The 70,731-nt window shown below is 49.1% G+C and overlaps 3 protein-coding genes across 4 annotated transcripts in view; all 3 read left to right on the top strand.

The window, feature by feature from the left end:
- Positions 1 to 17,326: 17,326 nt before the first annotated feature.
- LOC133054432 (carcinoembryonic antigen-related cell adhesion molecule 7-like) lies at positions 17,327 to 34,806 on the top strand. 2 transcript variants are annotated; one of them, XM_061139400.1, is made up of 7 exons: positions 17,327 to 17,523; positions 18,437 to 18,796; positions 23,348 to 23,626; positions 24,913 to 25,191; positions 30,199 to 30,331; positions 31,769 to 31,799; positions 32,921 to 34,806. In XM_061139400.1, exons 1-7 carry the CDS (start codon positions 17,460 to 17,462, stop codon positions 33,026 to 33,028), a joined length of 1,254 nt encoding a protein of 417 aa, XP_060995383.1. In that variant the 5' UTR covers positions 17,327 to 17,459; the 3' UTR covers positions 33,029 to 34,806. The 2 variants fall into 2 exon arrangements, with proteins under 2 accessions (XP_060995383.1, XP_060995384.1); XM_061139401.1 differs by lacking the exon at positions 24,913 to 25,191 and having other exon boundaries at positions 17,328 to 17,523.
- Positions 34,807 to 43,737: 8,931 nt separating this feature from the next.
- Positions 43,738 to 56,212, top strand: LOC133054436 (carcinoembryonic antigen-related cell adhesion molecule 1-like). The gene is made up of 6 exons (XM_061139405.1): positions 43,738 to 43,866; positions 44,767 to 45,126; positions 46,310 to 46,588; positions 51,624 to 51,744; positions 53,175 to 53,205; positions 54,311 to 56,212. Exons 1-6 carry the CDS (start codon positions 43,803 to 43,805, stop codon positions 54,416 to 54,418), a joined length of 963 nt encoding a protein of 320 aa, XP_060995388.1. The 5' UTR covers positions 43,738 to 43,802; the 3' UTR covers positions 54,419 to 56,212.
- Positions 56,213 to 65,068: 8,856 nt separating this feature from the next.
- The window catches only part of LOC133054435 (carcinoembryonic antigen-related cell adhesion molecule 1-like), a 12,538-nt gene continuing 6,875 nt past the window's right edge, over positions 65,069 to 70,731 (top strand). The window contains exons 1-3 of the mRNA XM_061139404.1: positions 65,069 to 65,214; positions 66,122 to 66,481; positions 67,665 to 67,943. Of these exons, the coding sequence (XP_060995387.1) occupies positions 65,151 to 65,214; positions 66,122 to 66,481; positions 67,665 to 67,943 (703 nt within the window). The 5' untranslated portion in view covers positions 65,069 to 65,150. The remainder of the gene's footprint in view (positions 65,215 to 66,121; positions 66,482 to 67,664; positions 67,944 to 70,731) is intronic.

The raw sequence follows: 70,731 nt of genomic DNA on the forward strand, positions 1-70,731 counted from the left end.
TCCATGTTATATTATAATTATTTTTTAAATAGACAAATTAAGATTTTTAATTGGAGTTTCAACATCAAACTCTCAAAAATTTATAGAACGAACATTCAGAGAAGTAGAGAATATAGTAGACCTGAAAAGCATGAAGAACCAATTCAACATAATTAAGACTTACATAATTTTCACACAACAGTAGGATACAAATTCTCTTCAAGTTCCCATAAACTAGGAGGCACTGGAACACATCCAGGGACATTAAACAAGGTACAAAAATGTCATGGTCTAAAGGTATCACAGTCTATGCTCTTGTCACTGTTGAATTATGTTAGAAGTCAATATCAAAAGATATTTAAAATAACCAATACATTTTCAAGTTCAATGTGACATATACTATTGACTTTGACCTAGACATGGAATCCTCCCTGAAGGTTTTTTTCTCCCCGGATTTTTATAATTAGTCATCATGCCGGCAAACAAGTGAGAGTGGACTAACCTCTTAACTCAAGTGGTGCCACTTACGTGTCACACACCCATTGGCCAGTGACTTCATCACGTGACTTCCGTCAGAGGAAATAAATTCTGGACATGGACTGCAAGGAGCAGACGCACTTGAAGATTTCCCCATGGCGTTACTTATTTCACTGAAGGACCACAGGATCATGGAAATTCTAGTGGATATGGCTGCTGAATTCCTCACAGAGAGGGTAAGGAAATTCATAAATAATAAATTAATGACATATGGAATGGTGCAAGTCCTGAAACCCTTAAACTCGTTGGTAGCATACCTGATTAAAAGGATATTGATATCTGTACTACAGAAGATAACATCTGTGACATACAACCAGTTATACCTGAATTGGGTAAAAAATAAGCTCATGTACGTCTTTAAAAGCATAAAACGTCAACCAGCAAAAGTGACTGTGATTTAATTTCTATTTATATATCCGTTCATTATCTATACTATCTTCAGAAAATCTTAAAGGACGTCATATATTATTGTATAAGAAGAGGCATCATGGTGGGAAGTTTAAAACCGAGATTTAAGTTTCCTTGTTAATTATAAATACCAATTGCACCTGCCTAACGAAGAGTACCTTGAAACTTGTACCTTGAAGAAATGTCACTAACGTATGATAACGATATTATAACGTATGATAACGTATAATAATGTGGAAAAACACATCGTACTTGAATTAATATACTGGCTCCTAAACTGCAATTTCCGCAAACACTGGAAGACAATTTGAAACCAAACTTTTGCTGTTACCATCAACATACCTACTCCGCCTTTCTGACAATAAATACATCTGACCCTGGAGAAATAAAACGATAACTGTGGTCTCCTGCCTGGTTGTGTGCTGACTTTTTTCTCCTGCTGGGGTGAGGGTCCAGGTCTGGAGGGGCGAGGAGGACAGGGCCCCCGGAGGCAGGAGGGCCGAGGGCAGAAGAGGTTTCAAAGGGAAAATTCCGGAGGGGAGCCCTGAGGAGAGGTCCGTGTGGGGAGCAGGGCAGCGCTGGGTGCAGAGCTGGGAGGCCGGCTCCTGACCTGAGGGAGAAGGGCCGCAGGAGCCCTGGGGACCTTGAGAGGAGTCGGGGGTGCACAGGGCCCGGGCGCCGGTCTTCAAGGGCCAGAACAGAGGGAAGGAGAAGCTCTGCGCCACGGAGGCGCCCTCGGAGTGGAAGGACTGTCCCCGAAGGGGAAGCGTGCGGACCGTGTGGACTCCAGCGAGCTCTGAGCTCCCCACGGCCGCCCGGGAGGCTGGCGGTTCCGGCAGCGCTGGGTGTGACTCAGGCCTCTTTTTGCCTCAAAAACTGAAAACTGCGCAAGTAGCACCCCCTCCCCCCGAAGCCCCCCACTCCCCGCCGCCGAGTTATTCCTCACCCCGACTTTCCCCTCCCATCCGTCAGGTCAGTGACCCCGGCCCCCTAAATTTGTCTCCTCTCCCCGGCTTTTCTAGACCTTTCTGGGCTCTGCACACTCCTAGGCCTGCCCCATCCTTGATTCTCTCCCCATCCCTCTCTCCAGCTGCTAGATTCTTCTGGGCTCTGCTCACCGCGGTCTCACTCGTCCTCCATTTCCTCCCCTACCCCATCTGGTGTTCTAGATTCTTCTGTCCTCGAGCCCCGCCCCTTCCTAGGCTCTGGCTCCTTTTCAGTCTCAGCCGGTCTCATCTACTCACAGGTCTCAGCGGCCCGCGAACTCTGCGGAAGGACGTTTGGCGCCCCCGGGTGGACATTCCCTCTCCCGCAGGTCTTCCTCCCCACCCACACCCAGCCCCAGAGCAAGCCTGCCCTTCTCAGCCTGGTCCCAGCTGCGGCCTGGAAACCCTGCCCTCCGATCCTGCACTCTAGTCCCCGCCCCAGGCCCTCAAGTCCTTCCTTTTTTGAACCGCCCACAGTCTCAGCTCAAGCTTTCTCGCTCCTCCCGTTCCTCCTGGGTCCTGACATCCTCTACCCCCTGCTCATTCTCTGCCTTTCTAGCCCCGGAACTCCTGTGTGTCAGCTGATTTGTGCCTATCTGTCCCTAACCCCTTTCACAGACAGATGCACAACACACAGAAACATATACACACACACACACGGATACCTATACTCACATGAATACACATACATACACCCACACCCGCATGTCCGCACAGATTACATAGATACCGCTAAACACACACAAATACACACGTACATATTAACACAGAGAAACATTTCCCTATGTCCAAACACACACACACACATATATATAGGCACACACACACAAATATACACATACTTATTCACACACAAACACACAGGTGCACACACATAAAGACACACAGATATAATGAACACCCCTCCCCCTGGGCTGGGTCTGGAGAGCATCCTTTCTCTTAATGACTGCTTAACCCAGATTGTGCTTTGGAGGGGCTTCCCTGTTGGCTCAACTGGTAAAGAATCCACCTGCAATGTGGGACACCTGGGTTCGATCCCTGGGTTGAGAAGATCCCCTGGAGAAGGGACAGGCTACCCACTCCAGTATCCTGGCCTAGAGCAGTGGGGATAAGAACAGGGGTGCAGAGCTGGCATGCTGTCTCGGGGTTGAGACGTGGGGGATGGTAAAGAGAAGGCGTGTGGAATCAGGTGCTGGTAACCTGAGCCTGGACCAGGGACCAGGACGGGCTCGCTCCTGACACTCAGCAGTGACGGCCAAGTGTGAGAGGCCGGGGGACCCTCACCTCCTGCAGTCAAAGGCTGAGACCTGGCACCGGCCTTAAGTGTAAAGAGCAAAACTTAAAAATGGAGCTCTTGGCCTCGGCAAACACTCTGTGCCTACACTGGGGAAGGAAGGGACCCTGAGACGAGGTTGGGGGGACCTGCTCCATAATCGATCCCCTTGTGATCTTGACCCCACAATACCCTGAGTCCTCTGCACGGAAGCAGGAAGAGAGAAGTCCCCTGAGGTAGACAGAATAACGCCCCCTCCCCAAAGATGCCCGTGCCCTAACCCCAGACCCTGTGAATCCCTCCTTTTAGTCAACAAAGGAGGAGATTTTGCAGACATGATGAAGTTAAGGATGGTGAGGTGGGGGGACTCTTTCTGTGGATTCTCCGCATGGTTCAGTGTTATCATCCTGGTCCTCGTGAAGTAGAGGCAAGAGAGGAGGACGTGGGTGCAGGGGCAGAGGCAGGAGTGATGAGCGGTGAAGACACAGGAGGGGCCGTGAGCCCTGGATGCAGGCGGCCCCCGGAATCCAGAGAAAGGGAGAGAAACACATCCTGCCCTGAAGACTCCAGACGGGGTGCAGCCCCGCTGACCCTTGATTAGAGCCCCTTCGGGTTCACTCAGGCTCACAGGACAGGGCTGTGCTCAGCATGTGCTGGGTGGTTATGGCAGCCATAGGAAGCGAAGGCACCTGTTCTTGAGACATTGTGCAGATTTCACTTGATCTTAGCCAAAAGGTCGAGAAGCGATATTGTGCAGATTTCAAAGGACACACAACAGCTTCAGAAATTCCCTGGATGTCCAGCTGTTAAGACTCAGTGCTTTCACATCCCTGAGCCCAAGCCTGGTTGGGGAACTGAGGTCCTGCAAACTGCACAGTGTGGCCAAAAGAAAAAAAAAAACTACAGTTCCTCAAGTTATAGATTTACAGTAGTGTCTTTTCTTGACTAGATCCTAAATTCCTGTAGTGAATTTAGGAACTGAGTGTTGTTTGGATTGGAATCACAGACATGGGGTAAACTGGTGATGGTTTATGAACCTGAGTTCATCCGTGAGGGTCTTTAGGATGCGAACCCCCCAAGAGAAATGAGGGGAGCGTTTCTGGTTAAGGGAGGGGCATGAGCCCAGGCCCAGAGTTGGAAATGGGTAGAAGCCATGCTTGAGTGCACTGGGCGTGGGGGTGACCCCGTGGAGTGTCTGCAGAACTTGCATAGGACGTGGGGGGTTTCTGCTGCAGCCACTGGGGACGGGGACATTGACGGCAGCCGAGGGGAGGAGTTAGGAAGAGAAACTAGTGGACCCCTGTCTGCGTCGACTCTTAGAAGCTCAGCTGAAGAGAACGATAGGAAAATCCGTCTTAGCTGACACCTGTTCGGAACCAAGTGTCCTGAGAGGTCCTCTTCTACACAGGGCCGTTCTCAGTTGTCACATTGAGGGAGGTGTTAGGACCAGAGAGGGTTCACAGCTTGCTTGGTTTCAGGGAGGTTGAAAGCACTGATGACAGAATTTGAGCCCACGTCTGCCTGACTGCAAAGTCCTTGTTCTTTTCACTGCAACACGTGCCTTTGTCAGCACTGTTAAGAGTCCAGGCTTCTGAGAACCAAGAGAAATTGTGAATAAGTCTGTTGTAATGGGGTTTAGAGGCAAAACAAAAGATTAGGGACATAACAGGCTTGAGAGACTGAAAGAAACTCCCCATCTTTATGGGCAGAGCAAGTAAGGCCTCCACTGGACAAGTGACCAGAATGTTTTAGTGTCTAATAGGCATCTTCAGGTTTTATGTCCAAATGAGGCTCTTGGGTTCTTTTTGGTTTCTGCAGTGATTTCCCGAGAGTTCCCCATATCATATAATGGAACCACTATCCCTCTGTTGATTCATTCAAAAGCTTGATTAAAGTTAGGGCCTTGCATTTTTTAAAATTAGTTAATTAATTTTTCTTTGGTTGCCCTGGGTGTTGGTTGCCGCATGCAGGCTTTCTCTAGTTGTGGCGAGCAGGGGCTACTCGTTGTTGTGATGCCCGGGCTCCTCATTGCTTTCTTTGTTGTGGAGCGTGGGCTGTAGGGCACGTGGGCTTCAGGAGTTGCAGTGCATGAGCTCAGTAGTTGTGGCACACAGGCTTAGATGCTCTGCAGCATGTGGTATCTTCCCAGACCAGGAATCGAACCCATGTCCCATGCATTGGTAGGTGGATTCTTATCCACTGGACTACCAGGGAATTCCCTGGTCTAATGGTTTAGAAAGCTGAGCCCAACAAATTTTCCCATATGGCCACCAGAGAGAACTGAGGATGTTTCCTTGGGCAGTGGCAGACCTCCGACAAGCAACTTTCCTGTCATTACTTTTCTTTACGTCAGGACGGGACCTGCGCGTGAGGCTGAGTGTTCCCCAGGACGTAGCTGCTCGTGGGCCTGCCAGGAGCAGCAGCATCGACTCCATCAGCTGGAAGTGTGCCTGCTCTGAGGTGCTCAGTCACAGGCTCTCAGAAACCCTTGTACATATTTGAGAAGTTCCTGTTATTGGTCTTGACTGTGAGGGAAGAAACGTGTTTGAGGGGAAAAAAAGGGTGTTGGCATCTGCCAGTACGCTGGTGGTGGAGATTTTTTAAAAAATTATATTCATGGTGCACAAGGAAGAAAAAAGATGCCCATAACAAACTGCCCTTTGAAGTTTGGGGAAGAATGGATATATGTATAAATATGGCGGAGTCCCTTTGCTGTCCACCTGAAACCATCACAACATTGTTAATCGGCTAAACCCCAAAGAAAATAAGATGTTTTAATAAAAATTAAACTTTAAAGAGGGCTTCCCTGGTGGCTTAGTGGTAGAGAATCTGCCTGCCAATGCAGGAGACACGGGAATGAAGTGAAAAATTCTCAGATGTTTGCAGGGACGAGGCTGGAGTCTCCGAGGAAAGCCGCGCACCCTCTGGTTCAGCGGCAGCAGTTGGGCAGACTGCACAGGCCCATCATCTAACTGCTCTCCCTCCAGGAGCAGCAGCCTCTCCTCACGTCCACCTGCTGAATCTCACCTGTGTGCCTACATTGTCCAATCTAATTGAAGAGACTCTGGGATCTGTTTTCCTGCACTGGAGGGAGTGGGGAGGGGTGTCAAGCCTAGGAGTGGTGTCCTGAGAGGCGGGGTGGCAGGACCTCACTGTCCCAGCACCCTGGGTGCTGATCTGAGGTTGACGGTGAACCTGGGACCCCACCTGCTCCCTCAGGCCTCGGGAGAACCTGTACCGCAGTGATGGCCGCATCTCCCCTGACTCTTCCTGGCATGGGGCTCCTGAAGTGCCCGGGAGGACTCGTCTCCTGCTGTGGAGGGTCCATTCTGGAAGGTTCCTCAGCAGCCCAGCCAAGGCCACGTGCACAGATCCTCAGTGACGGGGCCGCAGGCTCACAGCTGTTTCCCCCAGTGCCCGCGCCGGTGGCCTAGGTGTCTGGGCACCCGTGTCCAGCCCACACTGCCCTCTGTGCCTGAAGCCGTCCCCTGCAGCAGTGACGTGGGTCCTGCGGTGGGTTCCAGGTCATCCGTCTGCCCTGCCACCTCCTCCACGTGAGGTTCTTCCTGGAGGACCTTGATGTCTATCCCAGGAGCTTGGCCCTGAGCAAACCTAGAGAGCGACTGAGGGCTGGTGGGTGTGGCAGTGAACACACGGGCATTGGGCTCAGGTGATGGCAAAAGCGGAGCGTGCGTGCCCTCTAGTGGACTGATCGTGCTAGAAGAGGAGCAAAGAGGACCCTGGGGAGCTGAGACTGGGGCTGACCTTGGACAAAGGGCACAGTCGGGTTCAGGAGGCATATTTAGGGGGGGTTAATTTATGGCTGCCTGTAGCTCCCCAGTGGGAAGACTAGTTTTCCAAAGGGGTTAGCCACAAGTCAGAATGTCACCCTCTGGGTTATACTGAAAGTACGATGAGGGTGATTCTGTAGACATTGGAAAGAAACAATATGTAACAAATCCATATGCATTTTCATTAGACAGGCTATTCTGATATTACCATCTGAAGGTCTTAACAATGAATACAAGACCCCTTATCATTTGGAAGAAATATCTTACTAAGAAGATTATATCATAGGAATTTCTTTTCTTTTTCTCTGCAAGGTATTTGCTTTACAATATTGTGCTGGCTTCTGCCATACATCAACATGAAGCAGCCACAGGTGTACATGTGTCCCCTCCCTCTTGATCCTCCCTCCCATCTCCCAATGTTCACTGCAGCGTTCTTCACAAGAGCTAGGACATGGAAGCAGCCTAGATGTCCAGTGCCATGAATGGATACAGAAATTGTGGCACATATATACAATGCAATGTTACTCAGCCTTAAAAAAGAATGCATTTGAGTCTGTCTTAATGAGGTGGAGGAACCTAGAGCATATTGCATGGAGAGAAGTAAGTCAGAAAGAGAAGGAATTTCTTTTGATTTTCAGAATCATGTACCTTGGCATCATTCCTTAAGGATGAATCTATCCCCCATGATGGTGTGATCACTCACCTAGAGCCAGGCATCCTGGAATGTAAAGTCAAGTGGGCCTCAGGAAGCATCACTAGCAACAAAGCTGCTGGAGGTGATGGAATTCCAGTTGAGCTATTTCAAATCCTAAAAGACGATGCTGTGAAAATGCTGCACTCAATATGTCAGCAAATTTGGAAAGCTCAGCAGTGGCCACAGGACTGAAAAAGGTCAGTTTTCATTCCAATCCCAAAGAAAGGCAATGCCAAAGAATGCTCAAACTACAGCACAATTGCACTCATCTCGCACGCTAGCAAAGTAATGATCAAAATTCTCCAAGTCAGGCTTCAACAGTATGTGAACCATGAACTTTCTGATGTTCAAGCTGGATTTAGAAAAGGCAGAGGAACCAGAGGTCAAATTGCCAGCATCCGTTGGATCATCAAAAAAGCAAGAGAGTTCCAGAAAAACATCGACTTCTGCTTGATTGACTATGCCAAAGCCTTTGACTGTGTGGATCACAACAAACTGTGGAACATTCTTCAAGAGATAGGAATACCAGACCACCTGACCTGCTTCCTGAGAAATCTGTATGCAGGTCAAGAAGCAACAGTTAGAACTGGACATGGAACAACAGACTGGTTCCAACTTGGGAAACGAGTCCGTCAAGGCTGTATATTGTTACCCTGCTTATTTAACTTATATGCAAAGTACATCATGAGAAATGCTGGACTGGATGAAGCACAAGCTGGGATCAAGATTGCCAGGAGAAATATCAATAACCTCAGATATGCAGATGACACCACCCTTATGGCAGAAAGTGAAGAACCAAAGAGCCTCTTGATGAACGTGAAAGAGGAGAGTGAAAAAGTTGGTTTAAAGCTCAACATTCAGAAAACTAAGATCATAGCATCTGGTCCCATAACTTAGTGGCAAATAGATGGGGAAACAGTGGAAACAGTGACAGACTATTTTGGGGGGCTCCAAAATCACTGCAGATGGTGATTGTAGCCATGAAATGAAAAGACACTTACTCCTTGGAAGAAAAGTTATGACCAACGTAGACAACATATTAAAGAGCAGAGACATTACTTTGCCAACAAAGTTCTGCCTAGTCAAAGCTGTGGTTTTTCCAGTAGTCATGTATGGATGTGAGAGTTGGATCATAAAGAAAGCTGAGCGCTAAAGAACTGATGCTCTTGAACTGTGGTATTGGAGAAGACTCTTGAGAGTCCCTTGGACTGCAAGGAGATCCAACCAGTCCATCCTAAAGGAGATCAGTCCTGGGTGTTCATTGAAAGGAGTGATGCTGAAGCTGAAACTCCAATACGTTGGCCACCTGATGCGAAGAGCTGACTCATTGGAAAAGACCCTGACGCTGGGAAAGATTGAGGGCAGGAGGAGAAGGGGATGACAGAGGATGAGATGGTTGGATTGCATCACCGACTCAATGGACATGAGTTTGAGTAAACTCTGGGAGTTGGTGATGGACAGGGAGGCCTGGCATGCTGCAGTCCATGGGGTCGCAAAGAGTTGGACACGACTGAGCGACTGAAGTGAACTGAACCAAAACTACTCGGGGGACTCCTCTGATGTGCCTGGTGCCCGTGTCCACCTTTTCCCTTGGGGTCTGCAGGTAAGGCCACATACACTCCTCTGCATGTCAGCAGACTCCACTGCCATCTGTTCCTCATCACTGATGTCACTATCACCATCTTCAAGATTCATTTCTGTCTCATCCAGAACACTGTCTTCTTCCTCCTTCTCCTCCTCATCTTCCTTGGAAATATTCTTTAATGTGGTGAGTAAGCGATGGTAACCAGACACTTGTTCTGGTTCACTCTCTGCTTCACTTTCAGAACCTGAAGTATCTGAACTCTCTGACAGTTGACAAGTCTGTGGTTTTGCTTCCTTTCTGGAAACCTTGTCTTAGAAGGGATTCTCCTCGTCGAAATCTCAAAGATGCTTCTTCTGCCTTTAAGTCAGGGAGCCGAGCAGCTGGCTCCGGCTCCAGCTCCCACGTATGCCCATGGCAAGCAACTCAAATCCGCCCACCCCTAAAACTTAGCTTTTTTCACCTGGAAGTAGTCTGGTCAACCCATTCACGTGGGACCACAAACAGGGCTTACAGCGGAAGGCCCTCATTTGTCCTTATTTTACCTTGGGGAATGGTCTCGTAAGCAGAAATTCACCTGTAACTCTGAGTCCACTCTGTCCTGGGGGCACAGGGCTACACAGAAAAATATTATATCTAAATTATCCTAACCTCCATCAGTTTCCTGGGAGAGAGAAGTTCTGGTGGCAGAACATGGTGGGTAGGATATTAACAGGAAAGGATGACATTCACAAGAATCTTTACCCTGGGACTCTCCCTGGTGGTCCAGTGGCTAAGACTCCTTGCTCCCAGTGCAGCGGACCTGGGTTCCAACCTTGGTCAGGGAATTAAATCCCTCGTGCCGCAGCTAAGAGTTCCAGTGCTGCAGCTAAAGATCTTGAAAGTCGCAATGAAGATGGAAGATCCTGGTGCTGCACCTAAGACTCGGCACAGCCAAATTAAATAAGTAAATTTTTAAGAGTAGAATAGTACAGGAGAGCTTTAAAAAAGAAAAAAAAAAGCCCTTGTCCAACCAAGATGGCTCTGGGCTTTGCCCATGCTGCCCTGAGGACCGAGGGATCACGGATAGCTCTCCAACTTTTTTCCTCTGCAAATGCAGGAAGGGACATGGAAAATGGGGCTGGCTGATGTCCACACAAATATGAGCAGGAAGAAGCAACCACAGGTGGTAGACATGTCATGAACAGTTCCTTCTTGTTCCCTTCCAGTGCCCTGACCCCTCCTGGCCTCTTCAGTCCAGGCTCTGGGGGAAAAAGACACCATGTGCGTCTGTGCATGCATACTGAGTCGCTTCAGTCATGTCCAGTTCTTTGCGACCCCGTGGACTGTAGCCCACCAGGCTCCTCTGTCCATGGGAATTCACCAGGCAAGAATACTGAGTGAGTTGCTATGCCCTCCTCCAGGGGATCTTCACCACACAGGGATCGAACTCGCATCTCTTACGTCTCCTGCATTGGCACATGGGTTCTTTACCATGAGCGTCAGCTCCAGACGATCTCACAGAACACACCAATCCTCAGAAAAGCTACCATCTCTTTCGTCTGACCTTCCCCCAGGAGCTCCCTCTCCCCTGCTCCTTGCAGTCTCATTTCCACATGATTGGTCCCCTCATCACTCTTGGTCCATCGGGACTTGCTGATGCCTCCCTGTATCTGCCTGCGCAGTCCCTGCATGGGATGGCCTCTTCCCCTTCCCCGTAAACCTGCACCCTCCCCGCTTACAGCCAGACTCACTGCCCTCTGCCACAGTTCGTCCAAATCTCCGCGGGTGAACCCCAGAATCCCCCTCTGAAGCCCCCCCACACCGGCCCTCTCCTCCTTCGTCTGTAACTACATGCTCAGGACCGGTTCTGTGCTTCCATCATGTGTCCTACGGATCTCTGAGTACCTGACATGCAGGCAGGATGGGTCTAGCTGGGCTTGTCAGTGGTGCCGTGACACCTTTGCGAGGAAGTGGCACTGAAAGTGCTCATAGTAGGAATAAAGGAAAGAAGGATGGTAGATGGGTGGACTCCTGCCTCGGCCCCTGTATAATTACTATGGGAGTGCTTGGGGCGTGAAGAAATGGACATTCACCTACATGCCCAGCGGTGTTTTGGCGCCACCTTGTCACAAGGTAAGGGGTAGGATCCTCTCTGAAATTTTTTGTTTTTGAGATAAAATTCACTTAAGCTGACATTCACCGTTCTAACACTTTTGAAGTGTGGGACCAAGGGAATGTGGCCCATCCCGTCCCCCCAGAGTTCTACTGGGAAGCAGGCATCCTGCGCTGACTGCCCAGCGGGCAGGGCAGAGCCCATCTTGGCCCAGGAGTTGGTGTCCAGAGCACTATCTGAGCCAGATGGTGACATCAGAACACATAAAGATATCTCCCACACCACATCCCACCCCCACTGTGGGAACTGCTAGACTCACTCTGCCCGTAAGTGTCCTCAAGGACCTTGAGTTGGGGGGCTTCCCCGGTGGCTCAGCAGTAAGGAATCCGCCTGCCGTGCAGGAGACACAGGAGATGGGGCTTCGATCCCTGGGTCGGGAAGATCCCCTGGAGAATGAAATGGCAACCCACTCCAGCCTTCTTGACTGGGAAACCCAATGGACAGGGGCGCCTGGGGGCCACAGAGCACGAGGTCACAGAGAGACAGACAGGACTGCAGTGACGGGGAAGCAGCAGCACCATGAGCCTGGTGCGCTCCGTCATGTCTGGTTCTCTGTGACCCCGTGGCTGGAGCCCGCCATGGAATTTCCCAGGCGTGGACACAGAATGATTTGGGGAGGAGAGTAACCACCATCCTTAGACAAAACGATACACGTGCCTTTGCTTTAAAATGATCCTGGGCTTCCCTGGTGGCTGAGTAGTAAAGAATCCACCTGCCATCGCAGGAGACATGGGTTTGATCCCTGATCGGGAAAGACCCCACATGCCGCGGGGCAACCAGGCATGCGCTCCACAACTATCGAGCCTGTGCTCTGGAGCCCGGAAGTCACATCTACTGAGCCCACGTGCCCCAGAGTCCATGGTCTGCAACAAGAGGAGCCACTGCAGTGAGAAGCCCAAACACCGCAACTAGGGAAAGACCTGGGCAACAAAGACCCAGGACAGTGAAAACTGAACAGACAAATAAAACATACTTGGTTTAAAACACACACACACACAAGACCTCATGGCTTAGGCTATTCCTGAGGAAAACAGACACCCCAGAGGGGCACCCTCCAGACTGACTGTGTCAGGCCTGACCAGAGATCTGAGAGCATCTCCTGACCTGGCTTATTCCCCTCAGTTATTCCAGGAGCACCTGGGACTCTGTGTGAAGTATTCTCTCCCCTCTCTGGGGCTCCTCTGGGGCTTCTGGGTTGAGCCCCTGAAGGCCTTCTCAGAGAAAAATGCCTCTGAGTTTTTCCCACTCAGCTCACTAGGTTACTGCTAAGTTTTCCACCTATCTATGTTTATCTGATGGAAACACAAGGAGGTCTCTGCACCAGAGAAGAGACCATTTACTCAGAGACAGGGACCCAAAGACTTAGCTTGGAATGCTGTATGGATTTATCATTTGAGACCTTCTCACCAATACCCTGGGAGAGTTCAGAGCACACAGCTTTCACCACGACACTGAGATATGATTTTGTAAGGAAGCCCCAGCAGCCTTGAAGAGCTAGCTCTGCGATGACTCTTCTCTGGAGCTCAGAAATTACAGTGGGAACCGCTGCCACAGAAGTGGGAAACCTCAATGCAATGGGGGTAACTGGCTCGAGAGGCAGCAGGTCTAAGAGGCGTTTGTTGTTCACTTGCTAAGTCTTGTCCAAGTCTTGGTGACCCCATGGACTGAAGCACACCTGGCTCCTCTGTCCTCCACTATTTCCCAGAGTTCACTCAAATTCATGTCTACTGAGCCAGTACTTAATCACCAAAGGGAAGGTGGGCCATGCTCACCATAATGAACAGTAGAGTCAATGCTGCCATCAGAAGAGTCTGACTCAACAGAGAACAAAGGCACGGGCTAACTGAAATGAAAGAAACAGGAAGTCTAACAAATTCTTACTTGACCCGTATACATGAAAGAGCTCTAAATCAAGTGAACAAAAGGTGAATAAAATCAAGAAAACAAAGAGTCAGTATCCCTCAGTCAATTCCTAGCTTAAAGACCCAGGATCCTTGGGGTGTATGTATCTTTTTCAGCACTACTTACAATAGCCAGGACATGGAAGCCACCTCAGTGGCCATCAACAGCAGAATGGATAAAGAAGATGTAGTACATATATACGATGGAATATTCTTGTTGTTTAGTCACTAAGTCATGTCTGACTCTTTTCCTCATACCTTGTCTTCTTGTCCCCATACCTCTTTCCATCTGGCTGTTCCCGAGCTATGCGTGCGTGCAAAGTCCCTTCAGTCGGGTCTGACTCTGTGACCCTATGGACTGTGGCCCGCTGGGCTCCTCTGTCCTTGGGATTCTCCAGGCAAGAATACTGGGATGGGTTGCCATGCCCTCCTCCAGGGGATCTTCCTGACCCAGGGATCAAACCTGTGTCTCTTAATGTCTCCTGTATTGGCAGGTGGGTTCTTTACCACTATGCCACCTGGAAAGCCTGTTCCTGACTTGTATCTTTGAATAATAATCCCAGGACTTCCCTGGTGGTCCAGTGGTTAAGAATCCGCCTGCCAAGGCAGGGGACATGAGTTCAATCCCTGGTACGAGAAGATCCCGAATGCCTCAGAGCAATTAGACCTGTGTCCTCAAGGAACGAAGGCCGAGGGCCTGGAACCTGTACTCTGCAACAAGAGAAGCCACCACAAGGAGAAGCCCTCGCACCACAACTAGAGGAAGGCCGTACACAGCAACAGAGACCCAGCGCAGCCAAAACTTAATTAACAAAGAAGTAGTAGCCCAAGTACCATGGATCCCTCTCCTGTTACATGGCCTCTCTCTCAGCCACACCTGTGGCCCCCTGGAGAAGTCCCGCTGATCAATCAATAGCAAAAGAGAAAACTTGGGGCTAGTTTACAGAGAGTTCTGCTTGATGTGCAGACACCACGTGAAAGGGAAAAACTGCAGCACGACAGACCCTTTCTGAATCCTCCCTGAAAGCCAGAGTGAAGAGAAATCCTCTGGAGGGCGGGGGGCAGGGGAAGGAACTTCAGACAGGGCACCTGACTGTCCATTTCACTTGGAAGGAGGAATGGCCAGAGGTGTGAGGATACAGTGATTCACGGGCTGTGGCCAATGGCTTGGCTGGGCCGTCAGGGATTTGGTTAAGAACATGACTAGAAAATTGGTGTCAAGGAGATCTGGGGCAGAAATATACGGATAAACCTCTCTGAATGCTCACCATTCACCTCAGCAGGAGACTTAAATAATCAAGTGGATAGAATGACCTGTTCTGTGGACACCTGTCAGCCTCCTTTTTTTTTTTTTTTTTGTTTAACATTTATTTACTTATTTTTGGCTGCGCTGGATCTTCACTCCTGTGCGCGGGCTTTCTCTAGTTGCAGTGAGTGGGGGCTCCTCTTCACTGCAGTGGCTTCTCTTGTTGCAGAGCACAAGCTCTAGGGTGCTCGGTCCTCAGTAGTTGCAGCCCGTGGGCTCTGGGCCCAGGGTCAGTAGTTGTGGCACACGGGCTTAGTTGCACCAGACCAGGGATCGAACCCACATCCCCTGCGCTGCCAAGCAGATTTTCAACGCCAGGACCACCAGGGAAACCCCAGTCAGCCTCTTTCCCCAGCTACCCCTGCCTTCGACTGGTGGGCTCACGAATGTAGTGGCCACGGCGGTGAGGATGCAAGTCATACGTGGACTCAGCAACACAGACTTCCACTCACCAAGGCTGACCTGGCTACAGCCACCGCTGAGGGCCCAGTCTGTCAGCCCCGAGATCCGCCGGGCCTCAGGTAGGGCACTGCTCCCCGAGGAGATGAGCCAGTTACCTGGTGGCAGGCTGATTACAGTGAACCTTCTCCGTGATAAAAGGGCAGCCTTCTGTTCTTACTGGGACAGGCAGGTACTCTGGATACAGATCTGCCTTCTCTGCAAGCAAATGTCTCTGCCCAGACTACCATCCATGGCTGCCTTGGTGGTCCAGACGTTGGGAATCCACCCACCAATGCAGGAGACACAGGTTTGATCCCTGGGCCGGGAGGATCCCACCCTCCTCAGAGCAACTAAGCTCAGTGTTACAGGTACCGAGCCCGAGAGCCACAGCTTCGGAAGCCCGCGTGCCCTGGAGCCTCTGCTCCGCAACCAGAGACGCCACCGCAATGTGCCCCGCACCAAAGGGTAGCCCCTGCTCACCGCAACGAGAGAAAACCTGAGTGCAGCCACAAACACCCAGCGCGACCAAAAGTACAAAAAACATTTTCATTTTTAATAATAATAAGGAAATTCAGGCAGGGAACTCCGCAACAAGAGAAGCCACCACAATGAGAAGCCCACGCTCCTCAACTGGAGAAAGGCCGTTCACAGCAACAACTGCTGCTGCTGCTGCTAAGTCACTTCAGTCTTGTCCGACTCTGTGCGACCCCATGGACTGCAGCCCACCAGGCTCCTCCGTCCATGGGATTTTCCAGGCAAGAATACTGGAGTGGGGTGCCATTGCCTTCTCCGACACAGCAACAAAGACCCTCGATAATCCATGAGGTTAGGCAGAACCGCGTGGTGTGGGGACTGCTGCATTTCCTGCCCTGTCCACCAGAGGGCAGCAGAGTTCCTCCACGGCCTCGAGTCTCCGCAAGGGTCTCAGACCTCCCTCAGCCCAGCAGTCAGACCCTCACGGGTGTCACCGCAGTCCACCGTCCTCCTCACACTGGACTCCAGCACCTCCTCCATACAGCCAGGCGTGGGCCCACTTCACACCATTAGCAACTACTATTCCTTCAGGTCGTCGGTGTCTGTCCCCTGGAAGCTGTGGCCCCACTGGACCCCCAAGGAGAAAGAAGGAGGATCCCTCTCACCCGGCGTTACTCACGCCCCCTTTTCCAGCCCCTCAGTCCTTTTCTGGAGGCTTCCGATGGGAATAGAACACAACCTTCCCACAGCCTCTGAGAACCCTGGGGAGACCCTCAACGTGACAGTCGCCTCTGACGCTTTGCGACCCCATAGCTGTAGCCCGCCAGGCTCCTCTGTCCATCTGATTCTCCAGGCAAGAATACTGGAGTGGGTTGCCATGCCCTCCTCCAGAGGATCTCCCCCACCCAGGGATTGAACCCTGGTCTCCTGCATTGCAGGCGGATTCTTTACCAGCTGAGCCACCGGGGAAGCCCCCAGTGTTACAAAGGGAAATAATACCCTGCTTCGGAGATCCTGGGGTCTCTGTGTCATGCTGGCAGACCCCAGACCAGAACACTGCAGAGGCCGCCACTGGGGGGAGGGCAGCGGCCTCTGAGCTGACTTGTCACCATCAGCCTTGCTATAGAAAGTGTGCTCCACAGTCCAGTATGGTCAGCATCACCTGAGAGCTTGTTAGATGCAGACTCTCAGGTCCCCCCACCCCTGCTGAGTCAGGCTCTACATTTTAACAGGATCTGCAGACCCTCCTTGTGCATCGATGTTGGGGAGAGGCTTCTCCCACCCTACATTCTGGAGTCTCAGCCAGGCTGGGCAAGCACGTGGCCTGTGTGGCTGCTGAAGCAGCTTTCCTAAGGTCCCTCTGGGGGGTTCAAAGCCTTCATGAAGCGCCACAGGTGGTTCCCATGCACCGTGGGGACACCGTCCCTATGACTAGAGTTCCTGATGCACCTCCTCCCCACACCCCAGGCTCCTGCTCTGCAGGGGAAAGCCAGAAGGAGAACAGGAGGCTGGAGACTGTGGAAGCGGGGAGGCTGACTACACCCCCCAACTGAGACCTACGGGGGAACGCCCAGGACAGGAGCCCCAGGGAGGTGCTCTCCCCAACAGTGGGGGAACTGCGTACGTGCGTGTGTCTAGGGTGAGAAGTCAAGCCGCCAAAGGCAGAAACAGCAGGCTTCCCAGGCAAATGAAATGTAACAGAAAGGGAAGAGGGAAGAGGAGAGAAGGCAGGCGGGAATGAGAGGGGAGGGAGAGGGTGGGGCCTGGGCAGAGACCCCGCCCCCGGGCCTCTTGAACTAGCTGGTGCTCCTGCGCGGGAGGAGGCCCAGCACAGAGGGGGAAGCAGAGCTCACAGGGCGACTGCAGGGCTTGTGAGCGTTTCTGGAGCAGAAGTTTTCCTCACAGAGAGGGACACAGCAGACAGCAGGCACCATGGAGCCCCCCTCAGGTCCTTCCCGCAGACGGTTCGTCCCCTGGAACAGGCTCCTGCTGGCAGGTGAGAGGGGACAATTTTCAGGGAGTGGGCAGAGACAGTTTTCAGGGAGAACAGGAGACTGGGTGGGATCTCTGGGAGAGACGGGGCTCTGAGAGGGGACAGAGTGCTTCTGTTCAGACCTGAGGGCAGAGGACAGGGGAGCAGGGCAGGGTGGGGGACTCAGCCACAGGAGACTCTCCATGAACTAGAACTGGTGACGGGCAGGAAAACTTCAACTAGTGTAGCTTTTACAAGTTATTCTTCAGTGAGCAGTAACTGTTGAAAACTGATGACGATAATAATAACTTATGTCTGGGTGTCACTACAGAAAAACACTTAACTGCGACACTAAACATTGTCCTTACCCAGCACCCTCAGAAACTGACAAAACCAGACTGTGGAATTCCTGGGACCCCCTCATTCCTTCATCCCCAGGTACAATGTCTGGAGCCTGGTCCTGACACTGTGTTTCAAGCAGGATCAGACAAGCCCCTTCCCTCACGGAGCTTACACTCTGTGGGGAGGAAGACACACAAGCAGAGAGATCTAGAATGTGCTGTCAGGCTCTGACAGGCGTCATGCAGGAAATGGAGGAGGGAAGGGTCAGCAAGTGAACACGGAGGGTCTTTAGAGCAGGTGGTCGGGGGGAAGGACATCTCCCAAGATGCCTCTGAGTGTGAGCAGGTGTGTGAGGGCAGTGAGGGAGTGAGCCGGGGGAAAACTGGGGAAACAGAGGAAATACAGAGCCCAGAGGGGCCGAAGTGATGGGGGCCATGCTGCTGACCTTGAACCAGGAGGACACACACACATATACACACATACAAACACACACCGAGGCTGAGGGATGAAGAGAGCTGCTTATGACCCAGAGCACCATTTTTCCATTCCCCACAAAGGTCAGAATATTAACTGATTTCTCTCTCTTCCCTCCTAGCCTCACTCTTAACTTTCTGGCCCCTGCCCACCACTGCCCAGCTCAGTATTGAAGTGGTGCCCCCACTTGCTGCAGAAGGATCGGATGTTCTTCTACTTGCCCACAACGTTACAGAGAATCCTCTAGGCTATACCTGGTACAGAGGAGAAAGGGTAGAAAACAGCCAGCTAATTGCATCATATAGACCAGAAACTAATGTAATTACCAAAGGGCCTGCGCACAGCGGTCGGGAGACACTTTACCCCAATGGAACCCTGCTGATCCAGCACGTCACCCAGAAAGACACAGGATCCTACACCCTGCTCATTTTAAAGTTTGATTTACAGACAGAAAGACAGACTGGACACCTCCACATACACCGTGAGTGCTTCCGCTTACCTCGGGGTGTTGGGGTGGGAAGCAGTTGAATTCTGCTTTGACAGACCCGGATGGTGCCTCCATCTCCCTCTACATTATGTGCCGTGTTGGGGTTTGAACATTTAGTGCAGGACACACATAATGGAGACAAACTCCAAAGGGTCAGAATTCCATCCAGGGGATCTGGACCCTGCAGACACTGTGCAGAAAGAAGGACGGTCTGATGGGAGGGACTCAGCAGAGGGAGAGAACTCTCAGTCCAGTCCCCCTGGGTCCCTCCCTGCGACCATGACACTGAGGAAGACCCTGCAGGACTCAGTAGGGGCCTGGCCTGAGGGATCCTCACAGAGAAGCTCAGGCCCACGGGGAAGCCCCTCCCCAGACCCTGTCCCAGGGTCCCGGCTCCAGCGACCACGGAGAACATCTGCCGCTGGTGGGTGTTGGCCTCCCAGGCGGGGCTGACTGGGGCGGATGATTCCCAGCTCCCTGAGGCCAAGGTTTCTCAGCAGGTCACCGGCCAGGGCTCAGCCCCTGGCACGTCTGAGCAGGGGTGGAGTCCAGGCCTTCCCCTGAGACTCAGCATGGAGAGCAGGTTAGGCTGGGTCCCCACGCCATTAGCCGACCCCCTGAGCCTCAGTGGAGACTCCAGAGGAAGGTCAGCGTCCCCAAGAAGGACCAGAAGAAGAGAAGACGCTCCCGGCAGCTCCTCACCCCGCAGTGGGCAGCCCAGGGAGCCCTCTCCTGTGGACGCGAATAATAGTAGAGGCAGGGTTTTCTTTTTAAAAATATTTATTTATGTATTTATTAGGCTGCATCGGGTCTTCATTACGACATACAGGATCTTTCGTTGTGGTTCGTGGGCTTTGTTGGTCCACTTAGTTACTCCGAGGCCTGTGGGATCTTAGTTCCAAAACCAGCGGAACCTGCATCTCTAGCATTGCAGGGCAGATTTTTAACTACTGGACTACCAGGAAGTCCCTAGACACAGTTTCTATGTCCAGCTTTAGACCAGCTAATTATTCATGATTTAAGGTTAATACACAGACAACATGGCACTCCTGACGCCATTTACCATTTATTCTGTTTTACTGAAGACAAGCTCAGGGAGCTACAGGGAGATACAGTCAGTGAATCAGAGTCACACAGACCATGAGTGGCCAGTCAGGGGAAATATGTGTGGAAGGGTCAGGCCAACATCACAGCCCCACCCTCTCCTCCCTCCCAGGGGCCTTATCTAGGAACCCAGAAACCAAGTATTGGTTCAGATCCTTTCTTCTTGGGCCTCCTCAACCAGAGGGAGATTCTAGTGTGAAAAGTCAAGGGAAATGGACAATTAATCCCGTTTACTCTGGAGCTAGAGCTTCCCAGGTGGCCTCTAGTGGTAAAGAACCCACCTGCCAATACAGGAGATGTAAGAGACACGGGTTCGATCACTGGGTCAGGAAAATGCCCTGGAGGAGGGCATGGCAACCCAGTCCATGATTCTTGCAAATTACCTGCATCAACAATCAAATTAGTGACAGGAATGTCCAGGCCTCCCCTCCTTAGGTAGCCGATGTACAAGCTCCTTGCACTGAGTGAACCAGAGATCATTTATTTGCTGGTTACTGGAGGTGTTGGGTGTCACTCCCACTGGAGGAAAATGGAAAGGACTCAGTCTACTTCCTCACTCCCCATCCACACCTGCACCCAGCACAGGGCCTGACAGGCTCTCAGTGTTTCTTTGGGGAAGGAAGAATGGAAGGAAAAAGGACGGATGAATGATCTGTGATCTCTTCAGGCTCTGGAATCTGGATGCAGAGTCCTAGGAGGCTCTGGCCACGCCTGCTGCCTGTCTCTCCAGGGAGGGGACCGGTGTTTTATCCTCTGACCACCTGCCCCTAAAGCGCACTGGGAGCCAAGTCTCACCGCTGCTATGGGGCTACTCCGCTGTGGGAGGGTTTCCAGGGGTGGGGGCCGGGGGCCTGCTTCTGGGCTGCAGTGGCGCTCTTAGACCTCTGGATGTTTGAAGTCACTTGAAACCCCCACTTTGAAGTCGCTTGTAAACGGACATTTCTCGCTCTCAGCTCTTTCCATGTCTCTCACCTTCCTCCTTCATTTCAGCCGGGACTGGCCCTGCTCTGCACAGCACCCCGCCCTGAGATTTGTGCGTGCACTCTCAGTCATGTTTGACTGTTTGCTCCTCTGTCCATGGAATTTTCCAGACAAGTATACTGGAGCCAGTTGCCATTTCCTTCTCCAGGGAATCTTCCCAACTCGGGGATCAAATTCACGTCTCTTGCATCTCCTGCATTGGCAGGCAGGTTCTTTCCCAGCTGAGCCACTAAGGAAGCCCCCGCACCCCACTCTTGTTCATTCACTTAGTCATGTCTGACTCTTTGCAATCTTATGGACTGTAGGAGCTCTCCAGGCTCTTCTGTCGATAGAATTTTTTTCAGGCAAGAATACTGGCAAGTGAAAGTGAAAGTGTTAGTTGCTCAGTCATATCCGACTCTTTGTGACCCAGTGGACTGTAGCCTGCCAGGCTCTTCTGTCCATGGAACTCTCCAGGCAAGAATACTGGAGCAGGTTGCCATTTCCTTCTCCAGGGAATCTTCCCAAACTCATGTTTCTCATGTTTCCTGCATTGGCAGACGGGTTCTTTACCAGCTGAGCCACTGGGGAAGCACCGCCCCCACCCCCCAAAGCCTTAAGCTTTCCACAGATACTTCCCCAAATAACTGACTGCCCTGTTCCCAGCCTGGCTTCTGGCCAGGTGCACCCTCCCAGGCGATAGTAAAGGACTCAGAAATCTGGGAGCAGCAGCCTCTGTGGGGCTCCAGCACAAGCCACTTTCCCCAGGTCACCAGGAGAATGAACTTCAGCTTTGCCTTGGTCCAGGGGTCTTTCCCTCCATGGTGCCAGCCAGTGGAATCATGCCACGTGGCAAGGATATGTAGCCCTCCCTCACCGATCTATTCCCTAATGTGACTCAAGCAGGAAGCCAAAGGCAGCAAGACAGGTCTGCAGTCCCCAGGGGCTCATGGGCTCACTTCACCTCTTTGACTTGTGACTCACAGCCTTGTCCTGGTGTGACCGTCCCGTTCCTCTCAGGGATTCCCGAGACCTTCCCAGGATGGGACTGACAGACCTGTGCCATCTGATTGCTTTCTTGCCTACTTCATCACCCGTGTGTCCTCAGGATGTCACCTTTATCACAGGGTGGGATGCTCTCCGACAATGAGGGGCCCGAGCCACTGTCTCTTCACTTAGCCTTGGCCCGACTCAGACAAATTTGATCAAACACTTAGTTGTGTTTTCTGAGTCAGAAAGAAAAAAAAAAAAAAAGCATGCCACACGCCTGTGGTGGGCCCCCTTCCCATTTGCCTGATTTGCCATGGAAACTGGTGAGAGGGACCTCTTCCTCTAACTTTATTAATAGAACACATATCATTTCTGGGCTTCCTTGCTGGCTCTGACAGTAAAGAATCTGCCTACAATAAGGGAGACCTGGGTTCATTCCCTTGGTTGGGAAGGTCCCCTGGAGGAGGGCATGGCAACCCACTCCAGTGTTTTTGCCTAGAGAATCCCATGGACAGAGGAGCCTGGAGGGCTGCAGCCCATGGCGTCGCAAAGAGTCAGACAACATTGAACGACTCAGCACATATCATTTCTGCTCTTTGAGATCATTTTTTTAACCGTTTTTAAAACAGAGACTCCGACTTGCCCTCTGATTCATTCTGTCCTCTTTTTCTTTAAACTTCAGTGTCCATTTATTTATTTATTTGTGGCTCTGCTGGGTCCTCACTGCTGCACACGCGCTCTCTCTAGCTGCAGGGAGTGGGGGCTATGCTTCATTGCGGTGCACAGGCTCCTCACTGTGGTGGCTTCTCTTGTTTCGGGTCCCGGGCTTCAGTAGTTGCAGCACTCAGGTACTGGAGTCCAGGCTCAGTAGTTGTGGAGCACGGGCTTAGTTTCCCCATGGCACATGGGATCTTCCCGTATCAGGGATCAAACCCACGTCCCCTGCATTGGCAGGTGGATTCTTTACCACTGAGCCACCAGGGACGTCCCCGTGTGTTATTTCTGCTCAAACACCCAGTTCCAGGCTGTGCTGCCCAGTCTTCTTGGGGTTTAAGGACTAGGGGAACGCCCATCGTTACCCATCTCTGGGAAACCTTGGGAATTGAGGAGACGGTGAAGACATGTCTCCATCAGGCAGTATAGGTCTGTGCATCTTGAAGGAACTCAGGACCTTCCCAGTCCGGGTGAGAACCCAGGGCCAGGGCCAGAGGAAGCAAGTGGTCTCTGAGTCACAGGCCTGGGATTATGCTATCAAACTCTGACACCTGACTGACACTTGAGGAAGTCTGTGCTTCTTCCAGACTTAAGAGCAGATTGCCTCACACTCCCTGAGCTCAGATATTCATGCATTTGTCTCATGATACACAGACCTGCCTTATTCTTTAAGGGCTTAGTCTGGCTGAGAGGAGAAAGATGGCAACCCTGATTACAAATGCTTTTAGAGGAACCCAAGATATAAAAGGGGCAATGTTCTCTCTGTTATCTGCACAGCGGTGCTACCCACACCCGTCATCACCAGCAACAACTCCAAGCCCTGGGAGCACGAGGACACTGTGGTGTTAACGTGTGGACCTGAGACCCAGAACACCTCCTACATCTGGTGGATCAACGATCAGAGCCTCCCCAACAGCACGAGGCTGGAACTGTCTGAGGACAAGAGGACTCTCATTGTGTTCAATGTGACACGGAAAGACACAGGGCCCTATGTGTGTGAAGCCCGGAACCCAGTGAGTGTCCGCCGCAGTGACCCATTCACCCTGCAGGTCCTCTGTGAGTAACCTCTGTTCCTACGTGGTCCAGGCCACCTGGCTGAATCTGCAGTGCCGGAGGCCAGGCCGTACCCATCCCTCTTAGGTCCCAATGCATGGAGCCTCACCTTTGGACACCCAGGCTGGCCATGACTTCCTGTCCCACGCAATTCAGGCAGGCCCAGCCTTGAGCCAAGACTGGGAGGATATGGACTGCTCTGTCTTGAGAGGCTCAGGGTCACCAGCCTGTGATGGGAGAAACAGGTTAATGTCTCAGACACAGGATGAGTGAAAATGAAGAGGTAGTTATTGTTGGGAAACTGTAAAACAAGACTGTCCCTGACTCAGAGAGATATTTAACTCTTCTACACAGTCCAGGAAGACTGAGTTGGGCAATAAGAAATTATGTAACAGAAAGGGAATGCCTCCCCCACTTTATGGAAGTCCCCTTGGCCCCAGAGATACACAGAGCTGCCAGGCCTGCCTTCACGGAAGTGCAAATAAGAAATGGGACTTGATTTTTTTTAAACTGGAGGATAATTGCTTTACAATGTTGTGTTGCTTTCCGCCATACAACAGCATGAATCGGCCGTTAGTATACATAAGGTCCCCTTTTTCTTCAGTCTCCCTACCAACCCCCATCCCCCGCCCAGGTTGTCACAGAGCACCAGGCTGAGCTCCCTGTGTTATACACAACTTCCCACTAGCTAGCTATTTTACATATTGAGGCTAAATTTTTTTCAATTTATGTATTTTTATTTACTTATTTGGCTGCACTGGGTCATAGTTGTAACATGTGAGATCTTCTGCTTGTGGCATGAAAACTCTTAGTTTCAGGATGTGGGATCTAGTTCCCGGACCAAGGATCAAACCCAAGCCCCTTGCATTGGGAGTGTGATGTCTTAGCCACTGGACCACCAGGGAAGTCCCTGAATTTTCTGATAGTCAAAGAAAATCGTGGGAAAAGGTCCAGGAAAGTTAATTAAAAAACAGAACAACTCCACTTGATGATGAGGATGTTAGACATGTGGGCTGAGAAGAGGGTCCCGGTGCTGATACTACGGAGATGTCCAGGGAGACTGGTCAGGGGTCATCCCAGGGTACCTGGGGGTCAGAGAGGAGGGACAGTCCTCTCCTGACAGATCATCAATGAAGAGAGACTCCATACCTTGATCACAGATTCAGTGCCATCCTCTGGGGCACCTTTACAGAGGTCACTGGGGCCCGGGGCTGGCTGAGATCTCTGAGAGGGAGCGTGGCCCAGGCCCCTGACCCACTCTCAGCAGTCACCCCTCTGTCTCTCCACAGACCCAGTGGCACGGCCCTCCCTCCAAGCCAGCAACACCACAGTCGCAGAACATGAGGGTCCCGTGGTCCTGACCTGCCTCACAAATGAGACTGGGGTCTCCATACGCTGGTTCTTTGAAGGCCAGAGTCTCCTCCTCACAAGGGGGATGACACTGTCCCTGGACAATAGCACCCTCACCATAGACCCTGTCAGCAGAAAAGACAACGGGTATTATCAATGTGAGGTCTCCAACAGGGGCAACTCCAGCAAAAGTGACCCCCTCAGGCTGCATGTGAAATGTAAGTGACCATTTGCCTTATACTATATCTTTCTCTGTGGATTATTCTAACAATCGTGTGGAAAATGGAGAGAGGTCACGGTGGGCAGAATATCAAATGAGACCACTACAGGGCTTCCGAGGTGGCTCAGTGGTAAAGAATCCTGCAATGCAGGAGACAAAGGTTTGATCCCTGGGTTGGGAAGCTCCCCTGGAGGAGGAAATGGCAAGCCACTCCAGTATTCTTGCTTGGGAAATCCCATGGACAGAGGAGCCTTGCGGACTACAGTCCATAGGGTTGCAAGGGGTCAGACACAACTGAGCAACTGAATACACGCACACAGTAAACAGGTGGCAGAATGAGTAACAGCTCAATCTCTGAATCAAATACAGTTTCTTCTCCTGGGTTTAGCATTTTAGTGTAACTTTCACAAGATTTGTTGTTGGTTTTTTCTCCTGTTACCTTTTTTTTAACGTGAAGAATACATAAAATATATAATTTTAGCCATTTTTAAGACTGCAGGTCAGTAGCATTAAGTACATTCACATTGCCACTATCCATTTAGAACTTTTTCATCTTATTAAAAACTCTGTACCCCTTAAACAAGAACTTCTAGAAGTCTCCCACCTCAAACCCTGGCAAACACCATTCTACTTTCTTTGTCTCTATGAATTTGATTATGATAGTCATTTTGTGTAAGTGGAATCATGTTATAGTTCAGTCTCTCAGTCATGTCCAACTCTTTGCAACCGCGTGGACTGTAGCACACCAGGCTTCCCTGTCCTTCACCATCTCCCAGAGATTGCTTAAACTCATGTCCATTGAGTTTGATGATGCCATCCAACCATTTCATCCTCTGTCATCCCCTTCTCCTCCTGCTCTCCTCCCAGTATCAGGGTCTTTTCCAATGAGTTGGCTCTTTGCATCAGATGGCCAAATTAGTGGAATCATGTAATATTATAATTATCCCTTTGGGTCTGATTTATTTCACTTATTAGCATTATGTCTTCAAGGTCCCATCCATATTATAGCATATATCTGAATTCCATTCCTTTGAAAGGCTGAAGTATATTCCCTTGTATGTATATACAACATTTGGTCATTCATAAGTTGATTGTCTTTTAAATTGTTTCTACCTTTTGGCTGTTGTGAACATGCTACCATGAACATGGGTGTATAAGTATCTGTTCAATCACTGCTTTCAATCTTTTTTATTGTGGCTTAATTGCAGCATGAGGGCTTTTCATTGTGGTGTGTGGGCTTTCTTTAGTTGCAGTGTGATGGCTTCTCTTGCTGAGGCACATGGATTCTCCTGTTGTGGCACACAGGCTTAGTTGCTCCGAGGCATCTGGGACCTTAGTTCCCTGACCAAGGATTGAACCCATGTCCTCTGCATTAGAAGGTGGATTCTTAACCACTGGACCACTAGGGAAGTTCCTGCTTTCAGTCTTTTGGGCACACAACCAGCAGTGGAATCACTGGATAAAATGGCAATTGTTTGTCCAACTGTTTGATGAACAGCCATGTAGTTTTCCATGGTGGTTGTACCATTTTGGATTCTCACCCGCAATGCACAAAAGTTTCAATTTTTACACATCCTTGCAAATACTTCTTGTTTTCTGTTTCCTTTTTTTTTTTTTTTTTTCATAACCATTCTAAAGGGTGAGAAGTGATATGTCACTGTGTTTTTGATTTGCATTCCCCTAATTACTGATGATGTTGAGCATCTTTTCATCTGCTTTTTGGTCATTTGTCTCTTTTTTAAAAAAAAATTATTGGAGTATATTTTACAATGTTGTGTCAGTTTCAGGTGTATAGTAAAGTGATTCAGTTATACGTATACGTATATACATTCTTTTCCAGACTCTTTAGCCATATAGATTATTAGCGAATATTGAGTAGAGCTCACCATGCTATACAGTAGGTCCCTGTTGGTTATCTATTTTATATATAGTAGTATGTATATGTTGACCCCATGCTCCTCATTTATTTCCGCACACACACATTTCCCCTTTGGTAACCATAGGTTTGTCTTCTAAATATGTTGAGTCTGTTTGAGTTTTGTAAATAAGTTCATTTGAATCACTTTTTAAAATAGATTCCACCTACCAGTGATAGCATATGATATTTGTCTTTCTCTGTCCAACTTGGTTCACTTAGTATGAGACTCTCTAGGTCCATCCATGTTTTTGCAAATGGGACTATTTCATTCTCCTAATATCTGAGTAATATTCCATGGTACATATATGTACCACATCTTCTTTATCCATTCCTCTTGTTTACATCTTCTTTAATTTCTTTCAGTAGTGCTTATTTATAATTCCTAAGTGTATAAATCTTTCACCTTCCTTGTTAATTCCTAAGTAGTTTGTTCTTTTGATATTATTTTTAATATCAAAATAGAATAAAATTTTCTAACTTCCTTTTTGAATATTTTATTGTATGTAAGAGCAACTGATCTTTACATGTTGATTTAGTACCCTTCAACTTTGATGAATTGTTTATTAGTTCTAACAGTTTTCTGGGAAATCTTTATCATTTTCTACATATAAAGTCATGTCAACTGCAAACAGAAACAATTTTATTCTTCTTTTGCAATTTGGATGTCTTTTGTGTCTTTTTCTTGCCTAATCCCTCTGGCTAGTATGTCCAATACTATTTTGAATAGAGTTGGAAACAGCAGGCATTGTTGTCATGCTCCTGATCTCAGAAAATAAATGTTCACTCTTTCACCATTTAGGATGATGTTAGCTGTGGGATTTTTATATATGGCCTTTATTATGTTGAGGTGCTTTCCTTTTTTCCCTAGTTTTGAGTGTTTTATCCTAAAAGGTTAGTGGGTTTTTTACAATTGGTTTTATTTATTTAACCTCCTTACTTTATACGTCTGTTCATATATTCTATTTCTTTATGATTACATCTTGGTAGCTCTCATGTATCCAGGAATTTGTCCATTTCACAGAAGTTATCCAATTTGTTGGCATAGGATTATTCCTAGTACTCTTATACTTTGTATTATTTTTGTAGAATTAGTAGTAATGATTCTACATTCATTTCTGATTTTTATAATTTGAATCTTCTCTTTTTTTCTTAGTCAATCTAGTTAAAGTTTGTCAATTTTGTTAATCTTTTTGAAGAACAAAATACTGGTTTTATTGATTCTATCTACTGTTTCTCCATTCTCTAATTTCTTTATCTCCATTCTAATTATTATTATTTCCTTCCTTCTGCTAGCTTTGGGTTTAGCTTTTATTCTTTCCCTCAAGTTGGAAATTTAGGTTATTGATTTGAGATCTTTTTTTTAATATAAGCATTTACAATTATAAATTCTTGCACGAGATTCTTCACTTCTCTCAGCCTCAGAGTCCTCAAGGGAGAACTGCAATAAGAGAACCTTCTTTATGGCATTTTTTCACAGATTTAATGTAAGATTCAACTAAACCCTTAGCAAAATACCCACACAGGGAACATTTTCCAAACAATTTCGCTGCTATAATTATTACTATTATCATTGTTGTTGCTGCCGTGTAGTTACTAAGTCCTGTCCAACGCTTTGAGGCCCCATGGACGATAGCTCGCCAGGCTCCACTGCCCATGGGATTTCCCAGGCAAGAAGACTGGAGTGGGTTGCCATTTCCTTCTCCAGGGGACCTTCTCGACTTCATTAGGCTGTATACAGTCAGGTGTTCCTAGGACGACTTGACTCTCGATCCACATCTCATTAGCCACATGGCTTTAGGTTTTCCACCACTGTAAACCTCAGATTTTCCATCTATAAAATGGAAATAGTGTCTATCTGACTGGGTTATTATATGAATTAAATGACATATTTGGCAAATATATAGCACAGAGCCTGGCACAGAGTATGTATGTCATAACAATAGCTCACATTAGCACTGATTTTCAGTCTTGAGTTGAACAGTGAGGACCACTGAAGTAAAAAAGAAGAAACAGACAAAAGGTGTTATATATTTGGGGAGGGAAAGCACAAAGATCCACAGGAACATGTTACTTATAAATATGGAAGAGAGGAAACAGGGGGGTTGAGTACAAAGTTTCATGTCTAGTATGATAGTTTTCATTCCATGAGATGCAGCCAGGATGGGATTAGACATCTAAGACATTCCTTGCAGAAAATGCCTGTGAAGGAAATCGAGGCAGGAGTGGGAGGAGCCTGGGAGGGTCCTCAGAGCAGGATGCACATTGGGTCCCTAGGAAGGAGGAAGTTTCAGGCTGCAGTGCAGTTCTAAGAGAATATCTGCAAAGCTGGCAAGGAGCCCTTGAATTAAAGTCACCCATCACACAAAAGAATTTATTTCTCACAGAATTGGGATTGATTTCATATTCCTGCCAGAAATCTGTGTGAAGGATGGTCTCTGTGCAAAGGGGTAGTGAATTCAGAGGGCCTTCCATCAATTAAGTCCCCACCATAAGACACCTCCCATGGCTCAGACAGTAAAGAATCTGCCTGCAATGCAGAAGACCTGGGTTCAATCCCCAGGTCGGGAAGATCCCCAGGAGAACAAAATGGCAACCCACTCCAGCATTCTTGCCTGGGAAATCCCATGGACAGAGGAGCCTGGTGGGCTACAGTCCATGGGGTCACAATGAGTCAGACGTGACTCAGGAACTCACACTTTCGTAAGACACCTAACAGGTGCATATTCATGGCAGCCAGACCTGGTACCCAGGTAAAGATGTAACCATGAAAAGCTGGGAAGTTATAACATACAAAAATAACCATCATCAGTCCTTCTTACATTTCCAAAGACTTCAAACATATGAGTGCAGAAAAGCGAGGTTGGAATTGAGGAATGTGGTCACCAACCTAGAAATACAATCAGAGAGGAAAGAATCGCAAGGATATAGGCGGTTACTCACCTCACAACAACCTTCCACAGAAAGTTTATACCTTGGAGGATCAAGTAGAGAGTATTTCATCTTGAGCTATTTCCCAGAGACCCTCCCACTGTAAAATAATATCGCCTTCATTCATTCATTCATTCTTCTCTTTTCTTTCCACAACAGATAAACCGACATCAGAAAGTTCCTCTGACCTCTCAACTGGTGCCATTGTCGGCATCGTGATTGGAGCTGTGGCTGGGGTGGCTGCTCTGATACCAGCCCTGGTGTATTTTCTGTACATCAGAGAAACTAGATGGTATGCCACCTTTCCTCTTGTTCTGCTTTCTTCGAGGCTGACTGCCCTGCTCAGGAGAGCGAAGGAGACTTCGTGTCTGTCTCTGGCCTAGATCTGCTCCTCAGTCTTCCTGCTTCTCGGCACTGATTCTTATGGGTCTCCTCTTCCCTGGTCTTCATGTTTCCTGGAACCCCCTGTCTCTTGGACATGGCAATTGCCACCTCCATCTGGTTTAGAGGGGGCAGAGCCAACTGTGTTCCTGTGTCCCAGGCAGGGAAACCAAGGTCCAAGAAGGAAAACCAATGAGGACATGAAAGGAGGGGCAGGAGGAAGGGAGACCTGTGCTCTGTCGACCACAAGAGCAGGAGGAGGGAGGGACAGGACTGGAAGAGAACCTAAGAAAAGCAGGAACAACCCAAGCCCTCCTGGGCAATAAAGAAAGTGAGAAATAACCAGCATCTACCTACAAAAGTGGAAAGATGTCCTGGTAGAAATAGAAGCAGCTGAGAGGAATGGCCATAAATGTTCTGAAGAACCAGTAAACCAGAGAGGAGTAAACATGAGAGGGGGTAATGGGTAGATTGAAGACAGAGGTCCTAGGAAGAAAGAGGACCAACCAAGGTAAAAATGAACATGGAGGGGCCCAAGGAATCATGCTGACATTGTGCTTCCTAATTCAAGAAGCAGAGACCCTGTGCCTGGGAATAGTAGTCACTGTGTCTGATATTTATTTAGGGCAACTGACCAGTGCAATCTCACAGAGCACAAATCCTCAGATCACAACCACAGTAAGTAGAGCCACTCACTCAGGGAGAGCTGGTTTGTTCCACCACGTGCCCTGACAGACCACGGAATCCCTACCTTCTGAAATATGAGAGGTGATCTCAGTCCCCACCCTCAGTTTGGCACAGGTCCTCACACCCTTCCTAGTCATGGAAGAGTCCCCAGAGACATGGCCCCTCTGAGGCCACACAAGCCAGGCAGCCGTGAGATGGCCGAGCTTCCAGGAGCCCTTTCCTCATCCTACCTCCTTCCCCCTCCTGCCTCTGTTATGGATGTGGGCATCTCCTATGGTGAGACTTTCCCTGCCTCTGGTGCTCTGGGTGCTGTGGGCCTCAGCCCGTCCTGCCTCTGGAGCCTGCTGCCTAGACACACACCTGTGAGACACACGTGGGCAAAACTCAGGCCTTGTGAACTGGTAGAAATCTTCAGAAGTGCACTGAGGCCTCCCCTCAACACCCCCACCCCGCCCCACCACCACCTCGGTCTAATGCACTGGGGTCTGGACCACAGACTGAGGGAAGAGAAATCCTTAAGTCTTAATCATGGGCCCCCACCCTCCCACCACCTGCCTCCTCCTTCAGCTAGAAGTCACAGCAGCTTTAGGAACAGTCCTTTCTGAGGCCATAAGGCAACTCTGCATTTTCTTGGGTTGATGACTCTCCTTTGTTTCCCCAGGTCAAGTCACTCTGACAGTTCACCTGGAAAGGTAAGCACAGCCAGCTCCACTGGCTCCTTTTCTGATGGAAATATCTCTGTGTAGAATGGGTTAGTCCTGTAGACACAAATGGGAAATCAAGTTTGGGTCAAACTTCCCCACTGCAGCAACAAAGAAGCATTACTCCTACAAGTCCACCTCACTGGACTTGATCACAGCTGGGACCATGGACAAGTAACTTAACCTCACAGGGCCTCAGCTGAGTCCTCTGTAAAATGGGTGTGCTGCCTACTTCACAGAGGAGATCAAGGAATTAAATGACATAACAAAGGTAAAGCACTCAGCACAGTGGCCAGAGCAAGAAATGCACTAGATCATTCTCCCTCTTCTGCCTCCAGGCTGACTCTGGTGTTACTGACAAATGATAATTTCCAGTGTTATAGACCTGAGGTCTTGATTCCTTTACCTTCTAATACTTTTACTGAATTTTCCTCATCTTAATCTTCAACAGAATACACATATAAACTGAAAAATGCTTCAATCATAAGAATTGGGTTGACCCAAGTGTGTTTATCCGTGAGATCTTATGGAAAAACTTATGGAAAAACCTGAATGAGCTTTCTGACCTACCTAATAATTTTAAGAGTATGTAAGTTTCCACAAGTTGTTCATATCTATGTAACAGTACCCAATCATTTAAAAAAAATCAGCCCCCCTCAACACACACACACACACACACACACACACACACACACACACACACACACACACAGTGCTCCAGTTACTTCCCTCTGAAGAGTAAATACTGTCTTCACTTGCAATGCATTAGACTACTTTTACTTGATTATGTGCTTATATAACAAAACACACAGTGTACATGGGTGTGGCTTCTTTCATTCAAAATTGTTTTACAAGATTCATTCATATGTTTGTGTGCCTTTATTGTCTATTTATTCTTATTGCTGTGCCATCATATTCCACTGAAGAATTCCATAATCATCCATAATGGTCATTCAATAGGATGTTACTAAGCAGAGAGTATAGGTAATAAAAACCCTTCCCTGAAGCTAAAAGTTTCAAAGTGGTAAGAGCATGGATGCTAAGTGACCCTGGACAAGGTGAGTGTCTGGCCTGTGATGCTGATTCAACTAACTGCTGCTCATGCCTTTCAGGTTAATGAAGTTGAATATTCCTCCCTGAACTTCAATGCCCAGGAATTAAAAAAGAAAGCGACTTCAGCCTCCCCATCTCCAACACATACAAAAACCATTCAGAAGTGAAAAAACAGTAATGGAACCTGTCCTGCTTGTTGCACTGTTGACTTATTCCAAGCTTCCCACCTCCATCCCCAGGAGATCCCTCTGCCCTCATGGAAAATGAGGAGACAGTCTTCCCCCAGCTCCTTCAACCCCTAATGAGGCTCCTCCAGGGTGCCTGGTCACAGCCCCTTCCTTCAGTGTCAGTGGATGAAAAGGCACATCCACTAGGAGCTCTGTAGGAAACCAAAACTTCCTCGTCATTGAAATCAAGCAAAGCGGACCTTGGGAGAAAGTTGCTAGAACCTCTGCCCCTAGACCAGTTGTAAACTTGTGTATTCAGAACACATTCATTCCTTCCCACCTCAGTCCTATTGGAGTCTAACATGAATTTGCCATAACCTGGAGAATGATTTCTTATCCACTGAAATGCCTGTGCCAGAAAAGAAGAGCAAGGATAAGGAAAACAAAGACCTTCTGCACTCTGAAGCCCGATGTGAACCCGCCATTCACAGGAAGACACATACATGACCAGCTCTGAACTGGGAAGTTCTACACCTTTGTCTGCTTTCAGGGTTGTCTGCCTGCAGGATCAGGGACTAAGCAACTTACTACTTAGCTAGAATACCATCTAAACCTTTAAAAGCGTGCCTTCAGAGAACCCGCTAGAAGCAACTAGAAAACAACTTCTCAGCGTTCGTAAGTGTATGTTGATGGAAACTGCAAAAACAAAAAACAAACAAACAAACAAAAAAAAACGACACACATTGTTTTAATAATGCTATGGGCTTTATTCAAGGCAATGCCCGGAGATTCAGGGGTCATCGGTTTATGGGGCAGTCAGCTCTTACCAGATGCAATCTGCTGGGATTGGGGAAAGGACTCAGAAATCACCCTGCAGAGATTATTTAAATAATGGTCAAAGAATGTACAATTTGGGGGTATTGTGTTGTTTTTTCCCTTCCTTCTGAGACATTCTGCCATTTTAATTTTTGTAACTGCTTGTTTATGTGAAAGGGGTTCTGTTTAATTTGCTGCATAAGCCAATATGACCACTTCAGGAGGAAGAACCTACCAAAGCCCCTCATGTCCCTCTGGCCATGAGCTCCCTAAGCCTTTTGTGTCAGGGGCTCCGCACAGAAAATAAGAAGTAGCAGTTGTCTACCTCACGGCCAGAAATGGGTCTCACTCCATTTCTAGGCATCTCAGGCCAGTCATCAACTGCCTTCTCTTCCGTGTTCCCGCCTGTGCCTGTTCTGTCTGTCTGCCCCGCTTACCTTCTCAGGAGCCTTCTTGAGAAGCAGGAGCGCCCTGAAGGGAACACGGCCCCTTGCGCTGTTAGCATTGTTTACAGCCGAGGAGGCCGCACTGGTGCGCACGCTCCTTAGGACACAAGGTGCAGATTATGACTCAGCCCTGGGTTTCTTGAAGAGCCTCTGGAATTCTTCTCCCATGGGGTGCACGGGACCCAATGTGTCGGCACAGAAAGGGAGGACGGGAGGAGGAGAGGTGCACCTGCTTCTCACCAGCCTTCTGCACAGACGGGGCCTCCTTGGGCTGCTGAGAGAAAGGCTTTATTTCACCTTCATGACCGACCGCCTGCTGTGTGGAACTGGCCCCCCAGAGAGGGGTGGCTGGGAGCGCTCTGTACTCAGTACCTCTTTCAGGGTTTTCTCACCCTGATACAGACTGTGTACACCTCCCCTCATGCAAGCAATTCTGCATAATTTAATTTTGCCTGGCTGAGGCCACTTCTGAATGATTTGTAAAAATTGCTCTATATTTATAATAAATATTGTGTATCAGATATCAACATGCTGCCTCACAGTTGGTACTGCTTTCTACACTGCCTTCCTTACAGGCAGAAGAAATAGAAATTGTTCAACAGGGAGTCAGAGTGAGCCTGTTTCTAAGTCCAGAGGTATTGGATCCTGGGATCCGAGAGCTCAATCAATTCATGTGCACACCTGCTGACAAAGTGCGTCCACCTAGAGCCACAGGTCACTGCTCCAACCTGCCTGGAGGACCTGCCTGTCTTCCTCTGGGAGAGAAGGAGAGAAGATGATTTCATGAGTAAAAGGTCTGCTGGGCTCTTCACTAGGGACACACCACACTGCCCACACAGATGGCTCCAGTACATCCCATGCCTGATCCAGTGTTCACACCCACAGTCTCCATGGGCTCAGGTGTGTAGAACTCTCTCCAGCACCTCCCACCTCCTTGTTCCCTGTCCCTTTTTCTGCCCCTCAGAGAGTCAGAGCTCTTCCAACCCGGATAACTTTCCTTTATTAATTCTACCAAGAATTAGCCTGTCATCTCATTTTCTTCACTTCCAAGCAATTCGAACATGTGCTGTCTTTCCCCTCCTCAGCCCCTGATTTCCCTTGGCCCTCTGCTGTGGTGCCTCCATCCCAAGACCACTGGAAGCAGCAATAAAATCAGTACACAGGGGACTTCCCTGGGAATAAAGAATCCATCTTCCACGGCAGGGGCCACTGGTTGATTCCCTGGTCCAAGAAGATCCCACATTCCGTGGAGCAACTAAGTCCATCCGCCACAACTACTGAGCCTGTGCTCTGCAACAAGAGAAGCCACTGCAGTGAGAAGCCCACCCACCACAACTAGAGAGAGAGCCCTCACTCTCCGCAACTAGAGAAAAGCCTGTGAAGCAATGAAGATCAGCCAAATATAAAATAAAAAAGCAAAAATTTATTTTTTTAATTGGCAGTAGTAATTGATGGCCTTGAACTTCCCAAGTGGTGCTAGTGGTATAAAGAACCCAACCACCAATGCAGGACATGTAAGACACAAGGGTTCGATCCCTAGGTCGGGAAAATCCCCTGGAGGAGGGCATGGAAACCCACTCCAGTGTTCTTGCCTGGAGAATCCCATGGACAGAGGAGCCGGGTGGGCTAACATTTAGAGGGTCCCAATGTGTCGGACACTACTGAAGCAACTTAGCACACATGCAATCAATGGTGTGAGAATTCACCCCTAAAAATTAGCTTTTTTCACCTGGAAGTGAAAAACCCATTCATGTGGGACGACCGACAGGGCTTTATGGCGGAAGGACCTCATTTGTCTTATTTTGCTTGAGGGAATGGGCTCGCAGCAGAAATTCACCGATCACTCTGAGTTCACTCTGTCCTGGGGACACAGGGCTACACAGAAAAATATTATATCTAAATTATCCTAACCTCCATCACTGTTTCCTGGGAGAGAGAATTTCGGCTGGCAGAACATGGTGGTTAGGATATTAACAGGAAACGATGACATTCACAGGAATCTTTACCCTGGAACTCTGCCTGGTGGTCCAGTGGCTAAGACTCCTTGCTCCCAGTGCAGCGGACCTGGGTTCCAACCTTGGTCAGGGAACTAGATCCCTCGTGCCGCAGCTAAGAGTTCCAGTGCTACAGCTAAAGATCTTGAAAGCCGCAATGAAGATGGAAGATCCTGGTGCTGCACCTAAGACTCGGCACAGCCACATTAAATAAGTAAATTTTTAAGAGTAGAATAGTACAGGAGAGCTTTAAAAAAAAAAAAAAAAAAAGCCCTTGTCCAACCAAGATGGCTCTGGGTGTGCTCATGCTGCCCTGAGGACCGAGGGATCATGGATAGCTCTCCAACTTTATTCCTTTGCAAATGCAGGAAGGGATACGGAAAATGGGGCTGGCTGATGTCCACACAAATATGAGCAGGAAGAAGCAACCACAGGTGGTAGACATGTCATGAACAGTTGCTCCTTGTTCCCTTCCAGTGCCCTGAGCCCTCCTGGCCTCTTCAGTCCAGGCTCTGGGGAAAAAGACACCATGTGAGTCTGTGCATGCATACTGAGTCGCTTCAGTCATGTCCAGTTCTTTGCGACCCCGTGGACTATAGCCCACCAGGCTCCTCTGTCCATGGGAATTCTCCAGGCAAGAATACTGAGTGAGTTGCTATGCCCTCCTCCAGGGGATCTTTCCCACACAGGGATCGAACTCACATCTCTTACGTCTCCTGCATTGGCACATGGGTTCTTTACCATGAGCGTCACCTGGGAACCCCAAAAGATACCACAGAACACACCAATCTTCAGAAAAGCTACCATCTCTTTCGTCTGACCTTCCCCCAGGAGCTCCCTCTCCCCTGCTCCTTGCTGTCTCATTTCCACATGTTCTGTCCCCTCATCACTCTTGGTCCATCGGGACTTGCTGGTGCCTCCCTGTATCTGCCTACACAGTCCCTTCATGGGATTGCATCTTCCCCTTTCCCCGTAAACCTGCTTCTTCCCCTCTTACAGCCAGACTCAATGCCCTCTGCCACAGTTCATCCCACCCTCCGCAGGTGAACCCCAGAGTCCCCCTCTGAAGTCCCCCAACCGGCCCTCTCCTCCTTCGTCTGTAACTAAGTGCTCAGGACCGGTTCTGTGCTTCCATCATGTGTCTTCCAGATCCCTAAGTACCTGACATGCAGGCAGGATGGGTCTAGCTGGGCTTGTCAGTGGTGCCGCCACGCCTTCGCGAGGAATTGGCACTGAAAGTGCTCATAGTAGGAATAAAGGAAAGAAGGATGGTAGATGGGTGGACTCCTGCCTCGGCCCCTGTATAATTACTGTGGGAGTGCTTGGGGTGTGAAGAAATGGACATTCACGGACATGCCCAGCGGTGTTTTGGCGCCAGCTTGGCACAAGGTTAGGGGTAGGATCCTCTCCTAAATTTTTTGTTTTTGAGATAAAATTCACCTAAACTGACATTCACCGTTCTAACCCTTTTGAAGTGTGGGACCAAGGGAATGTGGCCCATCCCGTCCCCCCAGAGTTCTACTGGGCGGCAAGCATCCTTCACTGACTGCCCAGTGGGCAGGGCAGAGCCCATCGTTGCCCAGGAGATGGTGTCCAGAGGACTATCTGAGCCAGATGGTGACATCAGGACACATAAAGGTGTCTCCCACACCACATCCCACCCCCACTGTGGGAACTGCTAGACTCACTCTGCCCGTAAGTGTCCTCAAGGACCCTGAGTGGGGGAGCTTCCCCGGGGGCACAGCAGTAAAGACACAGGAGATGGGGCTTCGATCCCTGGGTCAGGAAGATCCCCTGGAGGATGAAATGGCAACCCACTCCAGCCTTCTTGCCTGGGAAACCCCATGGACAGAGGCGACTGGGGGCCACAGTGCACGGAGTCACAGAGAGACAGACAGGACTGCAGTGACGAGGAAGCATCAGCACCATGAGCCTGGTGCGCTCCGTCATGTCCGGTTCTCTGTGACCCCGTGGCTGGAGCCCACCATGGAATTTCCCAGGCGTGGACACAGAATGATTTGGGGAGGAGAGTAACCACCATCCTTAGACAAAACAATAGACGTGCCTTTGCTTTAAAATGATCCTGGGCTTCCCTGGTGGCTCAGTAGTGAAGAATCCACCTGCCATTGCAGGACATGGGTTTGATTCCTGATAGGGAAAGACCCCACATGCCGTGGGGCAACCAGGCATGCGCTCCACAACTATCGAGCCTGTGCTCTGGAGCCCAGAAGTCACAACTACTGAGCCCACGTGCCCCAGAGCCCATGGTCTGCAACAAGAGGAGCCACTGCAGTGAGAAGCCCGAGCACTGCAACTAGGGAAAGACCTGAGCAACAAAGACCCAGCACAGCCAAAGATGAGCAGATAAATAAAACATACTTGGTTTAAAACACACACACACACAAGACCTCATGGCTTAGGCTACTCCGGAGGAAAACAGACACCCCAGAGGGGGACTCTCCAGACTGACTGTGTCAGGCCGGACCAGAGTTCCGAGAGCATCTCCTGACCTGGCTTATTCCCCTCAGTTATTCCAGGAGCACCTGGGACTCTGTGTGAAGTATTCTCTCCCCTCTCTGGGGCTCCTCTGGGGCTTCTGGGTTGAGCCCCTGAAGGCCTTCTCAGAGAAAAATGCCTCTGAGTTTTTCCCACTCAGCTCACTAGGTTACTGCTAAGTTTTCCACCTATCTATGTTTATCTTGATGGAAACACAAGGAGGTCTCTGCACCAGAGAAGAGACCATTTACTCAGAGACAGGGACCCAAAGACTTAGATTGGAATGCTGTATGGATTTATCATTTGAGACCTTCTCACCAATACCCTGGGAGAGTTCAGAGCACACAGTTTTCACCACGACACTGAGATATGATTTTGTAAGGAAGCCCCAGCAGCCTTGAAGAGCTAGCTCTGCGATGGCTCTTCTCTGGAGCTCAGAAATTACAGTGGGAACCGCTGCCACAGAAGTGGGAAACCTCAATGCAATGGGGGTAACTGGCTCGAGAGGCAGCAGGTCTAAGAGGCGTTTGTTGTTCACTTGCTAAGTCGTGTCCAAGTCTTGGTGACCCCATGGACTGAAGCACACCTGGCTCCTCTGTCCTCCACTATTTCCCAGAGTTCACTCAAATTCATGTCTACTGAGCCAGTACTTAATCACCAAAGGGAAGGTGGGCCATGCTCACCATAATGGACAGTAGAGTCAATGCTGCCATCAGAAGAGTCTGACTCAACAGAGAACAAAGGCACGGGCTAACTGAAATGAAAGAAACAGGAAGTCTAACAAATTCTTACTTGACCGGTATACATGAAAGAGCTCTAAATCAAGTGAACAAAAGGCGAATATAATCAAGAAAACAAACAGTCAGTATCCCTCAGTCAATTCCTAGCTTAAAGACCCAGAATCCTTGGGGTGTATGTATCTTTTTCAGCACTACTTACAATAGCCAGGACATGGAAGCCACCTCAGTGGCCATCAACAGCCTAATGGATAAAGAAGATGTAGTACATATATACGATGAAATATTCTTGTTGTTTAGTCACTAAGTCATGTCTGACTCTTTTCCTCATACCTTGTCTTCTTGTCCCCATACCTCTTTGCATCTGGCTGTTCCCGAGTTATGCGTGCGTGCAAAGTCCCTTCCGTCAAGTCTGACTCTGTGACCCTATGAACTGTGGCCCGCTGGGCTCCTCTGTCCTTGGGATTCTCCAGGCAAGAATACTGGGATGGGTTGCCATGCCCTCCTCCAGGGGATCTTCCTGACCCAGGGATCAAACCTGTGTCTCTTAATGTCTCCTGTATTGGCAGGTGGGTTCTCTACCACTAGCAACATCTGGAAAGCCTGTTCCTGAGTTGTATCTTTGAATAATAATCCCAGGACATCCCTGGTAGTCCAGTGGTTAAGAATCCGCCTGCCAAGGCAGGGAACATGAGTTCAATGCCTGGTTCGAGAAGATCCTGCATGCCTCAGAGCAATTAGACCTGTGACCACAAGGACCGAAGGCCGAGGGTCTGGAGCCTGTACTCCGCAACAAGAGAAGCCACCACAAGGAGAAGCCCTCGCACCACAACTAGAGGAAGGCCGTACACAGCAACAGAGACCCAGCGCAGCCAAAACTTAATTAACAAAGAAGCAGTAGCCCAAGTACCATGGATCCCTCTCCTGTTACCTGGCCTCTCTCTCTGAGCCACACCTGTGGCCTCCTGGAGAAGTCCCGCTGATCAATCAATGGCAAAAGAGAAAACTTGGGGCTAGTTTACAGAGAGTTGTGCTTGATGTGCAGACACCACGTGAAAGGGAAAAACTGCAGCACGACAGACCCTTTCTGAAACCCCCCTGAAAGCCAGAGTGAAGAGAAATCCTCTGGGGGGCGGGGGCAGGGGAAGGAACTTCAGGAAGGGCACCTGACTGTCCATTTCACTTGGAAGGAGGAATGGCCAGAGGTGTGAGGATACAGTGATTCACGGGCTGTGGCCAATGGCTTGGCTGGGCAGTCATGGATTTGGTTAAGAACATGACTAGAAAATTGGTGTCAAGGAGATCTGGGACAGAAATATATGGATAACCCTCTCTGAATGCTCACCATTCACCTCAGCAGGAGATTTAAATAATCAAGTGGATAGAATGACCTGTTCTGTGGACACCTGTCAGCCTCCTTTTTTTTTTTTTTTTTGTTTAACATTTATTTACTTATTTTTGGCTGCGCTGGATCTTCACTCCTGTGCGCGGGCTTTCTCTAGTTGCAGTGAGTGGGGGCTCCTCTTCACTGCAGTGGCTTCATTGTTGCAGAGCACAAGCTCTAGGGTGCTCGGTCCTCAGTAGTTGCAGCCCGTGGGCTCTGGGCCCAGGGTCAGTAGTTGTGGCACACGGGCTTAGTTGCCCCAGACCAGGGATCGAACCCACATCCCCTGCGCTGCCAGGCAGATTTTCAACGGCAGGACCACCAGGGAAGCCCCAGTCAGCCTCTTTCCCCAGCTACCCCTGCCTTCGACTGGTGGGCTCACGAATGTAGTGGCCACGGCGGTGAGGATGCAAGTCATACGTGGACTCAGCAACACAGACTTCCACTCACCAAGGCTGACCTGGCTACAGCCACCGCTGAGGGCCCAGTCTGTCAGCCCCGAGACCCGCCGGGCCTCAGGTAGGGCAGTGCTCCCCAGGGTGATCAGCCAGTTACCTGGTGGCAGGCTGATTACAGTGAACCTTCTCCGTGATAAAAGGGCAGCCTTCTGTTCTTACTGGGACAGGCAGGTACTCGGGATACAGATCTGCCTTCTCTGCAAGCAAATGTCTCTGCCCAAACTACCATCCATGGCTGCCTTGGTGGTCCAGAGGTTGGGAATCCACCCACCAACGCAGGAGACACAGGTTTGATCCCTGGGCCGGGAGGATCCCACCCGCCTCAGAGCAACTAAGCTCAGTGTTACAGGTACCGAGCCCGAGAGCCACAGCTACGGAAGCCCGCGTGCCCTGGAGCCTCTGCTCCGCAACCAGAGACGCCACCGCAATGTGCCCCGCACCGAACGGTAGCCCCTGCTCACCGCAACGAGAGAAAACCTGAGTGCAGCCACAAACACCCAGCGCGACCAAAAGTACAAAAAACATTTTCATTTTTAATAATAATAAGGAAATTCAGGCAGGGAACTCCGCAACAAGAGAAGCCACCACAATGAGAAGCCCACGCTCCTCAACTAGAGAAAGGCCGTTCACAGCAACAACTGCTGCAGCTGCTGCTAAGTCACTTCAGTCTTGTCCGACTCTGTGCAACCCCATAGACGGCAGCCCACCAGGCTCCTCCGTCCATGGGATTTTCCAGGCAAGATTACTGGAGTGGGGTGCCATTGCCTTCTCCGACACAGCAACAAAGACCCTCGATAATCCATGATGTTGGGCAGAACCGCGTGGTGTGGGGACTGCTGCATTTCCTGCCCTGTCCACCAGAGGGCAGCAGAGTTCCTCCACGGCCTCGAGTCTCCCCAAGGGTCTCAGACCTCCCCCAGCCCAGCAGTCAGACCCTCACGGGTGTCACCGCAGTCCACCGTCCTCCTCGCTCTCCACGCCCCCCACACTGGACTCCAGCACCTCCTCCATACAGCCAGGCGTGGGCCCACTTCACACCGTTAGCAACTACTATTCCTTCAGGTCGTCGGTGTCTGTCCCCTGGAAGCTGTGGCCCCACTGGACCCCCAAGGAGAAAGAAGGAGGATCCCTCTCACCCGGCGTTACTCACGCCCCCTTTTCCAGCCCCTCAGTCCTTTTCTGGAGGCTTCCGATGGGAATAGAACACAACCTTCCCACAGCCTCTGAGAACCCTGGGGAGACCCTCAACGTGACAGTCGCCTCTGACTCTTTGCGACCCCATGGCTGTCGCCCGCCAGGCTCCTCTGTCCATCTGATTCTCCAGGCAAGAATACTGGAGTGGGTTGCCATGCCCTCCTCCAGAGGATCTCCCCCACCCAGGGATTGAACCCTGGTCTCCTGCATTGCAGGCGGATTCTTTACCAGCTGAGCTACCAGGGAAGACCCCGGTGTTACAAAGGGAAATAATATCCTGCTTCGGAGATCCTGGGGTCTCTGTGTCATGCTGGCAGACCCCAGACCAGAACATGGCCGAGGTCGACACTGGGGGCAGGGCGGCGGCCTCTCAGTTGACTTGTCACCATCAGCCTTGCTATAGAAAGTGTGCTCCACAGTCCAGTATGGTCAGCATCACCTGAGAGCTTGTTAGATGCAGACTCTCAGGTCCACCCCAGCCCTGCTGAGTCAGGCTCTGCATTTTAACAGGATCTGCAGACCCTCCCTGTGCATTGAAGTTGGGGAGAGGCTGCTCCCACCCCACATTCTGGAGTCTCAGCCAGGCTGGGCAAGCATGTGACCTGTGTGGCTGCTGAAGCAGCTTTCCTAAGGTCCCTCTGGGGGGTTCAAAGCCTTCATGAAGCACCACAGGTGGTTCCCATGCGCCGTGGGGACACCGTCCCTGTGACAAGAGTTCCCGATGCAGATCCTCCCCACCCCCCAGGCTCCTGCTCTGCAGGGGAAAGCCAGAAGGAGAACATGAGGCTGGAGACTGTGGAAGCGGGGAGGGTGACTCACCCCCCAACTGAGACCTACGGGGGAACACCCAGGACAGGAGCCCCAGGGAGGTGCTCTCCCCAACAGTGGGGGAACTGCGTACGTGTGTGTGTGTGTGTGTGTGTGTGTGTGTGTGTGTGTCTAGGTGAGAAATCAAGCTGCCAAAGGCAGAAACAGCAGCGCTTCCCAGGCAAATGAAATGTAACAGAAAGGGAAGAGGGAAGACGAGAGAATGCAGGCGGGAATGAGAGAGGTGGGGAGGGGGAGTCAACTGAGAGTGAGGCCCCGCCCCCGGTCCACGTGACTTAGCCCAAGTGAACCTTCCTTAGGGCCAAGCCTATCACAGAGCGGGAAGGACGGCAGAGCTCACACAGCGAGTGCAGGGCTTGTGAGCGTTTCTGGAGCAGAAGTTCTCCTCACAGACAGAGAGAGGCAGCAGGCAGCAGGCACCATGGAGCCCCCCTCAGGCCATTCCCGCAGACGGTGCGCCCCCTGGAACAGGCTCCTGCTGGCAGGTGAGTGGGGACAATTTTCAGGGAGTGGGCAGAGACAGTTTTCAGGGAGAACAGGAGACTGGGTGGGATCTCTGGGAGAGACGGGGCTCTGAGAGGGGACAGAGTGCTTCTGTTCAGACCTGAGGGCAGAGGACAGGGGAGCAGGGCAGGGTGGGGGACTCAGCCACAGGAGACTCTCCATGAACTAGAACTGGTGACGGGCAGGAAAACTTCAACTAGTGTAGCTTTTACAAGTTATTCTTCAGTGAGCAGTAACTGTTGAAAACTGATGACAATAATAATAACTTATGTCTGGGTGTCACTACAGAAAAACACTTAACCGCCACACTAAACATTGTCCTTACCCAGCACCCTCAGAAACTGACAAAACCAGACTGTGAATTCCTGGGACCCCTCATTCCTTCATCCCCAGGTACAATGTCTGGAGCCTGGTCCTGGCACTGCGTTTCAAGCAGGATCAGACAAGCCCCTGCCCTCACGGAGCTTACACTCTGTGGGGAGGAAGACACACAAGCAGAGAGATCTAGAATGTGCTGTCAGGTGCTGACAGGCGTCATGCAGGAAATGGAGCAAGGAAGGGTCAGCAAATGAACACGGAGGGTCTTTAAAGCAGCTGGTCGGGGGGAAGGACATCTCCCAAGAGGCCCCTGAGTGTGAGCAGTTGTGTGAGGGCAGTGAGGGAGTGAGCCGGGGGAAAACTGGGGAAACAGAGGAAGTACAGAGCCCAGAGGGGCCAAGTGATGGGGGTCATGCTACTAAGCTTGACCACACACACACATAGACACACACACACACACTACGGCTTGAGGGATGAAGAGACCAGCTTAGGACCAAGGGCACCATTTCCCCATCCCCAACACAGGTCACAATATTAACTGATTTCTCTCTCTTCCCTCCTAGCCTCACTCTTAACTTTCTGGACCCCGCCCACCACTACCCAGCTCACTATTGAAACGGTACCACCCCTTGCTGCAGAAGGATCCAATGTCCTGCTACTTGCCCACAACGTAACAGAGAAAACTCTATGCTATTTCTGGTACAGAGGAGAAAGGGTAGAAACCATCCAGCTAATTGCATCATACGGAGTAGCCACTAATTTAATTACCAATGGGCCTGCACACAGTGGTCAGGAGACACTTTACCCCAATGGAACCCTGCTGATCCAGAACATCACCCAGAAAGACACAGGATCCTACACCCTGCTCATTTTAAAGTTTGATTTACAGACAGAAAGACAGACTGGACACCTCCACATACACCGTGAGTGCTTCCTCTTACCTGGGGGTGTTGGGATGGGGAGCAGTTGAATTCTGCTTTGAAAGACCCTGATGGTGCCTCCATCTCCCTCTACATTATGTCCCGTGTTGGGGTTTGAACATGTAGTGCAGGACACGCACAGTGGAGACGAACTCCAAAGGGTCAAAATTTCATTCATGGAATCTGGACCCTGCAGACACTGCAGAAAGAAGGAAGGTCTGATGGGAGGGACTCAGCAGAGGGAGAGAACTCTTAGTGCAGCCCCCCTGGGGCCCTCCCTGAGACCATGACCCTGAGGAAGACCCTGCAGGACTCAGTAGGGGCCTGACCTGAGGGATCCTCACAGAGAAGCTCAGGCCCACAGGGAAGCCCCTCCCCAGACCCTGTCCCAGGGTCCTGGCTCCAGCGACCACGGAGAACCTGGGCCGCTGGTGGGTGTTGGCCTCCCAGTCGGGGCTGACTGGGGCGGATGATTCCCAGCTCCCTGAGGCCAAGGTTTCTCAGCAGGTCACCAGCCAGGGCTCAGCCCCAAGAGGCATGTCTGAGCAGGGGTGGAGTCCAGTCCTTCCCATGAGACTCAGCATGGAGAGCAGGTTAGGCTGGGTTTTTTAATTTTTTTCAATTAAGGTATTTTTATTTACTTATTTGGCTGCACTGGGTCTTAGTTGTGGCATGTAAGATCTTCTGGTTGTGGAAGGAAAACTCTTAGTTTCAGGATGTGGGATCTAGTTCCCGGACCAAGGATCAAACCTGAGGCCCTTGCATTCGGAGTGTGATGTCTTAGCCACTGGACCACCAGGGAAGTCCCTGAATTTTTTGATAGTCAAAGAAAATCGTGGGAAAAGGTCCAGGAAAGTTAATTAAAAAACAGAACAACTCCACTTGATGATGAGGATGTTAGACATACGGGCTGAGAAGAGGGTCCCGGTGCTGATACTACGGAGATGTCCAGGGAGACTGGTCAGGGGTCATCCCAGGGTACCTGGGGGTCAGAGAGGAGGGACAGTCCTCTCCTTACAGATCATCAATGAAGAGAGACTCCAAACTTTGATCACAGATTCAGGGCCATCCTCTAGGTCACCTTTACAGAGGTCACTGGGGCCCGGGGCTGGCTGAGATCTCTGAGAGGGAGCATGGCCCAGGCCCCTGACCCACTCTCAGCAGTCACCCCTCTGTCTCTCCACAGACCCAGTGGCACGGCCCTCCCTCCAAGCCAGCAACACCACAGTCGCAGAACATGAGGGTCCCGTGGTCGTGACCTGCCTCACAAATGAGACTGGGGTCTCCATACGCTGGTTCTTCGAAGGCCAGAGTCTCCTCCTCACAAGGGGGATGACACTGTCCCTGGACAATAGCACCCTCACTATAGACCCCGTCAGCAGAAAAGACAATGGGGATTATCAATGTGAGGTCTCCAACAGGGGCAACTCCAGCAAAAGTGACCCCCTCAGGCTGCATGTGAAATGTAAGTGACCATTTGCCTTATGCTATATCTTTCTCTGTGGATTATTCTAACAATCGTGTGGAAAACGGAGGGAGGTCACAGTGAGCAGAATATCAAATGAGACCACTACAGGGCTTCCGAGGTGGCTCAGTGGTAAAGAATCTTCCTGCAATGCAGGAGACGAAGGTTTGATCCCTGGGTTGGGAAGTTCCCCTGGAGGAGGAAATGGCAAGCCACTCCAGTATTCTTGCTTGGGAAATCCCATGGACAGAGGAGCCTGGCGGACTACATTCCAAGGGGTTGCAAAGGGTCAGACACAACTGAGCAACTGAATACAGGCACACAGTAAACAGGTGGCAGAATGAGTAACAGCTCAATCTCTGAATCAAATACAGTTTCTTCTCCTGGGTTTAGCATTTTAGTGTAACTTTCACAATATTCGTTGTTGTTTTTTGCTGTTACCATTTTTTTAATGTGAAGAATACATAAAATATATAATTTTAGCCATTTTTAAGACTGCAGGTCAGTAGCATTAAGTACATTCACATTGCCACTATCCATTTAGAACTTTTTCATCTTATTAAAAACTCTGTACCCCTTAAACAAGAACTTCTAGAAGTCTCCCACCTCAAACCCTGGCAAACACCATTCTACTTTCTTTGTCTCTATGAATTTGATTATGATAGTCATTTTGTATAAGTGGAATCATGTTATAGTTCTGTTGCTCAGTCATGTCCAGCTCTTAGCAACCCCGTGGACTGTAGCACACCGGACTTCCCTGTCCTTCACCATCTCCCAGAGATTGCTTAAACTCATGTCCATTGAGTTCGATGATGCCATCCAACCATTTCATCCTCTGTCATCCCCTTCTCCTCCTGCCCTCCTCCCAGCATCAGGGTCTTTTCCAATGAGTTGGCTCTTTGCATCAGATGGCCAAAGTACTGGAATCATATAACATTATAATTATCCCTTTGGGTCTGATTTATTTCACTTACTAGCATTATGTCTTCAAGGTCCCATCCATATTATAGCATATGTCTGAATTTCATTCCTTTGAAAGGCTGAAGTATATTTCCTTGTATGTATACACAACATTTGATCATTCATAAGTTGATTGTCTTTTAAATTGTTTCCACCTTTTGTGAATATGCTACCATCAACATGGGTGTCTAAGTATCTGTTCAATCACTGCTTTCAATCTTTTTTATTGTGGCTGCGCTGGGTCTTAATTGCAGTGTGCGGGCTCTTCATTCTGGTGTGCAGGCTTTCTTTAGTTGCAGTGTGATGGCTTCTCTTGCTGTGGCACATGGATTCTCCTGTTCTCGGGCTTAGTGGCTCCGAGGCATCTGGGACGTTAGTTCCCTGACCAAGGATTGAACCCATGTCCCCTGCATTAGAAGGTGGACTCTTAACCACTGGACCACTAGGGAAGTTCCTGCTTTCAATCTTTTGGGCACACAACCACCAGTGGAATCACTGGATCAAATGGCAGTTGTCCAACTGTTTGATGAACGGCCATGTAGTTTTCCACGGTGGTTATAGTGTTTTCCATTCTCACCCGCAATTCATAAAAGTTTGAATCTTTACACATCCTTGCAAACACTTCCTCTTTTCTGTTTGCTTTTTTTTTTTTTTCCCCACAACCATTCTAAAGGGTGAGAAGTGATATGTCACTGTGGTTTTGATTTGCATTCCCCTAATTACTGATGATGTTGAGCATCTTTTCATCTGCTTTTTGGTCATTTGTCTCTTTTTTAAAAAAAAATTATTGGAGTATATTTTACAATGTTGTGTCAGTTTCAGGTGTATAGTAAAGTGATTCAGTTATACGTATACGTATATACATTCTTTTCCAGACTCTTTAGCCATATAGATTATTAGCGAATATTGAGTAGAGCTCACCATGCTATACAGTAGGTCCCTGTTGGTTATCTATTTTATATATAGTAGTATGTATATGTTGACCCCATGCTCCTCATTTATTTCCACACACACACATTTCCCCTTTGGTAACCATAGGTTTGTCTTCTAAATATGTTGAGTCTGTTTGAGTTTTGTAAATAAGTTCATTTGTATCACTTTTTAAAATAGATTCCACCTACCAGTGATAGCATATGATATTTGTCTTTCTCTGTCCAACTTGGTTCACTTAGTATGAGACTCTCTAGGTCCATCCATGTTTTTGCAAATGGGACTATTTCATTCTCCTAATATCTGAGTAATATTCCATGGTACATATATGTACCACATCTTCTTTATCCGTTCCTCTTGTTTACATCTTCTTTAATTTCTTTCAGTAGTGCTTATTTATAATTCCTAAGTGTATAAATCTTTCACCTTCCTTGTTAATTCCTAAGTAGTTTGTTCTTTTGATATTATTTTTAATATCAAAATAGAATAAAATTTTCCTAACTTCCTTTTTGAATATTTTATTGTATATAAGAGCAACTGATCTTTACATGTTGATTTAGTACCCTTCAACTTTGATGAATTGTTTATTAGTTCTAACAGTTTTCTGGGAAATCTTTATCATTTTCTACATATAAAGTCATGTCAACTGCAAACAGAAACAATTTTATTCTTCTTTTGCAATTTGGATGTCTTTTGTGTCTTTTTCTTGCCTAATCCCTCTGGCTAGTATGTCCAATACTATTTTGAATAGAGTTGGAAACCGCAGGCATTGTTGTCATGCTCCTGATCTCAGAAAATAAATGTTCACTCTTTCACCATTTAGGATGATGTTAGCTGTGGGATTTTTATATATGGCCTTTATTATGTTGAGGTGCTTTCCTTTTTTCCCTAGTTTTGAGTGTTTTATCCTAAAAGGTTAGTGGGTTTTTTACAATTGCTTTTATTTATTTAACCTCCTTACTTTATACGTCTGTTCATATATTCTATTTCTTTATGATTACATCTTGGTAGCTCTCATGTATCCAGGAATTTCTCCATTTCACAGAAGTTATCCAATTTATTGGCATAGGATTATTCCTAGTACTCTTATACTTTGTATTATTTTTGTAGAATTAGTAGTAATGATTCCACATTCATTTCTGATTTTTATAATTTGAATCTTCTCTTTTTTTCTTAGTCAATCTAGTTAACGTTTGTCAATTTTGTTAATCTTTTTGAAGAACAAAATACTGGTTTTATTGATTCTATCTACTGTTTCTCCATTCTCTAATTTCTTTATCTCCATTCTAATTATTATTATTTCCTTCCTTCTGCTAGCTTTGGGTTTAGCTTTTATTCTTGTCCCTCAAGTTGTAAATTTAGGTTGCTGATTTCAGATCCTTCTTTTAATATAAGCATTTGCAATTATAAATTCTTGCAGGAGATTCTTCACTTCTCTCAGCCTCAGAGTCCTCAAGGGAGAACTGCAATAAGAGAACCTTCTTTATGGCATTTTTTCACAGATTTAATGTAAGATTCAACTAAACCCTTAGCAAAATACCCACACAGGGAACATTTTCCAAACAATTTCGCTGCTATAATTATTACTATTATCATTGTTGTTGCTGCCGTGTAGTTACTAAGTCCTGTCCAACGCTTTGAGGCCCCATGGACGATAGCTCGCCAGGCTCCACTGCCCATGGGATTTCCCAGGCAAGAAGACTGGAGTGGGTTGCCATTTCCTTCTCCAGGGGATCTTCTCGACTTCATTAGGCTGTATACAGTCAGGTGTTCCTAGGACGACTTGACTCTCGATCCACATCTCATTAGCCACATGGCTTTAGGTTTTCCACCATTGTAAACCTCAGATTTTCCATCTATAAAATGGAAATAATGTCTATCTGACTGGGTTATTATATGAATTAAATGAGATATTTGGCAAATATATAGCACAGAGCCTGGCACAGATTATGTACATCATAAGCTCACATTAGCACTGATTTTCAGTCTTGAGTTGAACGGTGAGGACCACTGAAGTGAAAAAGAAGAAACAGACAAAAGGTGTTATATATGTGGGGAGGGAAAGCACAAAGATCCACAGGAACATGTTACTTCCTAAATATGGAAGACAGGAAACAGGGGGGTTGAGTAAAAGGTTTCATGTCTAGTATGATAGTTTCATTCCATGAGATGCAGCCAAGATGGCATTAGACATCTAAGACATTCCTTGCAGAAAATGCCTGTGAAGGAAAGTGACACAGGAGTGGGAGGAGCCTGGGAGGGTCCTCAGAGCAGGATGCACATTGGATCCCTAGGAAGGAGGAAGTTTCAGGCTGCAGTGCAGTTCTAAGAGATATCTGCAAAGCTGGCAAAGAGCCCTTGAATTAAAAGTCACCCATCACACAAAAAAGTTTACTTCTCACAGAATTGGGATTGATTTCATATTCCTGCTGGAAACCTGTGTGAAGGGTGGTCTCTGTGAAAAGGGGTAGTGAATTCAGAGGGCCTTCCATCATTTAAGTGCCAAGCATAAGACACCTCCAATGGCTCAGATGGTAAAGAGTCGGCCAGCAATGCAAGAGACCCGGGTTCGATCCCTTCGTCGGGAAGATCCGCGGGTCAGGAAGATCCCCAGGAGAAAGAAATGGCAACCCACTCCAGTATTCTTGCCTGGGAAATCCCATGGACAGAGGAGCCTGGCAGGCTACACTCCATGGGGTCCCAATGAGTCAGACGTGACTCAGGAACTCACACTTTCGTAAGACACCTTTTGTAATGCACCTGTAAGACAGGTGCATATTCATGGCAGCCATACCTGGTACCCAGGTAAAGATGTAACCATGAAAAGATGGGAAGTGATAACATACAAAAATAACCATCATCAGTCCTTCTTACATTTCCAAAGGCTTCAAACATATGAGTGCAGAAAAGCCAGGTTGGAATTGAGGAATGTGGTCACCAACCTAGAAATACAATCAGAGAGGAAAAAATCGCAAGGATATAGGCGGTTACTCACCTCACAGCAACCTTCCACAGAAAGTTTATACCTTGGAGGAACAATCAGAGACTATTTATTCCATATTGAGTTATTTCCTGAGCCGCTCCCACTGTAAAATAATGTCACCTTCATTCATTCATTCATTCTTCTCTTTTCTTTCCACAACAGATAAGCCAACACCCGAAAGTTTCTCTGACCTCTCAGCTGGTGCCATTGTCGGCATCGTGATTGGAGCTGTGGCTGGGGTGGCTGCTCTGGTGTATTTTCTGTACATCAGAGAAACTAGATGGTATGCCACCTTTCCTCTTGTTCCACTTTCTCCGCTGACTGCCCTGCTTGGGAGAGGGAAGGAGACTTTGTCTCTTTCTCTGGCCTAGATCTGCTCCTCAGTCTTCCTGCTTCTCGGCACTGATTCTTATGGGTCTCCTCTTCCCTGGTCTTCATGTTTCCTGTAACCCCCTGTCTCTTGGACATGGCTATTCCCACCTCCATCTGGTTTAGAGGGGGCAGCGCCAAGTGTGTTCCTCTGTCCCAGGCAGGGAAACCAAGGTCCAAGAAGGAAAACCAATGAGGACATGAAAGGAGGGGCAGGAGGAAGGGAGACCTGTGCTCTGTCGACCACAAGAGCAGGAGGAGGGAGGGACAGGACTGGAAGAGAACCTAAGAAAAGCAGGAACAACCCAAGCCCTCCTGGGCAATAAAGAAAGTGAGAAATAACCAGCATCTACCTACAAAAGTGGCAAGATGTCCGGGTAGAAATAGAAGCAGTTGAGATGAATGGCCATAAATGTTCTGAAGAGTCAGTAAACCAGAGAGGAGTAAACATGAGAGGGGGTAATGGGTAGATTGAAGACATAGGTCCTAGGAGGAAAGAGGACCAACCAAGGTGAAAATGAACATGGAGGAGCCCCACGGAATCATGCCAACACTGTGCTTCCTAATTCAAGAAGCAGAGACCCTGTGCCTGGGAATAGTAGTCACTGTGTCTGATATTTATTTAGGGCAACTGACCAGTGCAATCTCACAGAGCACAAATCCTCAGATCACAACCACAATAAGTAGAGCCACTCACTCAGTGAGAGCTGGTTTGTTCCACCACGTGCCCTGACCGACCAGGGGATCCCTACCTTCTGAAATATGAGAGGTGATCTCAGTCCCCACCATCAGTTTGGCACAGGTCCTCACCTCCTTCCTAGTCATGGAAGAGTCCCCAGAGACATGGCCCCTCTGAGGCCACACAAGCCAGGCAGCCGTGAGATGGCCGAGCTTCCAGGAGCCCTTTCCTCATCCTACCTCCTTCCCCCTCCTGCCTCTGTTATGGATGTGGGCATCTCCTATGGTGAGACTTTCCCTGCCTCTGGTGCTCTGGGTGCTCTGGGTCTCAGCCCGTCCTGCCTCTGGAGCCTGCTGCCTAGACACACACCTGTGAGACACACGTGGGCAGAACTCAGGCCTTGTGAACTGGTAGAAATCTTCAGAAGTGCACTGAGGCCTCCCCTTAACACCCCAACCCCGACCCACCACTACCTCGGTCTAATGCACTGGGGTCTGGACCACAGACTGAGGGAAGAGAAATCCTTAAGTCTTAATCATGGGCCCGTCCCACCACCTGCCACCTCCTTCAGCTAGAAGTCACATCAGCTTTAGGAACAGTCCTTTCTGAGGCCATAAGGCAACTCTGCATTTTCATGGGTTGATGACTCTCCTTTGTTTCCCCAGGTCAAGTCACTCTGACAATTCACCTGAAAAGGTAAGCACAGCCAGCTTCACTGGCTCCTTTTCTCATGGAAATATCTCTGTGTAGAATGGGTTAGTCTTGTAGATACAAATGGGAAATCAAGTTTGCGTCAAACGTCCCCACAGCAGCAACAAAGAAGCATTACTCCCAAGAGTTCACCTCACTGGACTTGATCACAGCTGGGACCATGGACAAGTAACTTAACCTCATAGGGCCTCAGCTGAGTCCTCTGTAAAATGGGTGTGCTGCCTATCACAGAGGAGATCAAGGAATTAAATGACATAACAAAGGTACATCACTCAGCACAGTGGCCAGAGCAAGAAAGGCACTAGATCATTCTCCTTCTTCTGCCTCCAGGCTGACTCTGCTGTTACTGACAAACAATAATTTCCAGTGTTATAGACCTGAGGTCTTGATTCCTTTACATTCTAATACTTTTACTGAATTTTCCTCATCTTAATCGTCAACAGAATACACATATAAACTGAAAAATGCTTCAATCATAAGAATTGGGTTGACCCAAGTGTGTTTTTCCGTGAGATCTTATGGAAAAACTTATGGAAAAACCTGAATGAGCTTTCTGACCAACCTAATAATTTTAAGAGTGTGTAAGTTTCCACAAGTTGTTCATATCTATGTAAACAGTACCCAATCATTATAAAAAATCAGCCCCCCTCAACACACACACACACACACACACACACACAATGCTCCAGTTACTGCCCTCTGAAGAGTAAAGACTGTCTTCACTTCCAATGCATTAGACTACTTTTACTTGATTATGTGCTTATATAATGAAAAACACACAGTGTACATGAGTCTGGCTTCTTTCATTCAAAATTGTTTTGCAAGATTCATTCATATGGTTGTGTGCCTTATTGTCTATTTATTCTTATTGCTGTGCCATCATATTCCACTGAAGAATTCCATAATCATCCATAATGTTCTAATGATCATTCAATAGGATGTTACTAAGCGGAGAAAATAGGTAATAAAAGCCTTTCTCTGAAGCTAAAAGTTTCAAAGTAGTAAGAGCATGGGATGCTAAGTGACCCTGGACAAGGTGAGGGTCTGGCCTATGATGCTGATTTAACTGACTGCTGCTCATGCCTTTCAGGTTAATGAAGTTGAATATTCCTCCGTGAACTTCAATGCCCAGGAATTAAAAAAGGAAGCAACTTCAGCCTCCCCATCTCCAACACACACAGAAACCATTCAGAAGTGAAAAAAAACAGTAATGGAACCTGTCCTGCTTGTTGCACTGTTGACTTATTCCAAGCGTCTCACCCCCATCCCCAGGGTATCCCTCTGCCCTCAGGGAAAATGAGGAGAGAGTCTTCCCCCAGCTCCTTCGACCCCTAATGAGGCTCCTCCAGGCTGCCTGGTCGCAGCCCCTTCCTTCAGTGTCAGTGGATGAAAAGGCACATCCACGAGGAGATCTGTAGGAAACCAAAACTTCCTCGTCATTGAAATCTAGCAAAGCGGACCCTGGGAGAAAGTTGCCAGAACCTCTGCCTCTCCCCATTTGCTGACCTAGACCAGTTGTAAACTTGTGTATTCAGAACACATTCATTCCTTCCCACCTCAGTCCTATTGGAGTCTAACATGAATTTGCCATAACCTGCAGAATGATTTCTTATCCACTGAAATGCCTGTGCCAGAAAAGAAGAGCAAGGAGAAGGAAAACGAAGAGCTTCTGCACTCTGAAGCCCAGTGTGAATCCACCATTCACAGGAAGACACATACATGACCAGCTCTGAGCTGGGAAGTTCTACACCTTTGTCCGCTTTCAGGGTTGTCTACCTGCAGGATCAGGGACTAAACAACTTACTACTTAGCTAGAATACCATCTAAACCTTTGAAAGCATGCCTTCAGAGAACCCACTAGAAGCAACTTGAAAACAACTTCTCAGCATTCATAAGTGTATCTTGATGGAAACTGCAACAACAAACAAACAAAAAAACCGCACATACTGTTTTAATAATACTGTGGGCTTTATTCAAGGCAATGCCCGGAGACTGAGGGGTCATCAGTTTATGGGGCAGTCAGCTCTTACCAGATACAATCTGCTGGGATTGGGGAAAGGACTCAGAAAGTCACCCTGCAGAGATTATTTAAATAATGGTCAAAGAATGTACAATTTGGGGGTATTGGTTGTTTTTTCCTTTCCTTCTGAGACATTCTGCCACTTTAATTTTTGTAACTGCTTGTTTATGTGAAAGGGGTTCTGTTTAATTTGCTGCATAAGCCAATCTGACCACTTCAGGGGGAAGAACCTACCAAAGCCCCTCATGTCCCTCTGGCCATGAGCTCCCTAAGCCTTTTGTGTCAGGGGCTCCGCACAGAAAATAAGAAGTAGCAGTTATCTACCTCCATGGCCAGAAATGGGTCTCACTCCGTTTCTAGGCATCTCAGGCCAGTCATCAACTGCCTTCTCTTCCGTGTTCCCGCCTGTGCCTGTTCTGTCTGTCTGCCCCGCTTACCTTCTCAGGAGCCTTCTTGAGAAGCAGGAGCGCCCTGAAGGGAACACGGCCCCTTGCGCTGTTAGTATTGTTTACAGCCCAGGAGGCCGCACTGGTGCGCACGCTCCTTAGGACACAAGGTGCAGATTATGACTCAGCCCTGGGTTTCTTGAAGAGCCTCTGGAATTCTTCTCCCATGGGGTGCACGGGACCCAATGTGTCGGCAGAGAAAGGGAGGATGGGAGGAGGAGAGGTGCACCTGCTTCTCACCAGCCTTCTGCACAGACGGGGCCTCCTTGGGCTGCTGAGAGAAAGGCTTCATTCCACCTTCTTGACGGACCTCCTGCTGTGTGGAACTGGCCCCCGAGAGGGGTGGCTGGGAGTGCTCTGTACTCAGGTACCTCTTTCAGGGTTTCCTCACCCTGATACAGACTGTGTACACCTCCCCTCATGCAAGCACTTCTGCATAATTTAATTTTGCCTGGCTGAGGCCACTTCTGAATGATTTGTAAAAATTGCTCTATATTTATAATAAATATTGTGTATCAGATATCAACATGCTGCCTCACAGTTGGTACTGCTTTCTACACTGCCTTCCTTACAGGCAGAAGAAATAGAAATTGTTCAACAGGGAGTCAGAGTGAGCCTGTTTCTAAGTCCAGAGGTATTGGATCCTGGGATCCGAGAGCTCAATCAATTCATGTGCACACCTGCTGACAAAGTGCGTCCACCTAGAGCCACAGGTCACTGCTCCAACCTGCCTGGAGGACCTGCCTGTCTTCCTCTGGGAGAGAAGGAGAGAAGATGATTTCATGAGTAAAAGGTCTGCTGGGCTCTTCACTAGGGACACACCACACTGCCCACACAGATGGTTCCAGTGCATCCCATGCCTGATCCAGCGTTCACTCCCACAGTCTCCATGGGCTCAGGTGTGTAGAAATTTCTCCAGCACGTCCCGCCTCCTTGTTCCCTGTCCCTTTTTCTGCCCCTCAGAGTCAGAGCTCTTCCAACCAGGATAACCTTCCTTTATTAATTCCACCAGGAATTAGCCTGCCATCTCATTTCCTTCACTTCCAAGCAATTGGAACATGTGCTGTCTTTCCCCTCCTCAGCCCCTGATTTCCCCTGGCCCTCTGCTGTGGTGCTTCCGTCCCAAGACCACTGGAAGCAGCAATAAAATCAGTACACAGGGGACTTCTCTGGCAGTAAAGAATCCATCTTCCACTGCGGGGGCCACTGGTCGATTCCCTGGTCCAAGAAGATCCCACATGCCGTGGAGCAACTAAGTCCATCCGCCACAACTACTGAGCCTGTGCTCTGCAACAAGAGAAGCCACTGCAGTGAGAAGCCCACCCACCACAACTAGAGAGAGAGCCCTCACTCTCTGCAACTAGAGAAAAGCCTGTGAAGCAATGAAGATCAGCCAAACATAAAATAAACAAATACTGTATTTTTTTAATTGGCAGTAGAATTAATGGCCTTGGACTTCCCAAGTGGTGCTAGTGGTATAAAGAACCCAACCACCAATGCAGGACATGTAAGAGACAAGGGTTCGATCCCTAGGTCAGGGAAATCCCCTGGAGGAGGGCATGGCAACCCACTCCAGTGTTCTTGCCTGGAGAATCCCATGGACAGAGGAGCCTGGTGGGCTAACATTTAGAGGGTCCTAAAGAGTCGGACTACTGAAGCAACTTAGCACACATGCAATCAATGGTGTGAGAATTCACCCCTAATATTAGCTTTTTTCACCTGGAAGTAGTCTGGTCAACCCATGCATGTTGGACCACCGACAGGGCTTTACAGCGGAAGGCCCTCATTTGTTCTTATTTTGCTTGAGGGAATGGGCTCACAGCAGAAATTCACCTATAACTCTGAGTCCACTCTGTCCAGGGCTACACAGAAAAATATTATATCTAAATTATCCTAACCTCCATCAGTTTCCTGGGAGAGAGAAGTTCTGCTGGCAGAACATGGTGGGTAGGATATTAACAGGAAAGGATGACATTCACAGGAATCTTTACCCTGGGACTCTCCCTGGTGGTCCAGTGGCTAAGACTCCTTGCTCCCAGTGCAGTGGACCTGGGTTCCAACCTTGGTCAGGGAACTAGATCCCTCGTGCCGCAGCTAAGAGTTCGAGTACTGCAGCTAAAGATCTTGAAAGCCGCAATGAAGATGGAAGATCCTGGTGCTGCACCTAAGACTCGGCACAGCCACATTAAATAAGTAAATTTTTAAGAGTAGAATAGTACAGGAGAGCTTTAAAAAAGAAAAAAAAAAAGCCCTTGTCCAACCAAGATGGCTCTGGGCTTTGCCCATGCTGCCCTGAGGACCGAGGGATCACGGATAGCTCTCCAACTTTTTTCCTCTGCAAATGCAGGAAGGGACATGGAAGGAAAATGGGGCTGGCTGATGTCCACACAAATATGAACAGGAAGAAGCAACCACAGGTGGTAGACATGTCATGAACAGTTGCTTCTTATTCCCTTCCAGTGCCCTGAGCCCTCCTGGCCTCTTCAGTCCAGGCTCTGGGGGAAAAAGACACCATGTGAGTCTGTGCATGCATACTGAGTCGCTTCAGTCATGTCCAGTTCTTTGCGACCCCGTGGACTGTAGCCCGCCAGGCTCCTCTGTCCATGGGAATTCTCCAGGCAAGAATACTGAGTGAGTTGCTATGCCCTCCTCCAGGGGATCTTTCCCACACAGGGATCGAACTCACATCTCTTACGTCTCCTGCATTGGCACATGAGTTCTTTACCATGAGCGTCACCTGGGAACCCCAAAAGATCCCACAGAACACACCAATCCTCAGAAAAGCTACCATCTCTTTCGTCTGACCTTCCCCCAGGAGCTCCCTCTCCCCTGCTCCTTGCAGTCTCATTTCCACATGATTGGTCCCCTCATCACTCTTGGTCCATCGGGACTTGCTGATGCCTCCCTGTATCTGCCTGCGCAGTCCCTGCATGGGATGGCCTCTTCCCCTTACCCGTAAACCTGCACCCTCCCCTCTTACAGCCAGACTCACTGCCCTCTGCCACAGTTCGTCCCAACCTCCGCAGGTGAACCCCAGAATCCCCCTCTGAAGCCCCCCCCACCGGCCCTCTCCTCCTTCGTCTGTAACTACATGCTCAGGACTGGTTCTGTGCTCTCATCATGTGTCCTGCGGATCTCTGAGTACCTGACATGCAGCCAGGATGGGTCTAGCTGGGCTTGTCAGTGGTGCCGCCACGCCTTTGCGAGGAATTGGCACTGTAAGTGCTCATAGTAGGAATAAAGGAAAGAACGATGGTAGATGGGTGGACTCCTGCCTCGGCCCCTGTATAATTACTATGGGAGTGCTTGGGGCGTGAAGAAATGGACATTCACGTACACGCCCAGCGCTGTTTTGGCGCCACCTTGTCACAAGGTTAGGGGTGGGATCCTCTCCTAAATTTTTTGTTTTTGAGATAAAATTCACTTAAGCTGACATTCACCGTTCTAACCCTTTTGAAGTGTGGGACCAAGGGAATGTGGCCCATCCCCTCCTCCCTGAGTTCTACTGGGCGGCCGGCATCCTGCGCTGACTGCCCAGCGGGCAGGGCAGAGCCCATCTTGGCCCAGGAGTTGGTGTCCAGAGCACTATCTGAGCCAGATGGTGACATCAGAACACATAAAGGTGTCTCCCACACCACATCCCACCCCCACTGTGGGAACTGCTAGACTCACTCTGCCCATAAGTGTGCTCAAGGAACCTGAGTGGAGGGGCTTCCCCGGTGGCTCAGCAGTAAGGAATCCGCCTGCCGTGCAGGAGACACAGGAGATGGGGCTTCGATCCCTGGGTCAGGAAGATCCCCTGGAGAATGAAATGGCAACCCACTCCAGCCTTCTTGCCTGGGAAACCCCATGGACAGGGGCGCCTTGGGGGCCACAGAGCACGGGGTCACAGAGAGACAGACAGGACTGCAGTGACGGGGAAGCAGCAGCACCATGAGCCTGGTGCGCTCCGTCATGTCCGGTTCTCTGTGACCCCGTGGCTGGAGCCCACCATGGAATTTCCCAGGCGTGGACACAGAATGATTTGGGGAGGAGAGTAACCACCATCCTTAGACAAAACGATACACGTGCCTTTGCTTTAAAATGATCCTGGGCTTCCCTGGTGGCTGAGTAGTAAAGAATCCACCTGCCATCGCAGGAGACATGGGTTTGATCCCTGATCGGGAAAGACCCCACATGCCGCGGGGCAACCAGGCATGCGCTCCACAACTATCGAGCCTGTGCTCTGGAGCCCGGAAGTCACATCTACTGAGCCCACGTGCCCCAGAGTCCATGGTCTGCAACAAGAGGAGCCACTGCAGTGAGAAGCCCAAACACCGCAACAAGGGAAAGACCTGGGCAACAAAGACCCAGGACAGTGAAAACTGAACAGACAAATAAAACATACTTGGTTTAAAACACACACACACACACAAGACCTCATGGCTTAGGCTATTCCTGAGGAAAACAGACACTCCAGAGGGGCACCCTCCAGACTGACTGTGTCAGGCCTGACCAGAGATCTGAGAGCATCTCCTGACCTGGCTTATTCCCCTCAGTTATTCCAGGAGCACCTGGGACTCTGTGTGAGGTATTCTCTCCCCTCTCTGGGGCTCCTCTGGGGCTTCTGGGTTGAGCCCCTGAAGGCCTTCTCAGAGAAAAATGCCTCTGAGTTTTTCCCACTCAGCTCACTAGGTTACTGCTAAGTTTTCCACCTATCTATGTTTATCTGATGGAAACACAAGGAGGTCTCTGCACCAGAGAAGAGACCATTTACTCAGAGACAGGGACCCAAAGACTTAGATTGGAATGCTGTATGGATTTATCATTTGAGACCTTCTCACCAATACCCTGGGAGAGTTCAGAGCACACAGCTTTCACCACGACACTGAGATATGATTTTGTAAGGAAGCCCCAGCAGCCTTGAAGAGCTAGCTCTGCGATGACTCTTCTCTGGAGCTCAGAAATTACAGTGGGAACCGCTGCCACAGAAGTGGGAAACCTCAATGCAATGGGGGTAACTGGCTCGAGAGGCAGCAGGTCTAAGAGGCGTTTGTTGTTCACTTGCTAAGTCGTGTCCAAGTCTTGGTGACCCCATGGACTGAAGCACACCTGGCTCCTCTGTCCTCCACTATTTCCCAGAGTTCACTCAAATTCATGTCTACTGAGCCAGTACTTAATCACCAAAGGGAAGGTGGGCCATGCTCCCCATAATGAACAGTAGAGTCAATGCTGCCATCAGAAGAGTCTGACTCAACAGAGAACAAAGGCACGGGCTAACTGAAATGAAAGAAACAGGAAGTCTAACAAATTCTTACTTGACCCGTATACATGAAAGAGCTCTAAATCAAGTGAACAAAAGGCGAATAAAATCAAGAAAACAAACAGTCAGTATCCCTCAGTCAATTCCTAGCTTAAAGACCCAGGATCCTTGGGGTGTATGTATCTTTTTCAGCACTACTTACAATAGCCAGGACATGGAAGCCACCTCAGTGGCCATCAACAGCAGAATGGATAAAGAAGATGTAGTACATATATACGATGGAATATTCTTGTTGTTTAGTCACTAAGTCATGTCTGACTCTTTTCCTCATACCTTGTCTTCTTGTCCCCATACCTCTTTCCATCTGGCTGTTCCCGAGTTATGCGTGCGTGCAAAGTCCCTTCAGTCGGGTCTGACTCTGTGACCCTATGGACTGTGGCCCGCTGGGCTCCTCTGTCCTTGGGATTCTCCAGGCAAGAATACTGGGATGGGTTGCCATGCCCTCCTCCAGGGGATCTTCCTGACCCAGGGATCAAACCTGTGTCTCTTAATGTCTCCTGTATTGGCAGGTGGGTTCTTTACCACTATGCCACCTGGAAAGCCTGTTCCTGACTTGTATCTTTGAATAATAATCCCAGGACTTCCCTGGTGGTCCAGTGGTTAAGAATCCGCCTGCCAAGGCAGGGGACATGAGTTCAATCCCTGGTACGAGAAGATCCCGAATGCCTCAGAGCAATTAGACCTGTGTCCTCAAGGAACGAAGGCCGAGGGCCTGGAGCCTGTACTCTGCAACAAGAGAAGCCACCACAAGGAGAAGCCCTCGCACCACAACTAGAGGAAGGCCGTGCACAGCAACAGAGACCCAGCGCAGCCAAAACTTAATTAACAAAGAAGTAGTAGCCCAAGTACCATGGATCCCTCTCCTGTTACATGGCCTCTCTCTCAGCCACACCTGTGGCCCCCTGGAGAAGTCCCGCTGATCAATCAATGGCAAAAGAGAAAACTTGGGGCTAGTTTACAGAGAGTTCTGCTTGATGTGCAGACACCACGTGAAAGGGAAAAACTGCAGCACTACAGACCCTTTCTGAAACTTCCCTGAAAGCCAGAGTGAAGAGAAATCCTCTGGAGGGCGGGGGGCAGGGGAAGGAACTTCAGACAGGGCACCTGACTGTCCATTTCACCTGGAAGGAGGAATGGCCAGAGGTGTGATTATACACTGATTCAATGGCTTGGCTGGGCCGTCATGGATTTGGTTAAGAACATGACTAGAAAATTGGGGTCAAGGAGATTTGGGGCAGAAATATATGGATGCTCTGAATGCTCACCGTTCACCTCAGCAGGAGATTTAAATGATCAAGTGGATAGAATGACTTGTTCTGTGGACACCTGTCAGCCTCTTTTTTTTTTTTTTTTTTTTCTTTTAACATTTATTTCCTTATTTTTAGCTGCGCTGGGTCTTCATTGCTGTGCACGGGCTTTCTCTAGTTGCAGTGAGTGGGGGCTCCTCTTCACTGCAGTGGCTTCTCTTGTTACAGAGCACAAGCTCTAGCGTGCTAGGTCCTCAGTAGTTGCAGCCCGTGGGCTCTGGGCCCAGGGTCAGTAGTTGTGGCACACGGGCTTAGTTGCCCCAGACCAGGGATCGAACCCACATCCCCTGTGCTGCCAGGCAGATTTTCAACACCAGGACCACCAGGGAAGCCCCAGTCAGCCTCTTTCCCCAGCTACCCCTGCCTTCGACTGGTGGGCTCACGAATGTAGTGGCCACGGCAGTGAGGATGCAAGTCATACGTGGACTCAGCAACACAGACTTCCACTCACCAAGGCTGACCTGGCTACAGCCACCGCTGAGGGCCCAGTCTTCCAGCCCCAAGACCTGCCGGGCCTCAGGTAGGGCACTGCTCCCCAGGGTGATCACCCAGTTACCTGGTGGCAGGCTGATTACAGTGAACCTTCTCCGTGATAAAAGGGCAGCCTTCTGTTCTTACTGGGACAGGCAGGTACTCTGGATACAGATCTGCCTTCTCTGCAAGCAAATGTCTCTGCCCAGACTACCATCCATGGCTGCCTTGGTGGTCCAGACGTTGGGAATCCACCCACCAATGCAGGAGACACGGGTTTGATCCCTGGGCCGGGAGGATCCCACCCGCCTCAGAGCAACTAAGCTCAGTGTTACAGGTACCGAGCCCGAGAGCCACAGCTACGGAAGCCCGCGTGCCCTGGAGCCTCTGCTCCGCAACCAGAGACGCCACCGCAATGTGCCCCGCACCGAAGGGTAGCCCCTGCTCACCGCAACGAGAGAAAACCTGAGTGCAGCCACAAACACCCAGCGCGACCAAAAGTACAAAAAACATTTTCATTTTTAATAATAATAAGGAAATTCAGGCAGGGAACTCCGCAACAAGAGAAGCCACCACAATGAGAAGCCCACGCTCCTCAACTGGAGAAAGGCCGTTCACAGCAACAACTGCTGCAGCTGCTGCTAAGTCACTTCAGTCTTGTCCGACTCTGTGCGACCCCATGGACTGCAGCCCACCAGGCTCCTCCGTCCATGGGATTCTCCAGGCAAGAATACTGGAGTGGGGTGCCATTGCCTTCTCCGACACAGCAACAAAGACCCTCGATAATCCATGAGGTTAGGCAGAACCGCGTGGTGTGGGGACTGCTGCATTTCCTGCCCTGTCCACCAGAGGGCAGCAGAGTTCCTCCACGGCCTCGAGTCTCCCCAAGGGTCTCAGACCTCCCCCAGCCCAGCAGTCAGACCCTCACGGGTGTCACCGCAGTCCACCGTCCTCCTCACACTGGACTCCAGCACCTCCTCCATACAGCCAGGCGTGGGCCCACTTCACACCATTAGCAACTACTATTCCTTCAGGCAACACCCTGGAAGCTGTGGCTCCACTGGACCCCCAAGGAGAAAGAAGGAGGATCCCTCTCACCCGGCGTTACTCACGCCCCCTTTTCCAGCCCCTCAGTCCTTTTCTGGAGGCTTCCGATGGGAATAGAACACAACCTTCCCACAGCCTCTGAGAACCCTGGGGAGACCCTCAACGTGACAGTCGCCTCTGACTCTTTGCGACCCCATGGCTGTCGCCCGCCAGGCTCCTCTGTCCATCTGATTCTCCAGGCAAGAATACTGGAGTGGGTTGCCATGCCCTCCTCCAGAGGATCTCCCCTACCCAGGGACTGAACCCTGGTCTCCTGCATTGCAGGCGGATTCTTTACCAGCTGAGCCACCAGGGAAGCCCCCAGTGTTACAAAGGGAAATAATATCCTGCTTCGGAGATCCTGGGGTCTCTGTGTCGTGCTGGCAGACCCCAGACCAAAACACGGCAGAGGCGGCCACTGGGGGGAGGGCGGCGGCCTCTCAGTTGACTTGTCACCATCAGCCTTGCTATAGAAAGTGTGCTCCACAGTCCAGTATGGTCAGCATCACCTGAGAGCTTGTGAGATGCAGACTCTCAGGTCCACCCCACCCCTGCTGAGTCAGGCTCTGCATTTTAACAGGATCTACAGACCCTCCCTGTGCATCGACATTGGGGAGAGGCTGCTCCCACCCCACATTCTGGAGTCTCAGCCAGGCTGGGCAAGCATGTGACCTGTGTGGCTGCTGAAGCAGCTTTCCTAAGGTCCCTCTGGGGGGTTCAAAGTTTTCATGAAGCGCCACAGGTGGTTCCCATGCACCGTGGGGACACCGTCCCTGTGACAAGAGTTCCCGATGCACCTCCTCCCCACCCCCCAGGCTCCTGCTCTGCGGGGGGAAAACCAGAAGGAGAACATGAGGCTGGAGACTGTGGAAGCGGGGAGGGTGACTCACCCCCCAACTGAGACCTACGGGGGAACGCCCAGGACAGGAGCCCCAGGGAGGTGCTCTCCCCAACAGTGGGGGAACTGCGTACGTGTGTGTGTGTGTCTAGGGTGAGAAGTCAAGCTGCCAAAGGCAGAAACAGCAGCGCTTCCCAGTCAAATGAAATGTAACAGAAAGGGAAGAGGGAAGACGAGAGAAGGCAGGCGGGAATGAGAGAGGTGGGGAGGGGGAAGTCAACTGAGAGTGAGGCCCCGCCCCCGCTCCAAGTAACTTAGCAACGTGACTTTCCTTGGGGGCCAAGCCCATCACAGAGCCGGAAGGACAGCAGAGCTCAAACAGCGGCCGCAGTGCCTGTGAGCCTTTCTGGAGCAGAAGTTCTCCTCACAGAGAGAGAGAGAGCAGCAGACAGCGGGCACCATGGAGCCCCCCTCAGGCCCTGCCCGCAGACGGTGCGCCCCCTGCAACAGGCTCCTGCTGGCAGGTGAGTGGGACAATTTTCAGGGAGTGGGCAGAGACAGTTTTCAGGGAGAACAGGAGACTGGGTGGGATCTCTGGGAGAGACGGGGCTCTGAGAGGGGACAGAGTGCTTCTGTTCAGACCTGAGGGCAGAGGACAGGGGAGCAGGGGAGGGTGGGGGACTCAGCCACAGGAGACTCTCCATGAACTAGAACTGGTGACCGGCAGGAAAACTTCAACTAGTGTAGCTTTTACAAGTTATTCTTCACTGAGCAGTAACTGTTGAAAACTGATGACGATAATAATAACTTATGTCTGGGTGTCACTACAGAAAAACACTTAACCGCCACACTAAACATTGTCCTTACCCAGCACCCTCAGAAACTGACAAAACCAGACTGTGAATTCCTGGGACCCCTCATTCCTTCATCCCCAGGTACAATGTCTGGAGCCTGGTCCTGACACTGCGTTTCAAGCGGGATCAGACAAGCCCCTTCCCTCACGGAGCTTACACTCTGTGGGGAGGAAGACACACAAGCAGAGAGATCTAGAATGTGCTGTCAGGTGCTGACAGGCGTCATGCAGGAAATGGAGCAGGGAAGGGTCAGCAAATGAACACGGAGGGTCTTTAGAGCAGCTGGTCGGGGGGAAGGACATCTCCCAAGAGGCCCCTGAGTGTGAGCAGTTGTGTGAGGGCAGTGAGGGAGTGAGCCGGGGGAAAACTGGGGAAACAGAGGAAGTACAGAGCCCAGAGGGGCCGAAGTGATGGGGGTCATGCTACTAAGCTTGAACCACACACACACACACACACACACACACACACACACACTAAGGCTTGAGGGATGAAGAGACCAGCTTAGGACCCAGGGCACCATTTCCCCATTCCCCACACAGGTCAGAATATTAACTGATTTCTCTCTCTTCCCTCCTAGCCTCACTCTTAACTTTCTGGCCCCCGCCCACCACTACCCAGCTCACTATTGAAACGGTACCACCCCTTGCTGCAGAAGGATCCAATGTCCTGCTACTTGCCCACAACGTAACAGAGAAAACTCTATGCTATTTCTGGTACAGAGGAGAAAGGGTAGAAACCATCCAGCTAATTGCATCACACGGAGTAGCCACTAATTTAATTACCAATGGGCCTGCACACAGTGGTCAGGAGACACTTTACCCCAATGGAACCCTGCTGATCCAGAACATCACCCAGAAAGACACAGGATCCTACACCCTGCTCATTTTAAAGTTTGATTTACAGACAGAAAGACAGACTGGACACCTCCACGTACACCGTGAGTGCTTCCTCTTACCTGGGGATGTTGGGGTGGGGAGCAGTTGAATTCTGCTTTGAAAGACCCTGATGGTGCCTCCATCTCCCTCTACATTATGTCCCGTGTTGGGGTTTGAACACGTAGTGCAGGACACGCACAGTGGAGACGAACTCCAAAGGGTCAAAATTTCATTCATGGAATCTGGACCCTGCAGACACTGCAGAAAGAAGGAAGGTCTGATGGGAGGGACTCAGCAGAGGGAGAGAACTCTTAGTGCAGCCCCCCTGGGGCCCTCCCTGAGACCATGACCCTGAGGAAGACCCTGCAGGACTCAGTAGGGGCCTGACCTGAGGGATCCTCACAGAGAAGCTCAGGCCCACAGGGAAGCCCCTCCCTAGACCCTGTCCCAGGGTCCTGGCTCCAGCGACCACGGAGAACCTGGGCCGCTGGTGGGTGTTGGCCTCCCAGTCGGGGCTGACTGGGGCGGATGATTCCCAGCTCCCTGAGGCCAAGGTTTCTCAGCAGGTCACCAGCCAGGGCTCAGCCCCAAGAGGCATGTCTGAGCAGGGGTGGAGTCCAGTCCTTCCCATGAGACTCAGCATGGAGAGCAGGTTAGGCTGGGTTTTTTAATTTTTTTCAATTAAGGTATTTTTATTTACTTATTTGGCTGCACTGGGTCTTAGTTGTGGCATGTAAGATCTTCTGGTTGTGGAAGGAAAACTCTTAGTTTCAGGATGTGGGATCTAGTTCCCGGACCAAGGATCAAACCTGAGGCCCTTGCATTCGGAGTGTGATGTCTTAGCCACTGGACCACCAGGGAAGTCCCTGAAGTTTTTGATAGTCAAAGAAAATTGTGGGAAAAGGTCCAGGAAAGTTAATTAAAAAACAGAACAACTCCACTTGATGATGAGGATGTTAGACATACGGGCTGAGAAGAGGGTCCCGGTGCTGATACTACAGAGATGTCCAGGGAGACTGGTCAGGGGTCATCCCAGGGTACCTGGGGGTCAGAGAGGAGGGACAGTCCTCTCCTTACAGATCGTCAATGAAGAGAGACTCCAAACTTTGATCACAGATTCAGGGCCATCCTCTAGGTCACCTTTACAGAGGTCACTGGGGCCCGGGGCTGGCTGAGATCTCTGAGAGGGAGCGTGGCCCAGGGCCCTGACCCACTCTCAGCAGTCACCCCTCTGTCTCTCCACAGACCCAGTGGCACGGCCCTCCCTCCAAGCCAGCAACACCACAGTCGCAGAACATGAGGGTCCCGTGGTCCTGACCTGCCTCACAGATGAGACTGGGGTCTCCATACGCTGGTTCTTCGAAGGCCAGAGTCTCCTCCTCACAAGGGGGATGACACTGTCCCTGGACAATAGCACCCTCACCATAGACCCCGTCAGCAGAAAAGACAATGGGGATTATCAATGTGAGGTCTCCAACAGGGGCAACTCCAGCAAAAGTGACCCCCTCAGGCTGCATGTGAAATGTAAGTGACCATTTGCCTTATGCTATATCTTTCTCTGTGGATTATTCTAACAATCGTGTGGAAAACGGAGGGAGGTCACAGTGAGCAGAATATCAAATGAGACCACTACAGGGCTTCCGAGGTGGCTCAGTGGTAAAGAATCTTCCTGCAATGCAGGAGACGAAGGTTTGATCCCTGGGTTGGGAAGTTCCCCTGGAGGAGGAAATGGCGAGCCACTCCAGTATTCTTGCTTGGGAAATCCCATGGACAGAGGAGCCTGGCGGACTACATTCCAAGGGGTTGCAAAGGGTCAGACACAACTGAGCAACTGAATTCAGGCACACAGTAAACAGGTGGCAGAATGAGTAACAGCTCAATCTCTGAATCAAATACAGTTTCTTCTCCTGGGTTTAGCATTTTAGTGTAACTTTCACAATATTCGTTGTTGTTTTTTGCTGTTACCATTTTTTTAATGTGAAGAATACATAAAATATATAATTTTAGCCATTTTTAAGACTGCAGGTCAGTAGCATTAAGTACATTCACATTGCCACTATCCATTTAGAACTTTTTCATCTTATTAAAAACTCTGTACCCCTTAAACAAGAACTTCTAGAAGTCTCCCACCTCAAACCCTGGCAAACACCATTCTACTTTCTTTGTCTCTATGAATTTGATTATGATAGTCATATTGTATAAGTGGAATCATGTTATAGTTCAGTTGCTCAGTCGTGTCCAGCTCTTAGCAACCCCGTGGACTGTAGCACACCGGGCTTCCCTGTCCTTCACCATCTCCCAGAGATTGCTTAAACTCATGTCCATTGAGTTCGATGATGCCATCCAACCATTTCATCCTCTGTCATCCCCTTCTCCTCCTGCCCTCCTCCCAGCATCAGGGTCTTTTCCAATGAGTTGGCTCTTTGCATCAGATGGCCAAATTAGTGGAATCATATAACATTATAATTATCCCTTTGGGTATGATTTATTTCACTTACTAGCATTATGTCTTCAAGGTCCCATCCATATTATAGCATATGTCTGAATTTCATTCCTTTGAAAGGCTGAAGTATATTTCCTTGTATGTATACACAACATTTGATCATTCATAAGTTGATTGTCTTTTAAATTGTTTCCACCTTTTGTGAATATGCTACCATCAACATGGGTGTCTAAGTATCTGTTCAATCACTGCTTTCAATCTTTTTTATTGTGGCTGCGCTGGGTCTTAATTGCAGTGTGCGGGCTCTTCATTCTGGTGTGCAGGCTTTCTTTAGTTGCAGTGTGATGGCTTCTCTTGCTGAGGCACATGGATTCTCCTGTTCTCGGGCTTAGTGGCTCCGAGGCATCTGGGACGTTAGTTCCCTGACCAAGGATTGAACCCATGTCCCCTGCATTAGAAGGTGGACTCTTAACCACTGGACCACTAGGGAAGTTCCTGCTTTCAATCTTTTGGGCACACAACCACCAGTGGAATCACTGGATCAAATGGCAGTTGTCCAACTGTTTGATGAACGGCCATGTAGTTTTCCACGGTGGTTATAGTGTTTTCCATTCTCACCCGCAATTCATAAAAGTTTGAATCTTTATACATCCTTGCAAACACTTCCTCTTTTCTGTTTGCTTTTTTTTTTTTTTTCCCACAACCATTCTAAAGGGTGAGAAGTGATATGTCACTGTGGTTTTGATTTGCATTCCCCTAATTACTGATGATGTTGAGCATCTTTTCATCTGCTTTTTGGTCATTTGTCTCTTTTTTAAAAAAAAATTATTGGAGTATATTTTACAATGTTGTGTCAGTTTCAGGTGTATAGTAAAGTGATTCAGTTATACGTATACGTATATACATTCTTTTCCAGACTCTTTAGCCATACAGATTATTACAGAATATTGAGTAGAGCTCACCATGCTATACAGTAGGTCCCTGTTGGTTATCTATTTTATATATAGTAGTATGTTCATGTTGACCCCATGCTCCTCATTTATTCCCACACACACACATTTCCCCTTTGGTAACCATAGGTTTGTCTTCTAAATATGTTGAGTCTGTTTGAGTTTTGTAAATAAGTTCATTTGTATCACTTTTTAAAATGGATTCCACCTACCAGTGATAGCATATGATATTTGTCTTTCTCTGTCCAACTTGGTTCCCTTAGTATGAGACTCTCTAGGTCCATCCATGTTTTTGCAAATGGGACTATTTCATTCTCCTAATATCTGAGTAATATTCCATGGTACATATATGTACCACATCTTCTTTATCCATTCCTCTTGTTTACATCTTCTTTAATTTCTTTCAGTAGTGCTTATTTATAATTCCTAAATGTATAAATCTTTCACCTTCCTTGTTAATTCCTAAGTAGTTTGTTCTTTTGATATTATTTTTCATATCAAAATAGAATAAAATTTTCTTAACTTCCTTTTTGAATATTTTATTGTATATAAAAGCAACTGATCTTTACATGTTGATTTAGTACCCTTCAACTTTGATGAATTGTTTATTAGTTCTAACAGTTTTCTCGGAAATCTTTATCATTTTCTACATATAAGGTCATGTCAACTGCAAACAGAAATAATTTTATTCTTCTTTTGCACTTTGGATGTCTTTCATTTCTTTTTCTTGCCTAATCCCTCTGGCTAGTATGTTCAATACTATTTTGAATAGAGTTGGAAACCACAGGCATTGTTGTCATGCTCCTGATCTCAGAAAATAAATGTTCACTCTTTCACCATTTAGGATGATGTTAGCTGTGGGATTTTTATATATGGCCTTTATTATGTTGAGGTGCTTTCCTTTTTTCCCTAGTTTTGA

The sequence above is a fragment of the Dama dama genome, chromosome 4 (genome assembly GCF_033118175.1).
Source record: "Dama dama isolate Ldn47 chromosome 4, ASM3311817v1, whole genome shotgun sequence".
Lineage (NCBI taxonomy): Eukaryota > Metazoa > Chordata > Mammalia > Artiodactyla > Cervidae > Dama > Dama dama.

What these genes read in the sequence shown, in the direction of transcription:
- LOC133054432 (XM_061139400.1), top strand. Translation starts at nt 17,460, where the DNA reads ATGGAGCCCCCCTCAGGTCCTTCCCGCAGACGGTTCGTCCCCTGGAAC. An exon ending in TACATCAGAGAAACTAGATG is followed by an intron (nt 30,332 to 31,768) that starts GTATGCCACCTT and finishes TTGTTTCCCCAG; the next exon opens with GTCAAGTCACTCTGACAGTT. An exon ending in CTGACAGTTCACCTGGAAAG is followed by an intron (nt 31,800 to 32,920) that starts GTAAGCACAGCC and finishes CATGCCTTTCAG; the next exon opens with GTTAATGAAGTTGAATATTC.
- LOC133054436 (XM_061139405.1), top strand. Translation starts at nt 43,803, where the DNA reads ATGGAGCCCCCCTCAGGCCATTCCCGCAGACGGTGCGCCCCCTGGAAC. An exon ending in GAACAGGCTCCTGCTGGCAG is followed by an intron (nt 43,867 to 44,766) that starts GTGAGTGGGGAC and finishes CTTCCCTCCTAG; the next exon opens with CCTCACTCTTAACTTTCTGG. An exon ending in CTGACAATTCACCTGAAAAG is followed by an intron (nt 53,206 to 54,310) that starts GTAAGCACAGCC and finishes CATGCCTTTCAG; the next exon opens with GTTAATGAAGTTGAATATTC.